Source organism: Orcinus orca, chromosome X (assembly GCF_937001465.1).
Source record: "Orcinus orca chromosome X, mOrcOrc1.1, whole genome shotgun sequence".
In the NCBI taxonomy this organism is placed as follows: Eukaryota; Metazoa; Chordata; class Mammalia; order Artiodactyla; family Delphinidae; genus Orcinus; species Orcinus orca.
Window position 1 is genome coordinate 63567192 of NC_064580.1, and position 72089 is coordinate 63639280.

The 72089-nt window shown below is 42.7% G+C and overlaps 3 protein-coding genes across 3 annotated transcripts; 1 reads left to right on the forward strand and 2 right to left on the reverse strand.

Annotated features, from left to right (window-relative positions):
* Window positions 1–15807: 15807 nt before the first annotated feature.
* Window positions 15808–21653, reverse strand: FAM236C (family with sequence similarity 236 member C). Its single transcript, XM_033418039.1, is given in 3 exon segments — window positions 15808–15889; window positions 21262–21425; window positions 21618–21653. Coding segments are annotated over 3 exon segments (282 nt in total).
* Window positions 21654–21942: 289 nt separating this feature from the next.
* Window positions 21943–48987, forward strand: DMRTC1B (DMRT like family C1B). The gene is given in 6 exon segments (XM_049705161.1): window positions 21943–21999; window positions 44996–45214; window positions 45296–45453; window positions 46116–46252; window positions 47335–47482; window positions 48462–48987. Coding segments are annotated over 5 exon segments (771 nt in total). The 5' UTR covers window positions 21943–21999; window positions 44996–44999; the 3' UTR covers window positions 48575–48987.
* Window positions 48988–68268: 19281 nt separating this feature from the next.
* LOC125962930 (doublesex- and mab-3-related transcription factor C1-like) lies at window positions 68269–72036 on the reverse strand. Its single transcript, XM_049704516.1, has 5 exons — window positions 72032–72036; window positions 71804–71961; window positions 71004–71140; window positions 69774–69921; window positions 68269–68794 (listed from the first exon to the last, which is right to left on the reverse strand). Exons 1-4 carry the CDS (start codon window positions 72034–72036, stop codon window positions 69784–69786), a joined length of 438 nt encoding a protein of 145 aa, XP_049560473.1. The 3' UTR covers window positions 68269–68794; window positions 69774–69783.
* Between the last annotated feature and the right edge of the window lie 53 nt (window positions 72037–72089).

Sequence of the window (72089 nt, forward strand, 5' to 3'; positions counted from 1 at the left end):
TTGTAGGATCTGCCCCAACAAATTGAATAATGCTGTGATAAAATAAACCTTTGTTAGAGAGTGTTCAGCTAGGCAATTCAGAGCTCTTTGAATGATCCAAGATGTCACTGCCAGATGTAGACAACCCTTCTTATACGTGCTCCTTCATTTGCCAACAAATGTTTATTGAGTGCTTACCATGTGGCAGTCTGTCATTGTGAAAGTCAAAAGGCTGCTCCTATTGTATACATTAAAATGTCTTAGATAATTGGGAGGATTGAACATTTTTCCTCTGTTTACTGAATTTCTTCTTTTATCAATTGTCTATTCTTTCCATTTTCCCTTCCTGGGCAGTAGTAAATATCTTTTTTTTTCACTTCATTTATAATGTTGCATACACCAGACCACATCTGTCTAAATGCTTATTTACCATTCAGTCTTGTCTGGTTCGGCTGCTATTCTCTGATTCACTTAAGGTGTCTTTTGGACAGTGACTGCACTGGCACTGTTGATCTTGCCCTATCAGGCTGTCCTTTCTCTCTGTTCCATTCCTTTCTGTTCACACAGTGACTCGCCACAATTTTAGAAACATATTTAGCCAGATCCCAAGGTTCATCTTGTACTTAAACAATGACATGCCACATTTCTTCAACAAGAAAAATTAAAGGGGAAAGATGGAAAACCAATCAATTCAGTTCTTTCTTTTATCCACTGTTAGTATAAGTACAAAACTCAGGTTACACAACATGAAATGAAAAAATACCATGAATAAAAATACTAAAACATCTTATCCTAAGTTTAAAGACAAAGGGCTCAGTTCATTGTGCTCTTCGGTCCCCTTATTTTAACCTGTAGTTGTATACCTTGGAGGCCCATGAATTGCGTGGATGTCTTCCACCTCCAGCTCCTGAAACACAAGACACTGATTAAGAAAGCCTTTTCCTTTAATCCCTGTACTTTGATTTTTGCTCAGTTTTATGTCCTATGTTGTAGTTGAACCCTTGGAAATCAAGAAAATGAAGAGGCACAAAGTATAATGATGAGTCTACTAGACAGAACATTGGTGCCAAAGTCAAGAGATCTGAGTTCCCAGGGTGTTGCCAATCATGAACAGCACCTTGAATAAATCAGTATCACATCATCTGGCCCTTGCAACCCGAGAAAAACTGGGTTGCCATACTCACACTGCCATATGTAAACATGCATTCATCTTGACACAAGGCCTGTGAGTAGAAGCTAAATACAAGAAACAGTAGCAACGTCACACAAGTATTAGCAAAATGATAAATAAGACATTTTCAATCACTGGGGAGAATAAGCATTATTTCAGTAAATAGTTTTGTAACCACTGTTTAACTATATGGGAAAAATCAAGGTGACTCCCAAAGCGATGAGACAAACCTGAATCCAAATATCGTTTAATAATTAAAATCTCAGTTTTCATGGATACACAGCAGAAAGAAGAGAAGAAACTATCAGTATCTTGGCAATGATTTATTTTTGGTGTGCGTTGGTGAAGAACAGATCATTTGTGTCTTCCTATTTAAACTTTCCTGTGTTTTTAAATAAAAGGAAAAATGGAATTTTAACATCTTTGATAGGTGAAATAAAGGTAATTAAAAAATTTTAAGCATATTTTCCAGTTTTGTAAAGAATTACCATTTCTTGCCTTCTTGACAGACAAGGAGAATTTTTGCTAAACCCTGGACATTAGAGAAAAAAATATAGGTAATTAAATAAAAATCACTTGAATTCCACTGTTCAATAGTATCACTACTAACATTCTCTATTGCCTCATTGCATCTCTGCATTGTGTGTGGGGGGGGTCGGGGGGTATGTATAGTAAGATTTATTTTTTTTCAGTTCTAGTTTATTATTTTCATTGCTCTAACATCTTCCATTTTATTTTTGTTAAAGTGCTTGTTCTTTTAAATTGTTATTCCCCATTAAATAATAAAGTATAAGAGGTTATGCGTTTGCCTCCATATAACTTTGCCATGTCTTCTACATTTTAATGGAACGAGTTCTTATTTTTTTAATGTTCTCAATATTCTTTACCGGTAGCTTTGGATTTCTTTTAACCAAACAATTATTTAGGACATGTTTCTTTCCCATTTTACACAATGGTGAGCCTTTTTCTTTAAACTGTTGTCATTAAATTACAGCTTTTTTATTGATATATTGTAGTCAGAGAATATGACTTTTACCATTTCCACCCAGGCTTAGTTGAGGTTTTGTGCCCTAGTAGTTGATTCGTTTTTGTTTCATGCATTCTTTTTTTTTTTGAATTTTATTTTATTTATTGTTTTTATACAGCAGGTCCTTATTAGTCATCAATTATATACACATCAGTGTATACATGTCAATCCCAATCGCCCAATTCAATGTATAGTAAGATTTTATACATTGAGATCTCAATGCATATATAACATAAAAATCATTTTATAAGGTGCTTTGCAAGTATACTTCATTTACTTGCTCTCCTCCAGACAAATCAACTCCCTTTTGTGATACAATGCCATATACTCTGGGTGTTGGAAAAGAAACAAATGCTTTAGAAATCATGAGAGAATATATAAAGATGTGAACATAACTAAATTTTTCAAATTTCATCCAGTAATCTTCTTTTCAAGTGATATCTGTTAGCAACTATGTAACGATGACAACCCTGAATGTGGGGGCTGAAAAAAATCAACAAACAATAAATGCAGGAGAGAGTGTGGAGAAAAGGGAACCAACTTCCACTGTTGGTGGGAATGTAAATTGATACAGCCACTATGGAGAACACTATGGAGGTTCCTTAAAAAACTAAAAATAGAACTAGCATATGACCCAGCAATCCCACTGCTGGGAATATACACTGAGAAAACCATAATTCAAAAAGAGTCGTGTACCACAATGTTCATTGCAGCTCTGTTTACAATAGCCAGGACATGGAAGCAACATAAATGTCCATCAACAGATGAATGGATAAAGAAGATGTGGCACATATATACAATGGAATATTACTCAGCCATAAAAAGGAACGAAACTGAGTCATTTGTAGTGATGTGGATGGACCTAGAGACTGTCATACAGAGTGAAGTCAGAAAGAGAAAAACAAATACCGTGTGCTAACACATATATATGGAATCTAAAAGAAAAAAATGGTCAGAAGAACCTAGGGGCAAGATGGGAATAAAGATGCAGACCTACTAGAGAATGGACTTGAGGATATGGGGAGGGGGAAGTGTAAGCTGGGACAAAGTGAGAGAGTGGCATGGACATATATACACTACCAAACGTAAAATAGATAGCTAGTCAGAAGCAGCCACATAGCACAGGGAGATCAGCTCGGTGCTTTGTGACTACCTAGAGGGGTGGGATAGGGAGGGTGGGAGGGAGGGAGTTGCAAGAGGGAAGAGATACGGGGACATATGTTTATGTATAACTGATTCACTTTGTTATAAAGCAGAAAGTGACACACCATGGTAAAGCAATTACACTCTAATAAAGATGTTAAAAAAAATCAATGTGGTACACCATATTAAAAAATTGAAGAATAAAATCCACATGATCATCTCGTAGATGCAGAAAAAGCTTTTGACAAAATTCAACACACCTTTGTGATAAAAACTCTCTAGAAAGTGGGCATAGAGGGAACTTACTGCAACATAATAAATGCCATATACCAACGGTCCCCAACAACATTTGTGGCACCAGGGACCAGTTTCATGGAAGACAATATTTCCACGGACGGGGGGTGAGGGTGGTTCAGGCAGTAATGTGAGCAATAGAGAGGATGGTTCAGGCGGTAATGCAAGCAATGGTTCAGCTGGTAATGCCAGCAATGGGGAGTGATGGGGAGTGGCAGATGAAGCTTTGCTCGCTCACCCACCACTCACCTCCTGCCGTGCAGCCGGGTTCCTAACAGGCCATGGACCGGTACCGGCCCACTGCCGGGGGTAGGAGACCCCTGCCGTAGACGACAAACCCACAGCAAACATCATTCTCAATGGCGAAAAACTGAAAGCATTTCCTCTAAGATCAGGAACAAGACAAGGATATCCACTTTTGCCACTATTATTCAACATAGATATGGAAGTCCTAGCCACGGCAATCAAAGAAGAAAAAGAAATAAAAGTAATCCAAACTGGAAAAGAAGAAGTAAAACTGTCACTGTTTGCAGATGACATGATACTATACATAGAAAATCCTAATGATGCCATCAGAAAACTACTAGAGCTCATCAGTGAATTTGGTAAAGTTTCAGGATACAAAATTAATGCACAGATATCTCTTGCATTCCTATACACTAACAATGAAAGATCAGAAAGAGAAATTAAGGAAACAATCCCATTTACCATTGCAACATAAAGAATGAAATACCTAGGAATAAACCTACCTAAGGAGGCAAAAGACCTGTACTCAGAAAACTATAAGATACTGGTGAAAGAAATCAAAGTTGACACTAACAGATGGAGAGATATACCATGTTCTTAGATTGGAAGAATCAATATTGCAAAAATGACTGTACTATCCAAAGCGATCTACAGATTCAGTGCAACCCCCATCAAATTACCAAGGGCATTTTTCAGAGAACTAGAACAAAAAAATTTACAATTTGTATGGAAACACAAAAGACCCCAATAGCCAAAGCAATCTTGAGAAAGAAAAATGGAGCTGGAGGAATCAGGCTCCCTGACTTCAGACTATATTACAAAGCTGCAGTAATCGAGACAGTATGGTACTGGCACAAAAACAGAAATATACATCAATGGAACAGGATAGAAGGCCCGGAGATAAACCCAGGCATCTATGGTCACCTAATCTATGACAAAGGAGGCAAGAATATACAATGGAGAAAAGACAGTCTCTTCGATAAGTGGTGCTGGGAAAACTGTCTTCACTGGTTTCAGTCATGATGATTAATAGGCACAGCCAGCTAACTTCCTGAAATTTTGTAGGGGTGTGACAGAAATTGGAAAGGAAAGTTAATCAATGTTCTTGTAATGTGAACTTATTGTTTCCCTCAGAAGTGTACCCGTGACACTTAAAGACTGTTTTGGTCCCCTGGTAGGGTTTGGGTATTATAGGGGCCATGGAAGAAGTGTATGCTGGTTGTATCTCTTTGGGTCGCTTCTGCCAAGGGCTGAAAACACTTTTGGATCATTTTTAGTTTAAACTAGTGTGGGTGACCTGCAGCTAGGGCAGTCTGCAGCTGACCCCAAGACTTTCTACAAGATCAGATATGATTCATAGGCTAATAAGACTGCATCAGCAAAACAGATATCCCTGCCTGGGGTGGTAGGTACCTGTGAGTTCTCTGGCAGCTAAGAGGACTGCATGGCCTGCACTGGTCAACATTAAGGGTTCTGAATTTCACCTAATTCCCTTGGGTCATGCTTCACCTCACCCTCCTCTATGTCTGGTATACCTAAGCCCACAGCTTCCCTAAATAAATCTGTCCAGAACGTAAACCTCCCATGTTCCCCTGGGTTCAGAGTGGAGCAGTTATCTGACTGAGTAGGTCATAGAAAGGATCTGGGGGTCTAAATATCCCTTTAATAAATTGGTGTTTGTACTTACTCCAAACCCCTGTCCTCAGAGATGCCCGGTGCCTCCACTTCCTTAACATTTCTGAGGTATTCTGGCTCCAATCCGCTTGTTCCTCATTGGCTGTAGAACTACATTGCATCATAATGGGTCTGCTGGAGAGGACACAGGAGTACTGTCAGGAGATATGGGTCACTGTGCCAGTATCATTAGGGCCTTGGCTTAGTTTCTCCCTCTGCCCTGGTGTCTTCTGTGAAACAGAATAAATAATACCTAACCCTGCCATCCACCTAGAAATGTTGAGAGGCATAAGGAGATGTCAGCTGTGAAAGCCATCTGTGTTTACAGAAGGGAATGAAAGTCAAATTCAGTCACCATCAGCAATAAGTGAAGCACAAAGACAGAGACTTATCTTAGGCATATCAATTGAACACAGTGCTGACTCTCCATATTTTAAATAATCCACTGTTGGGCTGAGACAGATGTCTGTACCATAAGATTCCTATACAATATCACTGCCCCTTTTGTTTTTGCCTTATGCATCAGTTTACTGGCAGTGTTTTCCTTCCTACTGTGGGACATCCCATGAGACACACCCACCTCTTCCTAATGTCTCTTTATTTTAACCTAGCATATACATGTACCCTAAACAATTGTTAATACAAAGAAAATTTCCATAGGCTATGATGAAATACATAGGACCATATGAAGGTTAATTTAATGTGTCAGCTTGGTTAGGCCACGGTATCCAGATATTTGATTGAAGAGTATTCTAGATGTTTCTGTGAAGGTATTTTTAAGATGAGATTAATATTTAAATCAGTAGACTTTGAGTAAAGTAGATTACACTCCATAATGTAGGTAGGGCTCATCCAATCAGTTGAAGGCTTTAATAGAAAAAAAAAAAAAAGATTGATCTCCCTGGGGAAGATGGAATTCTGCCAGAAAACTGCCTTTGAATTCAAACTGCAACTCTTCCCTGGGTCTCCAACCTGCCAGCCTACCTGCAAATTTTGGACTTGCCAGGCCTCATAATCACATAAGCCAAATCCTTAAAATCAACCAGTCAATCTATATATAGATAGATATTGATGATGATGATATATATATATGTGTGTCTATCAATCAATCAATCTTGATAGATAGATACATATCTCTCTATATCTCTACATACCTATATGTATCTATCTATATCTAATATCTATCTATATCTATATCTATCTATCTATCTACAGAGAGAGACAGAGAGAGAAACTATTGGTTCTATTTCTCTGGAGATCCCTAATACAGACCACAATTCCTGACTATCACAAATGAACTGTTAAATACACTTCTTGTTCTTTTATTCATATTAACTGTCCCTCAGCAGCTTTCCCAATGGGAGTAAATCCCATGACGATATGGATTTTTGATGATCATCTCTCTGTATAGGTGATAGATTCTTGGAGCCAATATCACAAAAATATATCTTCTGTTTGGTTTAGCATGTGTATAGCTATGCCCATTCTCATCCTGTTGTGACTGTAGCAATCAAACGTTCCTATACTCAATAGCCATTGATCATTCCATAACGTATGAGTCTGGATTGGGAATACCTATATTTTCTCACTGAAAAATCATAGACATGAACATGAACTCATATCTTCCCATTCTTTAAAAAAAAATTCAAAACAGTCAAAGAAGGCAGAGTGACAACCCCCCTATAATTAACCTCCTGGTTATTATAATCCCTGTTTCCTTTCAATATATTGCTGTGTAAAGTGTCTGGCACATTGTAAGCCTTTAAGAAATATTGTTGCTTCCAGTCCTGTCTCGCACCTCCCATAGAAGACATAAGTTTTGTCTGAACTAAATACCAGAGTTAGCAAAACAAGCACTTGAAAATATAAGCCCAAGAAGTGAAATAAACATATGTTAACATTATACCTGTCCCTCTGGCAGGCACTAGAGTGAAGCCCAAGACAGACCTGCTTTAGAGAAACCCACAACTTGATGAGTATTCTTAATTCCTGCCTTATGTCTCAGCTCTCCTTTCAAGGCAGAGAAATTATTTCCTACTGTGTTACATGACAGGAAGAATGGCTATGTACAGCATTATTTCATTCTCTCCCAGATAAAAGGCAACCAGTCTCAGACAGGCTGTCTCAACCTTCCTTTAAAATCAGGACTCATCTATAGATGTAAATATGCACCCAAACTATTTCACATGTTAAATCAGCAGCAGGTCCCAGAACTTTGGTTTTCCTTATTATGTATTGCAGAAATTTGAAAAGGAAGAGTAAAACACATTATGCGGTATTGAGTGGAGGAAATAGATTCTATCTACTCTGACATTATTTCAAACTAGTGGTTCTGCATTGGGTACCTACAATGTTCCAGGCACTGTGTGATCTCTTTTTCCTGCATGACCTCAACTACTCCTCACAACAACCCAATCTAGTGGGTTTTAGTATCCTTATTCTCCTAATGAGGAAGTTGAGGTTTGTGTTGATGAAGCAGTTTGCCCAAATTCACCCAGAGCTAGGCAATGCCTGAACCAAGAATTATCTAAGGTATTTTCTGCCTGCAAGTTCTATGTACTTTCCTCTAAGATGTTCTGCCTGAAGGACACATGGGTCCATATGGTAACCAGATGAGATCTCTCAGTCCAAGCAGACATATGGGGCCTCCATCATCACCATCAGCAAGAAGCTGTGTTGAGTGGGATTCACACATGTGTGAATGACACACTATGATCAGAGGAAAGATGGTGTAATTGGGGACATCCAATAGACCCCGAGGCTATATATTCAAGGAAAGGGCCAGTTGTTTCATTCTTTCTTGACTTTTGATATTGTCAACATGCCTAAAAAATGTTGAATGTGATAATACAGAGTATTCTTCTCACTTAAAAAATTTTAACAGTAATAGATTCAGTATTTTGTCATTTGAAAGGCAGTTAACTCATGGATTCTGGTATTTCCATCCAGATAACCTACCTGACCACTTGAAGGTTTCTTTAGGATTAGCTATTGGTAGTTTTCCAGAGAGGCAGTACAGTGTAGTCTTTGGCTGCACAAATGCTAGAGCTGAGGTGCCTGCGCTACTATATCAGGATCTGCCACTTAGTTAGCTGTGTGGGTTGGCAAGTTACTTATTCCTCAACTCTTCCATTTCTTCGTTTCCAAAATAAGGATAACGATACTACCAACGTCATAGGATTTCTGTGGGGATGAAATTAATAAATATATAGAGAGTTTTTATTAATTAGAGCTCTATAAAAATGTTAGGCCCTGTTATTATTGAATGCATTTACATTATGTATTGACACGTGTATGATTTTCCTCCTTTTACTTGTTCATCAAGTGGATTACCTTGCATAATTTCCAAATGGTCTATCATGCATTGATTTGAAAGACATTTATTGTACACTAATATGATCTAGCTGGAGATGCTAGGATAAAATAGTGAGCAAAGTTGGCACTCTTGAACGTTGGCCTTTTGGAGCATTCAGGGGAAGGGGTCAGTTGTGAATCTTTTATTGAGGATAGCCTCAGGTTTCAGGATATCAGTCCAGCTCAATATAGCAGATACCTTTTGAGGTCTTCTGTGTTTTAGTCATTCTTCTAAGCACTTGAGGTAGAGCACTAAACAAGATGGACACAAATCACTGCCCTCATAGAGCTTACATTCTAGTGGAGTGAGAGAGAAGCCATAAACAAACTAAATCTTTAAGGTAAAAAATATATTAGACAGTAAGTGCTATGGAGAAAAGAAAACATTTAGCTTTCTAGACATAGAAAACTTTATAAAGCCCTTCAGGATCCTTGCCAGTCTGGTCAGAGAGTATTATGCTTTAGCTGACAGATTAAGGCAGCAGTGTGATGAGACAATGAAGAGAACCATAAATGTGAAAAGTGTACATAGCTATTACACATGTGCTGCAACCTACACCTTGCATGTTGTAAAGGCAGTAAACTTTGGATGGTTTCTCAACTATTTGTTGACCCATCAGAAAAGATCACTATATCATTTCCAAAAAGTCAGTATAAACCTCATGAAACGGCTTGTCTCTTATTCTGAACTACCTGTAATGCAAAAGCAAATGGAGAGAAACAGGGCTCTCAAAATGGGATGTTCCTGAAAGAGTGATGTCATGTCAACAGGAGGACAGACTAGGAAACTCTAGGCCATCACTCTCATATGGAAATACTAAGTAAACAGCAACATACAGACCAAAGTATCTTTGTGGGAACTTTAGAAACAAGTTAAAGAGTTACAACAACAAAGTAAACCCCCAAATTAAAAAAAAAAGAAAATCCCACTAAAAATGATAGGAAAGTCCATGGCATTTTTTCTTACTCTTGCCCAACCACCTTCCCAGCAGAGCACAAGATGATAAGGAGGTAGCCTCCCAAATTCTCACTGAAAGATCACAAGGCATATGAAGATACACAGATACCTGGCCCATTCAAAGGAATAACATAAATCCCCGGAAACTCAACATAAAAAACCACATGCCTAAGTCTTGCTTGACAAAGAATTTAAAGCAACCACTTTAAATGCTTGATGAGCTGAAGGAGAACACATACAGTAGGTTAAAAGAAATCAGGCCTCTAGAATTTCTAGTGCTGTTTGCCAAGTTATGGCCCTGTTTGTCCACTGGATCATTTGGCGAGTGGCAGCATCACAACCAGGGGGCCCCCTTCCGAAAACTGTCCTGAAGTGAAAGAGGGAGTGAGGAGGCCTCAGAGCTTTGTCCCCTGGGCCTGGGATCTGTCAGCTGTGGTGGCAGCTACACCCGTCTCTGTATCCCCTGTGGTCACACACCTCTGTGGTCTGCCCTACGTACATTGGGCCAGACCAGATTCATGTCAGGAATGCAGGAAAGCTCTTGACACCTCCAGGAAGACTGTTCTCAGCCCAGACTTGGGAAACATCCAGCTCCTGTCGGGCAGGAGGCTCTGGACTCCATGCTAGAGGAAATAAAAGGATACTGCTCAATGTTGTCCCAGATCAGAGAGTATAGGCACAATAAAGACTTAATGAAAACGTTCTCATTGACTCATTGCTTTTTCAATAAACATTTATTGGGTCCCCACTGTATGTGAAATCCCTGTGTCAGATACTGGGTGTTCCAGAACAAACAAGGCACAGCTCCTGCCCCAGAGGTGAGAGTTTGGGTGGGAGAATCATGCAAATTAACTTACCAGAGGTGACAGTTCAGTTGTGCAAAATGCTGTGATGGGGAAAAGTACCTGACATGTTTGTGTGCACAGCAGAGCGGGGACAGGTGACCAAGGGCTGGGGTGATCTGGGAACAAGCAAGGGTTCCTTTTGGGGGTAGGAATATCAGAGACCAGAAGGACAAGTGGAAGGTCAAATAGAGAAATAGTGTTTTCAGAGGAGAGCTGTAGGTGCAAAGGCCCTGAGGCAGGGCAGAATTGAAAGGTTTTTGTTATTTTGGGGGGGGGCGGGGGCGACTGAAGGCAAATTTTAGACATGTTGTAGAGAGAGATGAAGCTGTAGGAGAAAAGCAGAGTCCAGATGTTCAAGGGGAAGGTCTGAGGGATGAGAGACAAAATCGTGGATGGAAAGGGGCTCTTACCAAATCATCTCATTTGGGATCTGGGTGATCCAAAAAGAAGTCTCCACTCCTGGTCTAGAATGTGTCTTGAGCTCCTGTCCTGTACAGATTTCTATCCCGTATAAACTGGGCCTTCTAAATGCACCATCTCTAGGGGATAATGGGGAGGCCAGGGTGATGCCCACCTCAGCTGTTCCCCAGAAGTCAGTGGCCAGGGACTTTCCTCTGTGGCCTGAAGGAGCCAGAGACCAGTGCACAATGAGAATGCTGATATGAGTTTATCCAGGCTACAACAAGGAAAACATAAGGAAGTGTTGGATATTTAGTAGACATGAAATGAGTGAAAAAAGGCAGAATTGCGGAGATAGGATCTTGAAAACAGGCAACTGAGAGAGAGGAATGGAAGGAGGGAGGGAGGGCGGAAGGGAGGGAGGGAGAAATGCGAGTATTTGTTCCTTTGTATGAGGGATAAGGCCTCAGAATTGCATCCAGCTGGGCCTGCCTCCCTCACCCCAGAATATTTAGAAAAGTATCTACTCAGATAAGCCTCCCTTCCTGGGAGGAACAAATGCTTCTGTACTACTTGATAGGGAGATACTTTTCCCTGGATTGGGTTTTTGAGTACTGGAACCCTCCAGGATCTCTGGCGAGCTTCTGCGAGGTGGATGCAGGGTTCCAAATTAACTATGTTAATACTCATGGCTGCCATTCACTGAGGGCCTGGTATGTATCAGACATTCTGTCATGTGAATTACAGATAAATCGACAGTTATCTTTCCAACAGTCCTGCAAGTTGAGCATCAGTTAAATGTTACAGAATAGCAAACTGAGCCAGAGACTTCAAGTGATTTGCCCAAGGTGACACAGATGATTAGTGACAAAGCAGGACAAGCCCCCAGGCCAGACCAAGATGTGGGCACACGCTGCACCACCCTGGCCTCTAAGAAGCCCTCTCAGCCTGAGTCAGGCCTCTGTCTCCTGCCCCCAGTCCCCAGAGATTCCTGCTGTCTTCGTTATTATTGACTACTGAATAACAAATTACCCCAAAACATGGCGGCCTAAAATGGTACGCAGTTATTATCTCCAGTGTTTGTACGTTGGGGACCTGGGCATGATTTAACCAGATCCTCCTTTTTTTTTCCATCTCTCACGAGGCTGCAATCGAGGTGTCAGCTCATGGACTGTGGTCTCATCTGAAGGCGTGACTGGGGGAGGGTCGACTTCCAAGCTCACTCGTGTGGCTATTGGTAGGATCCAGTTCCTCGTGGGTTATTGAACTGGGGGCCTCAGTTCCTCTCTGGCTGTTGGCCAGAGACTATCATCAGCTCCTTGCCGTGTGGCCCTCTCCATCAGAGCAAGAATGCAAAATGAGCCAGAGAGAGAGAATGAGTGCCAGCAAGACGGAAGACACAGTTTTTTTTATAGCCTAACTTTAGAAATGACATGCCATCATTTTTGACAAATTCTGTTGGTTAGAAGCAAGTTACTCGGTCCAGTCCACACTCAAGAGGAAGGGATTATACAGGGGCAGGAGTGCCAGGAAGCAGGGGTCTGCAGAAGCCATTTTAGAAGGCCGCCTACCACGCCTGCTCTCTGTATCCACCTCGGTATAGTGAGCCCCTGCCGGAATCAGCTGCATTGATGGAGCTAATGGTTGATGGGTCACCTTGGACAGTGCTGCATGGTCTGGTGATCCCAGCTGGCTTCCAGTAGACCCATTGGATGGGTCTCACCAGGACTTGGGCCTGCATAGTCCTGCCTTCCTCCCTATCCCCACCAGCCATACCTGGTCATTGAGCCCACGGGGTGTGACAGCAGTTGGCAAGGGACCAGCCCCCTGTGTGAATGGAACACTCCTATCCCTTGAGCAGGGCTGGGACTGAGGGTGGTGCTCTTGGCCTCTCTTGGTAAAACAGATGAAGAGCTCAGCTCCACCACTGACACAGGGCCCACCTCAAGAGAAGAAAATTATAGATGGGAGGGGGCTGAGTCCTGGATTATCTGTAAAAGCTGCTGAGGTGTTCTTTCTTTAGCCCTCTGAGTTGGGATTCAGGGGTGTAGAATCCCCCACGTCCACCAGAAGGCATCAGGGGACCTTTTCTAAGGCGACGTGGGGTCACCCATACAGGAGGGGGAACTGCTCTGAAGCTGCATGAAGACCTAGGATTATTCAGACACCCGGGAGGGAGACCTACTTTAGGGAGGAGATGAGTGAGTATGAGTCAGGGATGCTTCATATGTGTTCAAGATATTTAATTCAAAACTAGAGAGAGTTCTGAAGCACTTATGGCAAAGTGTTATTAAATAGGGGTGGTAGCTGTTGTACCAGTCTCTCTGTTTTTCTGCAGGTTTGAAATATTATAGTAAAAAATACTGTAAAAAGTGGAAAACAGAAGAGGAGAAACTCTCAGAGCCCCTGCACCCCACATTTCCTTGGTGTGGCTCAGAGCCAAAGGCAGCAAGTCGAGGGGCCTGGTGGACTTGGAGTTTCCTAGGAAACAAATGGTTCTGTCAGGCCATCGGGGTGTGGACTGCTCGCGGCTGGACTTCCCTAGCAGAACCTTAGCCAGGAGCAGAGCAGTCCCAGAAAAGCCCAGGCTCTTCTCAGTTCTGGGAAGCACTCGTCAGACTCAGCTCTTCCCGTACTGCTATTTTACTGCAATACATACCAAGAGCAGCTTACAAAAGGACATGGTGTCATAATATGAGATCAACGACCTGAGGTTATGGATGAGACCATGTGCTGGAGGGATTCTTTTTAAGGGTGGGGTGGGGGTCGTTGGGGCCAGTGGCTCTAACGCCTCTAAAAGCCTTGAGTTCTATGACATCTTCTCTCCTTTTGACCCAGCCTCCCTGTCCCTCTACTCATGATCCTTGAACCACCCCCCGGCCCCCGGCCCCAATGGCTATCACTCAGTCACACCCAACAGCCACCCTTTTTGAAATGTTTGAAACCAGTAGAACCATTACTGTCCATCAAACACAGTCCTATCCCAACAGTGGCTGAGAAATAAGCAGTTCTGCTCCAAGGTACAGGAGTACTGACTCATATGGCTAAGTAATGTGGTAACTCCCTCCCCCAACTCATCCCCCCTCACAGTGCCCCCACCAAAAGAGGCAAACCATAAACCACAGGAGGTGGATGTTGGTGTGGAAAGGGACAATAAATATCATGGAGCCAAAAGAATCAAGAGTGCCACATTCATTTTAAGCCCAGTGACAGAGAAACTGGGGAAAGCAGGGACAGGCAGCAGCAGAGGGGGCTTGATCACCGTTCATGGGTCTGTGTCTGTGGGTCCTGAGGTCTCATCTTCTGAGTGTCTGATATCCTCTCCTACAAAGGAAAGCAGAGTGACCGTTGGACCCTTGGGAACCCTGGGGGAAGTCAGGCGTGGCCTGGGGACTCTCTGGGTTGGGCAGGAAGGGGGAGCATGTTGGCTTGGCTGTGAGCAGTGAGGGAAGCAGAGGCTGGCTCTGAGCTCTCACCTGAAGGACTTGGTGAAACAGGCCGGGGCTCTCTGGAACTGGCTCCTCTAGCAGGCTCCCTAGGTGAGTCTGTGCCATTGGATGGATTCTCCATGGTGCTGACAAAATACATGAAGGGCACAGTGCCTTTAGCTGAGCCAGTCCTGTCCTGGAAACTAGAGAAAAACCATCCTGGCTAACACTGACATTCATTCCTTCTTTCAGCAAGTGTGTTGCGGGTCTGCTATGTGCACACCAGGGTCACTTCTAGGCACTGGGGATACAACAGTGAACTCTAGAGACCTAGATCCCAGCCTTCCTGGAGCTGATGATCTGGGATGTTGGAGAGAAGCCATAGTCACCTGGTCGGGATTCAGCAGCAGCAAGATGCCAGTGAAGTTCATGTTTTCTGTGAGGTGCAATGGGCACGTCATGTCTGAAAGGGCTTATTGTCAGAGGCCAGCAGAGCTCTTCATCATTTTGCTGGGCGTAAAGAGGCCTAAGAGTCTGAAACCCCATCCCTGCCTCCCTCTCCCAGATTTCCACTACCCCATCCTGGAGAGGAGTACACTGTGTTCAAGCAGTTGATACATTCTCTGGCTCTCCTTCAAGTACTGAGATGCCTCGTTGACTAATATCATTGTTTCCCTTTCCTCTCCCTCGCTCTCCCTCAAACCGACTCTAATCAGGCTTCCAGCCCCACCATTGCACTTTAGCATAGATGCTTAAATGACTAATTGAGAGTGATGCCTCCCAATTTTTACATTACTCTATTTATGAATATATAAGCCTGGAGGCTTAAGGAAAGACTGACTTGCGCATTGTTTATTTTATTCAAACCCAGGTAATTGTAGATTGTACTTCTCTTCACCAGACCCATCCTCATATCCAGAAACTCAGTTTGTAGACAGGAAGGCGCTGCCAAATCCCTGAAACTGCCCTTGAATTTGCAAGGAGTGGAGCCACAGCTATGCTGGGGATGCATAATCAAACTCCAGATTTCTCTTGCCTACGGTAGTGGAAGCCAAGGTAGTGCAATCGAGGGAAGCACGGATCTAGAAATTTGTGTTTCACAGAGACCCGGAGAACTTTGGCTGTAATTCTTGGAAGTCAGGCTGCTCAGTCAAGGCTCAGGCTCAGCCCTGGGGACGCTCCCAAGGTCCTGACCTTGAGGATGCCCAAAGGTGTGTCCAGGGCTTGAAATAGGTTTTGTAGAACACTGCGATGGGTCTTAAGGCCATGACACCTGAGCCCCCAGGGCTCTAGTCTAGGAAGTAACGGTTGTCCCAGTCTGCTTCTACTTCTGGTCTGTGGCAGGAGGAAGAAGGAGAATGTGGAGATGCACTGTAGGGTCAAGAGATTAGAGTCAAGCAACCCCTGCTTAACGGCTCTCCAAACAATCTGCACCAACGCACACTCACAACATCGGTGTATGCTATTCTTTTGATATCATTAATTTTTAAATGTTTGTCAATTTGCAGTTTGAAAAGTGTAACCCCATTGTTATTTTGTTTCCATCATTGCCTGTGGTGTTGAGCTCCTATTCCTTTTGTATCACCATTTGTATTTCTGTAAACAACCTGTTCAGGTTCTCTGCTAACTTTCCTATTGTTATTTGTTTGTGGGTGTGTGTTTCTCGAGCTGTTTCATCAGAGTTCTCTGTATAATGTAACTATGATTCTTTAATGTGTTATAATTGAAGAATGTGTTTACTCCCAGCCTCTCACTTCTCTTTTCGTTTTATTTCCTGTGTCTTCTCATATGGCTTTTCATTTGGGGTGTACATACTGGCTGCTTTATGTAGCCCCCACCACAACCACGCAAGGTTGGTAAGACTCACCCCAATTTTCAATAACCGAAAACAAGTCTTTGAGAAGGTGCAGCGATGTGCTCCCTGATGCCAACCTGAGATCCTAACCTATGTATGTGCAAGAATCGAAAACTATGTAATGAGTTGGGCCCATGATAGGCTGTCAGCCAACACTAAAGCCCCTTCACACTTGTCTCCTCCCAGGCATAGAAGGAATAAAGTACATAGCAAAGCTAGACCCTTTTACCCGTAGAGGAACATGCCTATTTTAACCCCCCACGACAAGGTATTTCAGAAGAACGGGACATGATAATGGGCCAGCTGGACAGAAGAACACTGTACTGAGGGTCCGGAGATCTGGGGGCCAGGACCAGACCCATCCCTGACCGTGACTTTGGCTGACTGCGATTCTCTCCTGGTCACTTCTCTTAAACCAAAATGACGGTTCTGACCCTCACTTCACAGAGCTGGGGTGGGGAGAGTTCTTTGACCCTAGCTGGGTTAAAAGGGAAGGAGATGTGCTATACCTCCAGCAATCATTTCAGCAGTCCATAGCCCTCCTCGTTGCAAGCTCTCAGCTATCGCTAGTGTATTCATGATTTTCATGCAAATGGCTGCTGGGGCAGGTTGGGGGGTAGGGGGGACAAATGAGATCCAAAGCCTACCCCAAAGTGCCTGACCTCGAAGAAACTGCTCTGTCGGCTCTGGGCCCGGTTCAACACCTGCTGCTCTGTGGAAGGGCATCCCACTCAATCCTCACAGCCCTTCTGTGAGACAGAAGCTATTATTCCTATAAGCCCCTGGACTCATCCCTAGCCCCCAAAGTCCTTCTCAACCCTTCAGGAATGCTGTGGAGATTGATGAGGTAAATCCGACAGCACTGGGAGATATTAAGAAAGCGCTGAGGGTGATACAAGTCCAGCGCAGTTCGGTCAACTGAAGAAAAAACAGAGCTGCTCCTGGTCCACTGAGATGAATGGTAACTGTAACAACTATTCATTATTAAATGCCTTGTAGAGTTACCACAGAGTTTGAGCCCTACCTTCACAACATACACCAAAACATAACACACTTATTATGTGGATAATCATGTATGTAAAAAAAATTAAATAAATGAAACAGCATATGTATCCACTCCCCAAGTGGCATAGGATTTTGTTGATTTCCTTTGTCATTGTGAGCATATTTAAGGTAGCTCCCCACCATCCCATCGGCTCTGTGAATTTTAGCAGTGTCTACGTCCAGACCTGATGTCTTCAGCTTCCCGCTGAATCCTGCTTCTCCACTTGTGATCCCTATCTTGGTGAATGGCAACCCCACGCCACAGGTCACTCAAGCTGGAGACCTGGGTATCATTCTTGGCCCCTCTTTGCCCCTCTGTCCTGGTCCCCCTCCAACCTAAGACTACCCGGATGGGTCAGCCTTTTGTGTTTGTGGTCCTCGAGAGTGTGCTCTCCATTGGGAAGGTTGAATGATTGAGCTCCCTGCCTTGGAAAGCTGAGGGCTACACACATTATTCTGTGCTTGAAAGGCCCACCATTAGACTCCATCTTTTGTATGAGACCAGTGGTTTTCAGACCATGCTCAGGAGTGTCCCGGAGGTCTGTAGAATTGCCTCAGGGAGCAACAGGTGAAGGGCACAGCAGATGTCATTCTTTTTCCATTGGATGACCACCATCATTCTATTAATGTAGATAATTCTCCAGTGGGGTGTGGCGTGGTATGAGATTGGACCTTGAGCAGTGGCAACTATCTCCAGGTGATCCTGTCACCTAGGAACCCTGACCCCCTTAGTGTTTTAGCTTTGTTGGGTGTAGGACTGTATGTACAGAATCCCTGTCCCTAAGAGGGTGAACTGTGACAGAGAGAACCCAGGGCTCCTAGCTGGGACCAATGGCGTGTAGGCTGCACTGCTGTAATGGAAGGGCCCTTGCCTCAGATGAGCCGGGGACTGAATCCTGGCTCTGTCCCTTGCTGGTGATGTGACCTCAGAATGGCATTCACACCACTCCCCTTGTTTTGGAAGACTGGAGAATAAACTGAACACGTGTGAAGCCCCTGTAACACAGCAGGCTGTGTAATGTTTGGCAGAGCTGAAGACAAATGTTGCCACCTTCCAAAGGTTGCCCAGGATTTCACTGGGACATAGCACCAGAGAGAATGAGGGTGGATGGGGTGAGAAAAAAAAAAGAAAAGAAAAAACCAAACAAACCATGTTTAATCTCTTGCTCACTTGTAGGCTCCAATGGTCATCTGTTCACCATAAGAGCTGGGAGATCCTGCTGACCCATACCCTCTCCTGAGGAACTGTCCACTTTCTTCACCTACCTGAACCATCCCTAGGGTTCAGGGATTGTGATATGATGTACTTGCGGGTGGGGGGAAACATATGCAAAGGAGGAGAGCTCAGAACTTGGGCTCAGTAGTGTTTGAGAACCAAAGGTGGAAAACTGATGACCCACGCCTCTCCCTACTGCTGAACTGTCTGTCCACTTCCTCCACACAACTGTCCTGTGTGCTCTGACTGTTCACCTGACTGTTCAAGGGGTAATGAGGCCTCTCTTGAGATGCACAAGTTCATGCGTTCCTAATCATGGCTGACAAGAAGGGGAGGCATATTTCCGGCTGATTCTGAGCCCGCCACAAACAGACAAGGATCAGAAGGCTTACGGATGCACACAGGTAGGAGAACATGACTTACTGAAAATGCAGGCAATCACTTCCAGAAGTGCCAAGCCCAAAGGAGAAGAAGGACTTGCCCAAGGTCAGCCAGAAAGATTATGGTTCTCCCAGGCAGGGAGTGTTCTTGGGGAGGCATATGGGGAATACCTTATGAATCTGGGGCTTGCAGGGGAAACTATCTACTGCTGTGAGGCTGCAGAATCCAAAGGCCTGTACAAAGTGGGATGCAGGTAAGGCCATGTGGTGCATCAAAGCCCCAAGAGGGGCTGAGAGGGGTGACGGCAGCCTGAGGTCAAATCGACAGCAGAGGTGTTCCTTCCAGGAGATGATGTATAGTGCTGTGTGTGGGTGTCAGTCGGAGTCTGGACAGTAGTGGGCAGGTGGCTCTGGGCCTAAAGGGCTTCAAAAATGTTAGGGTCAGATTTGAGAAACCTGGACAGGGTGGGGCTTTTCTGAGGGTGCGGATCAGAAGTGAGGACTCCTTGATACCACATCCTGCTACATAAAATCCCATCTCTGCTGCTTGGATTTCAGGTGTGGCCGCTGAACCCCTCTCCATGTTTATCCACCAGATTTCAGCGTATAATTCCTTGTTTCCGCAAATATTCACATCCTAAACACACACACACACGCACGCATGCATGGGCAGACACTCTCTGTAACCCTCAGTCGTGTCTAGTGACTGATGTGAGAGGTAACAGCAGCTACAAAGGAGTGAAAGGCCAGCAGGCTCCCAAGACCCTGGGAGTTGGAGATACTCTCATACTTTGGACAGGATAGAGCCCCAGGATGTGAGATCCTAGCCTCTTTTGGAGAAGCAGCGATATGGAACTGAGCATCCCCATGAAACAGGGCCCAGCCTAGGAGAACAGAGCCATGTGGGGAAATGGGCAGTTCCTAGGCCACCAGGAATAGCTGCTGAGACACTAGACCTAAAGCAAACCAATCACACTAAGATTCTGTACCTGTGGGTTCCACCTTCGCTGCCCTCCAGGGGCGTAGGAAAAGGTCTATAAAACAGCTATCTATTTGGGACTCCCAAATGTTGTTTCCTACCGGAGCCCTATTCCACGTGGGACTCATTAGTGCTTATAGACACTGCACCTCTGAACAGCTAAAGGACAATTAATTCACACAGCAGGCACTGTCCAAGCACTTTTTCCACTCCTGGCCTTGAATAGGGGACTACGTGGAGAAAAGGATATTTTGGTGTGTGCCAGTTAGGCTCTTTGATATGAAGAGCGTATCCTGTATCTTTATCTGTTGCCTGGTCATTTTTGGTGTTGCAACATCTAACAGGGCCTTCACATGTTGTTGGGCTAAAGGGACAAATATGGTCCAACTCCCGGGATAGACTTCCCCTGCTGATATTATGTTGCAATACATATCAAGGTCACCTTAGAAAGGGGAAAAAAAACAATCATCTTATGAAAATGAATAATCTGTAGTTAGAGACCAGGTTGCCTGTTGGAGGGGCTGCCTTGTGGTGGAGTGGGGGTGCTTGGGATCTGACTCTATGTGTGCGGGGCTAAGAGTTTTTATTCGGATCCAGAGATTCTTTTTCCACGTGTACCTCCCCCATCCCCTTCTATACAACCACTGCCCAGTGGTCCTCAGATATGAAGACTCCGTGTGGTGTTAGGAGAAGAGAGATGTTATTCCTTTCTCATTCCTGCAGTCCTTTCCCCTCAGGGTCAGAGCTGTCTGCTGTGGAAAATTCACTCCTCATTGGCTGAAGTCTCTTGCAACCATGACTGAGGAACCAGCGGCACTGCCCCAAGAAGAAGGGTGTACAGCCTTATAGGGCTAAGTAAGATGCTAGCTCCCTCCCTCTGCCACACCCCCCCACCACTGACAACCCCCAATTCACCTGAGGCTGGTGTCAGTGTTGAAAACTACACTGTTGAAAAGACGAGGTGAAAACAGTCGAGTGTGGCAGCATTTGTTTCGGGCCCAGCGACCGAGAAACTGGGGAAAGCAGGGACAGGTGGCAGCACAGGGGGCTTGATCACCGTTCATGGGTCTGTGTCTGTGCCCTGAGGTCTCAGCTTCTGAGTGTCTGATATCCTACCCTACAAAGGAAAGCAGAGTGACAACTGGACCCTTGGGAATGCTGGGGGAAGTCAGGCATGGCCTGGGGACTCTCTGGATGGAGCAGGAAGGGGAAGCATGTTGGCTTGGCTGTGAGCAGTGAGAGAGGAAGAGGCTGGCTCTGAGCTCTCACCTGAAGGACTTGGTGAAACAGGCCAGGGCTCTCTGGAACTGGCTCCTCCAAGACCCTTGGGGACCAGCAGGCTCCCTGGGCAATCCTGTGCCATTGGATGGGTTCTACATGGTGTCAGACAAAACAACAAATTCCTCAGTGTCTTTAAGCTGACCTTTCCTGTTCTGCAGAGGGAGAGGGAGAGAGGGAGAAGAATAGCCTCATCCTAATGGTCCCTGCCTTCCCTGGTATTCAACAAGTTAGTATGTAGATCTCGGCCTTGTTCCAGGTGCTGGGGATATAGCAGTGACCTCTACAGAGCACATCCCAGCTCCTGGGGCTGACAAACCATGACACCAGAGGGAAAGCAGACTCACCGCGTCAGGAGGTGGAAGGAAGGGAATGAATATCATGCTTCTAGGAGGGTGTGATGTGCTTGTAGTGACCGACGGGACTTCCTTGAAGAGACCAGCTAAGCTCCTGACTCTGCTGTGTGCAAAGAGGCTGAGGGCCTGGCCCTCCACACCCCTCCAGCCCCTCTGACCCCGCCCTGTCTTTCCTCCCTCCTGCAACCCAGTGCACTGTGCTCAAGCAGTGGATACATTTCTGGTATGTGACAACCCCTCTGTTCCTGTATCTCTTACTCCCACCCTTCCCCTCTCTCTGTCTCTTTTTTTCTTCTTTCCTCTGAACCTCCCAGCAGGCTTAAGCCAGGTTTCTGATTGCTGAACATATAAAGCAGAAGTGTTCCGGCAGATGGTGAGTCGTCTTTTGGTGGGGATGCCATAGACAGGGGTGTTCGTGTGGACCCTCCCCACGTTTAGATACATAGGATTGTGTACGTTAAAGCCCTGGGGAGGTGTATGGGTCTAAATGGGTTATCAAAGCAAGGAGGGTGAGCTGGGTGATGGTATCCACAGTCCAAATCGACAGCAGAGGTTTACCTCTCAGTGGGTTATATGAGATGCTGACTGTGAGACCGTCAGCATCTGATGGGTAGTGGACAGGTGGCTTGGGGACTGGAGGGCTTGAAAAATGTGAGGGACGGAGGGGAAGGACCTGGGCTGGGCTAAGTTGAAATCAGAACAACTGAGGTGAGAGCTCCTTGTTACCTAGTCCTGTTATATGAGATTCCATCTTTGACGCTTGGGTTTCAACAGAAGCTGCTTAGTTTTGCCCCCTGTTTATCACCCAGAACTATGAGGCTCTGCTCCACTGACTTCAAGGGAGCTCTCTGCAAACAGTACCTGGAAGGAAGAGTGGAAGTAGGTGGCCTAAGGGTCTTTACTTGGTTTTTGAAATAATAATGTTGCTTAGGGAGGCACCTCTTATATACATGTGAGGATACAGGACTGATTGTCTCTCTAGGAGTCTATCACGGGCCATGGCCTGAGGTTATAAAAGCAGATGAGGTTTTGTTGCTGCTTCAAGTCATTCCGTGGGAAAGAAGCCAAAAAAAAAAAAAAGGATGATTACAATAGAGAGAGACAGAAGGAAGTTTATATGGCTATGGGAGGATGGAAGAGGGACAGCCACCCCGCCTCGAGTGTTGGAATAGAGTCTTGGAGATTCCCCAGAGAAGACATGCCTGAAATTAGTGAGGAAAGAAGTTGGCCAGGAAATAGAGAAAGGGGGGAGCTTTGCAAGCAGATGCTCAAGACAATAAAGTACGTTTTTGCAACTGAAAATAAGTAGACCCAGTTTTCTCTTCTAGGGGTTAAGTAGAAGTCAAGGTCAGTCATGAGGTTCCAGTATAGGAGTAAAATGTGGTGCCACACAGAGATACTGAACCCTGGACTTAGAGAAGCAAAAGTTTTCGGGTTTTGTTTTAACTTTGTTAACGGTCCATTGGTTGTTTTCCTTTATGATTCATAGTTTTTGAATGGATGTTCTACCTAAGATATCTTTGCCTAACCTCACAACACGGAAGTTTTCTCCCATATTTTCTTGCAGGTTTTCTATTATTTATTTTGAGGGGTTTTTTTTTTGCATATAGTGTGAGGTATTCACGTTTGTTTGCGGTTTCCATATGGAGATCCACTTTCTCCAGCTCTATTAGTTAATTATCAGTTAATTTAATTATCTTAGCACCTGCGTCACAAATCAACTGACCATATTTTTGTGTACATCTATTTCTAGGCTTTCTATTTTATCAGTTGATCCATACGTCTATTTTTATGGTAATACCACACTGTCATGACTACTATACCTTTACATTAAGTCAGGGAATTTGGTAGTGTAAGTCCTCCATCTTTGTTCTTATCCAAATGGCTTTGGCTATTGTTATGTCCCTTGCATTTCCATATAAGTTTTAGAAATAGCTTTTCATTTTACTTATGATTATGGCAAATGTATAGAGGAATTATAAGAGACTTGACATCTTAAACCTTTTGGAGTCTTCTGACCCATGAACATAGTATATCTCCATTTATTTGGGTCTTCTTTAATTTCTCTCAGCAATATTTTATAGTTACCTGCATACAAGTCTTGCACATATCACGTTAAACTTCTTAGTAGGTATTTCATTCATTTTAGTGCTATTGTTAGTGACATTAAAATTTTTTTCTTCATCTCCAATTATCTGTTCCTACTCTATTGAAATAGGACTTTTTTAATATTGAATTTCTGTCCTGTGACCTTGTGAAATTGCTTATCTGATCTGGGAGATGATTTTTGATTTTCGTAGACTACTAAATATTTTCTATGTAGATTATAATGCCTTTTGAAAATGAAGATCATTTTTTACTTCTTCCTTTTCTATCTGTATGCCTTGTATTTCTTTTTCTTGCCTTAACTCATCAACCAGGGCCACAAGTATAATATTGAATAGACATGGTGAGAGTGGACATTCTGGTACATTCCTAATCTTATGGGAGAAGCATTCAGTCTTTCACCATTAAGTATGATGCCAACAGCAGGTGTTTGGTAGAAGCACTTTATCTGGTTAAGTATGTTCCCTTCTGTTCTTAAGTTATCAGTTTTTTGTTTGTTTTAATCATGAATGGATGTTTTATATTATCAAATGACTTTTCTGTCTTATATTGTGATAATCATTTTTTCTTTCATTCCCTTAATATGACAAAAAATACATCGATGCACTTTTTAATGTTAAAATGACCTTGCATTCCTAGGATAAATCTGCTTGGTCATGGATTATACTTCTTATATATCACTGGATTCATATTTCTAAGATTTTATTAGGTAGTTTTACATGTATATTCATCAAGGATATTGGTCTGTGGTGCTTTTTTCCCCTTGTAGTGTCTTTTTCTATTTTTTGTGTGAAAGTAATGCTGCCCTCATAAAATGTATAGGCAAGAGTTCCTCCTGTATTTTCTGGAAAAGTTCTGTCGGGCTGTCACTATTTTTTCTTTTAAATGTGTGATCTTGTTCATCAGTGTATCCATGTAGAACTGAAGTTTTCTTTTTGGGAAAATTTTGAAATACAAATTCAATTTTAAAGATTATAAATGCATACACTATCATTAGTAAATCCCTACCTATATTCCTAATGAAAATTTTGCCTTCGATACCTAAGAAATTTCCTGGCAGGGCAAAGTAATTTTCCATGAGACTGAGTCTTTCTTTCTTTCTATATTTTTATTGTGGTAAAATATACATAACATACATAAAATTTACCATTTTAACCATGCTAAGTATAAAATGCAATGACATTAAGTACATTCACATGGATGTGCAATCATCCCCATCATCCACAACCAGAACTTTTCATCACCCCAACCTGAAACCCTGTACCTATTAAACAATAATTCTCCATGCCTCTCTCCCACCAGACCCTGGCAGTCACCATTCTACTTTCTATCTCTATGAATCTGACTACTCTACTTACCTCATATAAGTGAAGTCATAAGATAATTGTCATTTTGTACCTGGTTTATTTCATCCAGCACAACGTCTTCAACGTTCATCCATGTTGTGGCATGTATCAGAATTTCATTTCTTTTTAAGCCTCAGTAATATTGCATTGTGTGTATATACCACATTTTGCTTATCCTTTCATTGCTGATGAACACCTGGGATTTTTCACCTTATCTGATTGAGCCCCTTTTTGCAATTCCTAGAAGTGTAATTGCTGAATCATATGGTAATCCCAAACCTAATTTTCTGGGGAACCACCATATGGTCTTCCACAGCAGCTACAGCCCTACCAGTAATGCCCAAGGGTTCCCATTTTCCACATTTTGTCAACAATCTTGTCTTCTGTTTTTCTTTCTTCCTTCTTCCCATACTCCCGCTCTCCCTTCCCCCCCACACACACCTTATAAAATAATAGCCATCTAGATGGCTGCGAAGTTGTATCTCGTTGTGCTTTTTATTTGAATTTCCCTACGGAATTTTAAATTGTATTGAGCCAATTTTCATGATCTTATTGGCCATTTCTCTATCTTTTGGGAAGAAACACATCTTTTGCCCATTTCTCAATAAGGTTAATATTTTATTATTGTTTTTTAAATTAATTTTTATTGGAGTATAGTTGCTTTACAATGTTGTGTTAGTTTCTCCTGTATGGCAAAATGAATCAGCTATACGTATACATATATCCCCTCTTTTGGGGATTTCCTTCCCATTCAGGTGACCACAGTACATTAAGTACCATCTCCTGTGTTATACAGTAATGTTCCCATCCGTTGTCTATTTTATATATAGCATCAGTAGTGTATACGTGTCAATCCCAATCTCCCAATTCCTCCCACCCCCACTTTCCCCCTTAGTATTCATACATTTAAAGCCCAGAGATAAACCCACCCACCTATGGTCACCTAATCTATGACAAAGGAGGCAAGAATATACAATGGAGAAAAGACAGATTCTTCAATAAGTGGTGCTGGGAAAACTGGACAGCTACTCATAAAACAATGAAATTAGGACACTCCCTAACACCACACATAAAAATAAACTCAAAATGGATTAAAGACCTAAATGTAAGGCCAGACACTATAAGGCTCTTAGAGGAAAACATAGGGAGAACACTCTTTGCCATAAATCACAGCAAGATCTTTTTTGACCCACCTCCTAGAGTAATGGAAATAAAAACAAAACTAAACAAATGGGACCTAATGAAACTTAAAAGCTTTTGCACAGCAAAGGAAACCATAAACAAGATGAAAAGACAACCCTCAGAATGGGAGAAAATATTTGCAAATGAAGCAACTGACAAAGGATTCATCTCCAAAATATACAAGCAACTCATGTAGCTCAATATCAAAAAAACAAACAACCCAAACCAAAAATGGGCAGAAGACCTAAATAGACATTTCTCCAAAGGAGACTACAGATAGCCAAGCGACACATGAAAAGATGCTCAGTATCACTAATTATTAGGGAAATGCAAATCAAAGCTACAGTGAGGTATCACCTCACAGTGGTCAGAATGGCCATCATCAAAAAAATCTACAAACACAATAAATGCTGGAGAGGGTGTGGAGAAAAGGGAACCCATTTGCCCTGTTGGTGGGAATGTAAACTGATACAGCCACTATGGAAAACAGTATGGAGGTTCCTTAAAAATCTAAAAATAGAACCATCCTATAACCCAGCAATCCCACTACTGGGAATATACCCTGAGAAAAACATAATTCAAAAGGACACATGCACCCCAATGTTCACTGCAGCATTATTTACAATAGCCCGGACGTGGAAGCAACCTAAATGTCCACCGACAGATGAATGGATAAAGAAGATGTGGTACATATATACAATGGAATATCACTCAGCCATTAAAAGGAACGAAATTGGGTCATTTGTAGAGACGTGGATGGACCTAGAGAGTGTCATACAGAGTGAAGTAAGTCAGAAAGAGAAAAACAAATATTGCATATTAACCCGTATATGTGGAATCTAGAAAAATGGTATAGATGATCTTATTATTGGTTTTTAAAACTAATTTATAGCATCCAGATATAAGTCCCTTATAAGTTACATGATTTTCCAACACTTTTTCCCATTCTGTAGGTGCTCTTTCAACATTTTTGATGGTATGATTTGCATCAAATAAAGTTTAAGATTTGACCAAGTCCAATAAATCAGTTTTCCTTTTGTTCCTTGGGCTTTTGGTATTATATCTAAGAGGCCATTCCCTAATCCAATGTCAGGAAGATTTACTGCTATGCTTTCTTCTAAGAGTTCTATATTTTTAGTGTTTATATTTAGGTCTATAACCCATTTTGAATTAATTTTTGTATATGGAGTGAAATAAGGATTGGGTCCAATTTCATTATTTTGCTTGTGGATATCCAGTTGTCCCAGCATCATTTGTTGAAAACACCCTTCCTTAACCCATAGAATTATCTTGCCATCCTGTTTGAAAAAGCAATTGACTATAAATGTGAAAGTTAATTGATGGGTTTTCAATTCCATTCCATTACTCTATATAACTACCGTTATGCCAAACCCACACTCTCTTGATTGCTGGAGCTTTGTAGCAAGATTCGAAATTGGAAAGTGTGAGCCGTCCAACTTAATATTCTTTTTCAAGATTGCTTTGGCTATTCTTGGACGCTTCAATTTCCGTGTGAATTTTGAGATCAGCTTATTTATTTCTTCAAAGAAGTCAGCTGAGATTTTTTTGGAGATTGCGTTGAATCTGTAGATCAGTTTGGGGTGTATTGCCATATTAACAATATTAAGTTTCCCAATCAATGGGCAGGGGATGTCTCTCCAGTTTTTTCCTTTTTATAAGGAAAAAAAATAAAATAAAACATAACATAAAATTTAACATTTAACCATTTTTAGGCATAGAGTTCTGTGTCATTAAGTATATTCACACTGTTGTGTAACGATCACCATATTCATCTCCAGAACATCTTCATTTTCCCTAAACGAAGCTCTGTTCCCATTTAACACTAACTCTCCATTCCTCCCCTCTCCCCCCAGCCCCTGGCAACGACCATTCTGCTTTCTATCTGTATGACATTCTGCCAATATCTGCTTTACGTTTTAGTGTTCATTCTAGTTACACTTAATGTGATTACTGTTAAGGTGGGATTTATGTCAACCATTTTTGTTTTTTTCCCTCGTGTCTTTATGTTCCTCTCTCTTACCATTGAGGTGCCATTTTGTGTTGAATAGATGTTTTCTGACATACCATTTTCATCCTCTTATTGTTTTTGAATTATTTTCTTAGTGGTGAGCTCATAGTTGACAATTAAGGTCTTAACTTAAAAGAATCTAACTCAGAATAATACCAACTTAATTTTAATATTATACAAAAACTTTGGTCCTGTATACCTCTGGACCCACCAGCTCCTTTGTACTATTATTGTCCCCCAAATTGCATCTTTACACCTTAACTTTAAGCCCATCCAGATTGGTTTATAATCATTGCTTTGTGCACTTCTCTTCTAAACCAGACAAAGGTAGAAAAGAGTTACAAACAACAATACACTGATGCTGTCTTTTATAAATGCCCGCTTAGTTACATTTAGTGATGCTCTTTGTTTCTTCAGGTGGATTCAAGTCACTCTCTAGTACCTTTTGGGGATTTCCGCTTAGTAGTTCTTGTAGGGCAGGTCTGCTAGCAATATATTCACTCAGCTTTTCTTTGTCTGAGAATGGCTTTATCTTCCCTTCGTTTTTGAAGAGAGAGTTCTGTTGGATAGAATATTCTTGGTTGATGGGATTTTTTCTTTCAGCACTTTGAAGGTGACTTCCCGCTGTCTTCTGTTCCCCAAAGTTTCTGATGAGAAGTCAGCTGTTAATCCCTTGTATGTGATGAGCTGCTTGTCTCCTTGCTTTCAACATTCTTTCATTGTCCTTGACTGTCATCAGCTTGAATAAGCTGGTTCTAGGTACAGATCTCCTTGAGTTTATCCTCCATGGCGTTTCAGAGCCTTTTGTTTCCTAGATTAATAATTTCAATCAAATTTGGGGAGTTGGGGGCCATGTTTTCCCCTTATTCTTTCTTCCCATTTTTCTCCTCTTCTCTCCTCCAGGGACTCTCATTATGCATAAGATGGTGTGCTTAATCATGCCCTACAAGGCCTCTGAGGCTCTGTTCATTTTTCTTCATTCATTTTTCTTTCTTTTCCTCAGAGTGCACAATCTCAATTGCCTCTAAATTTCATGCTTGATGATTTTGTTTCATCATACCAGTTCTAATTTCTGTAGAGACTCTTTAGTGAATTTTTCATTGCAGTTAATATATTTTTGAGCTCCGGAATTTCTAGTTGGTATTTTTAAAACGATTTCTATCTCTTTGATGATATTCTCTATTTGATGAGCCATCGTTCTCATGCTTACCTTTAATTCATAAGACATGGCTTCCATTAGATGTTTGAACAAGTTTACAATAGCTGATCTAAAGTCTCTTTCTAGTAAGTCCAATGTCTGGACATCCATGTGTATCTCCCACACTTTTCTGCTTCTTTGCATGTCTGATACGTTTTGGTGGAAAGCTGGACATTTTCAATGATAGAATGTGGCAACTCTGGAATTCAGATACTGCCTCCTTTCCAGGTTTTGTTGTTGCTGTTTGTTGTGGGTATTCTTGCTGTCATTTGATTTTTTAGTGGCTTTTCTGGACTTCTGTATCCTCTGTTGTGTGTGGTTACCAAATTCACCACTTGGTTAGTTTGGTGGTTACCAAATGATTGCACAGAAATGTCTTCAATTGGCTGGAACTGCTAAATTTCCCAGTCTTTGCCAAGGAGGACTGTGTGTATGGCTTCAAAACTCTGCCTGCTATTTGTCAGTTCTGTTTTAGCTTTCATTTCTCCTTGTTTTTGGGTCTTTCCAGAGCTGGCCATCATCCTGGGAAGGTACCAGGCCTCCAAGTTTCCTAAGGATATGTCATAGCTTTACAAAGTCCCTATGGACATCTCATTACCTAGGTTTCCCTTATAAGATTTTGGTTCTCCTATTGTTTGCCCCAAGTGTGGCCCACTGCCTCAGGCAGCTGCAATGATAATTAATTGCCTCTAAATGTTTTTTTTTTTTTCTCCCTCAAATTGTTTTGACTCTTCAGGGTCTTTTGTGTTTTCTTACAAATGAAAATTTTTTGTGTCCTAGTTCTGTGAGAAATGCCATTGGTTTTTTTTTTTTTTTTTTTTATGCGGTACGCGGAACTCTCACTGTTGTGGCCTCTCCCATTGCGGAGCACAGGCTCTAGACACGCAGGCTAAGCGGCCATGGCTCACGGGCCCAGCCGTTCCATGGCATGTGGGATCTTCCCGGAGCGGGGCACGAACCCGTGTCCCCTGCATCGGCAGGCGGACTCTCAACCACTGCGCCACCAGGGAAGCCCTGCCATTGGTATTTTGATAGGGATTGTGTTGAATCTGTAGACTGCCTCGGGTAGTATGGTCAATTTAACAATATTGATTCTTCCAGTCCAAGAACACGTTGTACCTTTCCATCTGTTTGTGTTGTCTTCAATTTCTTTCATTAGCGTCTTATAGTTCTTGGAGTACAGGTCTTTTACCGCCTTAGTTAGGTTTATTCCGAGGTATTTTATTCTTCTTGTTGCGATGGTGAATGGGATTGTTTCCTTAATTTCTCTTTCTGATACTTTATTGTTAGTATACAGAAATGCAACAGATTTCTGTATATTAATTGCATCCTAAAACTTTACCAAATTCATTGAGAAGCTCTAGATGTTTTGTGGTGGTGTCTTTAGGGTTTTCTATGTATAGCATCAAGTCATCTGCAGACATTGGCAGTTTTATTTCTTCCTTTCCAATTTGAATTTCTTTTATTTCTTTTTTTCTTTTATGATTGCTGTGGCTAGGACTTCTAAAACTATGTTGGATAAAAGTGGTGAGAGTGGGCAGCCTTGTCTTGTTCCTGATCTTAGAGGGAATGCTTTCAGCTTTTCACCATTGAGTATGATGTTAGCTGTGGGTTTGTCATAAATGGCCTTTATTATGTTGAGGTATGTTCTCTCTATGCCCACTTTCTGGAGAATTTTGATCATAAATGGGTGTCGAATTTTATCAGAAGCTTTTTCTGCAACTTTTGAGATGACCGTGTGGTTTATATTCTTTAGTTTGTTAATGTGGTGTATCACATTGATTGATTTGTGGATATTGAAAAATCCTTGCCCACCTGGGATAAATCTCACTTGATCATGGTGTATGATTCCTTTAACATATTGTTGGGTTCTGTTTGTGGCTCTAAATGTTTTTGACAAATGCCCTCAGGGAAAAGGAATTTCAAACTGGGTAAGCTCTGAGTCAGAGACAGCCACCCAAGTGGGGTCTTCCAGGGAACGACCAGACAGGTCAAATAATGACAGTTCTCTGGGAATGAGGCTTTGCAGGAGGCCCGTGCCATTTCTGCTCCCTCTGGTGGCTGCCAGGTGGCCGGTTTTCACCGTGATTGCAGGCTGTTAGTATTCAAAGCTACCACAGAGTTGGATAGAGGGGCATGAGAACAGGATTAGTTGAAATGCCACCTGGCTCACTCTTCCTACTGAGATTCAGCTGTTTTTGTAGAATAAATATACCTGTGGTTGTTGCATACTTTTGGTGAATTTCTAGAGCTCTGAAAACATTGATTCTGAACATTTTTGCCAGTTTTCTCATTGCTTTAAGGGAGGAGAGAATTTTCAGAGGTCCTTCTTCTGCCATTTTGGCTGACTTCCTGTACAATCTTTCACTGTGCTTGTCTATTAGGGTTCTTGTTGCTGGGCAGTAAACTGTGCTTGTACTTACATGTCTCCCAAAGAATAACTTTTTGGGTCACCAACCATGTGAAAGGGACCACAACAGGAGCACTAAGCAAAGGTGTATAAGACACCATCTTTGCTCTCAAAGTTGTCACTCTCAAATAGATTCACTTTAAGTGGAACCTTTGAGGCATAATGATTGCCAAACCAGTGTCTGGTCACCAAATTTTCTCCTAGTTCGGTTTAATGGGGAGTATTTTTGGCCGCCATGGCTTAAATATAGCCAGGTTTTCACCTAGATATTTGGCAGCTAGCCTGACTAATACCTCCAGGTCACAACTAATTTCACCTCTAGTCACTTCAGGAAGCTGAGAGCTTCAAGGGAGTAAGAGTGCAGATGGGGGGGGGGGGCGGGGGTGGAGCTGCAGCTGTCTCCCATATGAAGAGTTAGAAACAGAGATTCGTTTGAACAACCAGTCTTGGTTTTCATAATTCCATAGCACCCAGTTAGTATTTTCCACTGAAATGGCTTGTTTTCATATTGATGCAGCCCACAACCCTTTTGGTTACTGATAGAATTTGGGGTAAAAAGTAGGAGGGACACAAGAGACCACTCTTCACACTATGGTGTGGAAATATAGCTCCATCTTTCTCCTTTCGAATCAATCTCTGCCTATCCAACAAATATCGCTTGGTCATTGATCAAAGATCCTCAATGGCAGCCTAAAACCCGAGTTTACATACAGTATGTGGGCCTGTAAAGCCCCTTGAACTGCAGGAGATGCCTGCTAATTTATTCACAGCCAGTTTGTTCAGGGCTTGACTTCTCAAGATATTCTGGTGCCTTCGATAAATATGTCTGGAAAGTTGCCAGGAGCCCCCAAATGACACCATAATATTTAAGAGAGGCAATTTTTAATTTGAAACTTGGCTCTACCACTTCTTAGCTGTGTGACTTTGGGCAAAGTACTTAGTCTCTCTCAGCCTAAGATTCCCAATTGGCCAAACTGAGGATAATAATAGGGGGGTTGTAGGGATTAAATGGGACAATGTTTGCAAAGCATTTACTGCGTTATCTACACTAAATAGCAAAGAGCTAATGCCTACCCGAAATATTAGCTCTCATTACTATTGATCAACGTCTGAAAGGCCATAAACACACAAAATCTACAAGAGTGACCCACAGTAAGAGGTTCAGAATCCATTTGTCTCATTTGGCCAACAGTGAGCTCCTCCTTCCATGCATTTTCACAGATGAAGAGTGGCGCAGAGAGACAGAGAGAGCCCCTTTGTTCAGAATTTTCCCTGTTAAGTTTTGTGATGCTGGGTGACCACAAAATTTGCGTCTCTCCTAAAATTAGTGAGTTTACCAAATGACCAATCTGCCACATTTACTGGACTTCCTGATTGCCACGTTAGCAGCTTTTACAGGCATAATCATTTTTATTTTGAAGATGAAGTGTATATTTCTGAATATTAACTCAACAAAGCAGATATACCTTAGAAATTTGGAAAAACATCCAAAATTAGGGACTGAACACTATCCCCAGGAAACTATCATACCAACACAAAATTTGGGTTTTACCTATGATGAAGTTCGTTTAATTATTCCTGATTTATCTGGGAATCTTCTGAATGTTATTTTCTATTTTTTCAAGCCACATGTTTGTTTGTTCTGTGTATTTTCAAATGGATACTCAGAGAGAACTGCTTGTTTCTTGTGATTATAATTTTTAATCAAAGATAGATGTATTAAACTCAAAGCTATATTTAATTTTTTTAACATCTTTATTGGAGTATAATTGCTTTACAATGGTGTGGTAGTTTCTGCTTTATAACAAAGTGAATCAGTTATACATATACATATGTTCCCATATCTCCTCCCTCTGGCATCTCCCTCCCTCCCAACCTCCCTATCCCACCCCTCTAGGTGGTCACAAAGCACCGAGCTGATCTCCCTGTGCTATGTGGCTGCTTCCCACTAGCTATCCAGTTTACGTTTGGTAGTGTATATATGTCCATGCCACTCTCTCACTTTGCCCCAGCTTACCCCTCCCCCTCCCCGTATCCTCAAGTCCATTCTCTAGTAGGTCTGCATCTTTATTCCTGTCTTGCCCCTAGGTTCTTCTGACCTTTATTTTTTTTTAAATTCCATATATATGTGTTAGCATACGGTATTTGTTTTCAGAAAAGGTTTTGACCGTAACTGCTCTACACCAGCCAAACGGTACGGGGTTAAAAAAAAAAAAAAAAAAGCACATTTTGGCCTGGTCACCCCTCAAGCCAGCAAAGGTCCAGTGGGGAGCCAAGAATTTCACATTGTACTGGAGGAAACAGGGACCACCCTTCCCCTTCCCCACATGTCAGTGGAAACCAATCACGTGGAGATTCTGAAATTATATATACCTCCACTAGGTAGTAGGACAGCACCCCTCCCCATCCCTCCTGGGATGATTTCAGGACGTTCACTACCACTCAGTGGTAAGGAGGCCACTTGATCCAGCACATCAAGAAGTGAATTGAACTGAATGGAAATGATTACAAAACATATCCAAATGTGTGGGATGAAGCTAAAGCGTTGCTGGAAGGGAAATTTACATCATTAAGGGCGTACATTAAGGAAAAGGAAAAGTATCAAGTCAGTAATCTAAGTTCTCACCTCAGGAAGCTAGAAGAAGAAGAGCAAAGTAAATCCAAAACAAACAGAAGGAAGGGGATACTAAAGATAAGTCCAGTGATCAATGAAATTGAAAACAGAAAAACAATAGAGACAATCAATGAAACAAATATATGGTTCTTTGAAAAGATCAGTAAAAGTTACAAACCTCTAGTGAGACTGACAAAATAAACCTACAATGATGCACTGCATTTACTGAATGACTTCAATAACTATATTCATGATATAGTCTACTTTAGAAACCTAAGTACCTATGTTCTCCGCATGTATCATACATTGGAAAGAAAAAAAAGAGAAAAATTGGACGCTGGATTGCTGTCCTTCATACAGACACTATTTTGGGGGAATTTTTTTTTTGTGGTTTGCTCAAATTCTTTTCTAAGTGATAGAAATGATTCCCTGGGCTCTACGCCACAAGTTCAGATTTGTAGGCTACAATCATATCTCTGCAAATTGGAAAGTCCTTGGAGAAAACCTAAAGTATTAATTGGCCAATGTCTCATGTCTCGTGACTCATGAGAAGGTATTTGAAACATAAGGTATTTGAATTTTTTTTCATGTTTTGAATCAATTACTCTTTCATATTGTTGCAAAGGTCCTGTATTATATGGGCTTAGTTGCAGATCTTGTGCTTTCCGTAAAATGTTGTATATGGTTTCACTATTCTCTAGCATACATTCTGTAACTGTAATAATAATGTATTTATTTATTTATTTAATTTTTACTATATCTCCATTTAAAATGTCTGTGTGTGTGAGAGAGAGAGTGCATGTGTGTGTGAGAGAGAGGGCATGTGTGTGTGTGTGCGCACGCCCAAGATCCAAGCTACTTTATAACTGGCCAAATTTATAACCTCAGGTTCTCTTAATAATTGTTAAAAACTGTTTTTAGTTGTTGCTGAACAGTTAATTCCAATTTCAGGCAACAGATTTTGTCATTCTGTTTGCACTGTTAGAGGAAATTCTTGTCAAATTCATCTTATAATTGCTTACATTTCTCTTAATATTGTTCACTTTGTTTTCTTCATATTTCTTTGAACACAACAAATAAACAGGTTTTCATCTTTTTTGTTGCTGCAAGCACAGCAATACGCAGCGACAACAATAAGGGAGGGGGTTGGGAGGCTGGGATGCTCATCTTTACAGCAAAATGCCCACTAATAAAAACAGAAAGGAATGCTAGAAATAGAGAATCACCATGTTTTCAACCACCAAAGTAATATAATCAAACCGGACCTAGAACCCTGAAAGAAAATTAAGGCCAAGAGCTGAGAATGGTTTTGGAGAACAGGATACCCACATGGTATCAAAATATAATGCCACAGACTGCTTATTCTTGCCAAGAATATTAAACCTAAAGACATAAATCTAAACAAGAGGAAAATATCAGGCAAACACATATTGCGGACACTTTACAAGCAAACAAGCTGAGGCTCTTGGACAATGTCATTGTCATGGAAGATTTAAGTTGAGGGACTGTTCGGGACCACAGGATACTAAAGAGACATGACAGTTGAAAGCAATGTATGATACTTGATTGAACTGTTGATTCTCAAAAGGGTATTATTGGGACAATTGGGGAAATTTGAATATGGACTGTACATGGACTTCGATAATATTATCATGTCATTGGTAAATCCCTTCGACCTGATAATAGTACTGTGGTTAGACGGGAGAATATCCTATTACTTAGGAGATACATTCTGAAGTAATTGGATGGAATGTTTGCAACTGTTAAGTGGTTAAGCAAAAAAGAAGAAAAAAAGAGAGAAAGCAATGGGATAATAAGAATCTGAGTAAAAGAATGTTCACTCTTCAACCTGGTGCATTTTCAAAATGAAAAGTTGAGGAAAATGGATTGCTCATATTTTAGAGCTATGCATTGAAACAGTTCCCAATAAAATAAGATGATTTCTGATGCTTTCTTGAAAATAATCTGGGAGAGGGGTAGGGGATAAGATATATGTGAATTGAGATTGGCTCTGAGTTATTGATGGTTGCGGTTGGGTGATGGATAATTGGAGGGCTCCTTTGCTCTTCTCTCTTGTACAATGGTTCTCAAAGTGTAGTTCCCTTCCAGAAGCATCTGCATCACCAGGGAGCTAGTCAGAAAAGGAAACTCTGTGTCTCACCCCAGAATTTTCAATCTGAGACTACAGATGCAGAGCTCAGCAACCTGTGCTTTAGCAAACCCTCTGGGTGATTCTGATGCAAGCTCATGTTCCAGGACCACCGATCTACTGTCATGAACTTGGAGATTATAAGTTTGTATACAAACTCTAATGGTATATGTTTGACATCACCCACAGTACCATTTTTTAAGTAAATCAAACAAGCATCCTAGCTGTTGAATGGTCAAGTTTTAATTAAAAGTTCCATTCTATGAAACATTTAGAGAGGAGCTAACACCTATGATTCTCAAGCTCTTCCATACTATAGCAGAGGGAGGACCACTCCCAAACTCATTCTACGAGGCCACCATCACCCTGATACCAAAGCCAGACAAAGATGTCACAAAAAAAAGAAAAGTAGGGGACAATATCACTGATGAACATAGATGCAAAAATCCTCAAAAAAAGTACTAGCAAACAGAATCCAAAGGCACATTAAAAGGATCATGCACCATGATCAAGTGGGGTTTACCCAGGAATGCAAGGATTCTTCAATATACGCAAATCAATGTGACACACCATGTTAACAAATTGAAGGAGAAAAACCATATGAAGATCTCAATACATGCAGAAAAAACTTTTGACAAAATTCAACACCCATTTATGATAAAAACTCTCCAGAAAGTAGACATAGAGGGAACCTACCTCAACATAATAATGGCCATATTTGAAAAACCCACCGCCAGCATCGTTCTCAATGGTGGAAAACTGAAACCATTTCCTCTAAGATCAGGAGCAAGACAAGATTGCCCACTCTCACCACTCTTATTAAACGTAGTTTTGGAAGTTTGGGCCATGGCAATCAGAGAAGAAAAAGAAATCAAAGGAATCCAAATTGGAAAAGAAGAAAAACTATCACTGCTTGCAGATGACATGATACTATACATACAGAATCCTAAAGATGCTACCAGAGTACTAGGGGAGCTAATCAATGGATTCGGTGAAGCAGCAGGATACAGTATTAATGCACAGAGATCTCTTGCATTACTATACAATAACAATGAAAAATCTGAAAAAGAAATTAAGGAAACACACTCACTTACCAATGCAACAAAAATAATAAAATACGTAGGAATAAACCTACCTGAGGAGAAAAAAGAACTGTATGCAGAAAACTATAAGACACTGATGAAAGTAATTAAACACGATACAAACAGATGGAGAGATATACCATGTTCTTGGATTGGAAGAATCAACATTGTGAAAATGACTATACTACCCAAAGCAATCTACAGCTTTAATGCAAAACCTATTAAACTACCAATGGCATTTTTCACAGAACTAGAACAAAAAAATTCACAATTTCTATGGAAGCACAAAAGACCCCGAATAGCCAAAGCAATCTTGAGAAACAAAAATGGAGCTGGAGGAATCAGGCTGCTGGATTTCAGAATACACTACAGAGCTACAGTAATCAAGGCAGTATGGTACTGGCACAAAAACAGAAATATAGATCAAAGGAACAGGATAGAAAACCCAGAGAGAAACCCACACACCTACGGCCAACTTATTTTTGATAAAGGAGGCCAGAATATACAATGGAGAAAAGACAGCCTCTTCAATAAGTGGTGCTGGGAAAACCGGACAGCTACATGTAAAAGAATGAAATTAGAACACTTCCTAACACCATACACAAAAATAAACTGAAAATGGATTGAAGGCCAGAAACTATAAAACTCTTAGAGGAAAACATAGGCAGAACACTCTATGACACAAATCACAGCGAGATCCTTTTTGACCCACCTCCTAGAGAAATGGAAATGAAAAACAAATATAAACAAATGAGACCCAATGCAACTTAAATGCTTTTGCACAGCAAAGGAAGCCATAACCCAGATGAGAAGACAATGCTTCGATTAGGAGAAAATATTTGCAAATGAAGCAACTGAGAAAGGATTAATCTCCAAAATTTACAAGCAGCTCATGCAGCTTAATATGAGAAAAAAAAAAAACCCAACCCAATCCATAAATGGGCAGAAGACTTAAATAGACATTTCTCCAAAGAAGATATACAGCTTGCCAACAAACACATGAAAGAATGCTCAACATCACTAATCATTATAGAAATGCAAATCAAAACTACATTGAGGTATCACCTCACACCAGTCAGAAGGGCCATCATTAAAATATCTACAAACAATAAATGCTGGAGCTGGTGTGGAGAAAAGGCAAACTTCTTGCACTGTTGGTGGGAATGTAAATTGATACAGCCACTAAGGAGGTTCCTTAAAGAACTAAAAATAGAACTACCACATGACCCAGCAATCCCACTACTTGGTGTATACCCTGAGAAAACCATAATTCAAAAAGAGTCATGCACAATAATGTTCATTGCAGCTCTATTTACAATAGCCAGGAGATGGAAGCAACGTATGTGTCCATCAACAGATGAATGGATAAAAAAGTTGTGGCACATATATACAATGGAATATTACTCGGCCATAAAAAGAAACAAAATTGAATCATTTGTACTGAGGTAGATGGACCTAGAGTCTGTCATACAGAGTGAAGTAAGTGAGTAAGAGAAAAACAAATACCGTATGCTAACACATATATATGGAATCTAAAAAAAAAAATGGTCATGAAGAACCTAGGGGCTGGACAGGAATAAAGACGCAGACCTACTAGAAAATGAACTTGAGGACACAGGGAGGGGGAAGGGTAAGCTGGGACAAAGTAAGAGAGTGGCATGTACATATCTACACTACCAAATGTAAAACCGATTGCTAGTGGGAAGCAACCACATAGCACAGGGAGATCAGCTCGGTGCTTTGTGACCACGTAGAGGGCCGGGATAGGGATGGTGGGAGGGAGGGAGATGCAAGAGGGCAGAGATATGGGGACATATGTATATGTATAACAGATTCACTTTGTTACGAAGCAGAAAGTAACACACCCTTGTAAAGCAATTATACTCCACTAAAGATGTTAAAAAAGAAAGAAAGAGACATGTAGCACAATATTCATTGCAGCTCTATTTACAATAGCCAGGACACAGAAGCAACCTAAATGTCCATCGACAGATACATGGATAAAGAACATGTGGCACCTATATACAATGGAATATTACTCAGCCATAGAAGGAAAGAAGTTGAGTTATTTGTACTAAGGTGGATGGACCTAGAGTCTGTCATACAGAAGGAAATAAGTCAGAAAGAGAAAAACAAATACCATATGCTAACACATATATATGGAATCTAAAAAAAAGAAAAATGGTTCTGAAGAACTAGCGACAGGACGGGGATAAAGACGCACATGTAGAGAATGGACTTCAGGACCCAGGGAGGGGCAAGGGTAAGCTGTGGCGAGGTGGAAGAGTACCATTGACATATATACACTACCAAATGTAAACTAGATAGCTAGTGGGAATCAGCCGCATAGCACAGGGAGATCAGCTCGGTGCTTTGTGACCACCTAGAGGTCTGGGATAGGGAAGGTGGGAGGGAGGGATATGCAAGAGGGAAGAGATATGGGGGCATATGTATATGTATGACTGATTCACTTTGTTATAAAGCAGAAACTAACACACCCTTGTAAGGCAATTATACTCCACTAAAGATGTTAAAAAAAAAAAAAGTGTCATGTACCACAATGTTCATCGCAGCTCTATATACAATAGCCAGGATATGGAAGCAACCTAAATGTCCATCGACAGATACATGGATAAAGGACATGTGGCACCTATATACAATGGAATATTACTCAGCCATAAAAAGAAACAAAATTGAGTTATTTGTAGTGAGGTGGATGGACCTAGAGTCTGTCATACAGAGTGAAGTAAGTCAGAAAGAGAAAAAGAAATACCATATGCTAACACATATGTATGGAATCTAAAAAAAAAAGAAAAATGGTTGTGAAGAACTAGGGACAGGACGGGGATAAGGGCGCACACGTAGAGAATGGACTTCAGGACCCAGGGAGGGGCAAGGGTAAGCTGGGACGAAGTGAGAGAGTACCATTGACGTATATACACTACCAAATGTAAACTAGATAGCAAGTGGGAATCAGCTGCATAGCACAGGGAGATTAGCTCGCTGCTTTGTGACCACCTAGAGGGCTGGGATAGGGAGGGTGGGAGGGAGATGCCAGAGGGAGGGGATATGGGGATATATGTGTACATATAGCTGATTCACTTTGTTATACAGAAGAAACTAACACACCATTGTAAAGCAATTACACTCCAATAAAGATGTTAAAAAATTGTTCTGATGAACCCAGGGGCAGGACAGGAATAAAGACGCAGGCATAGAGAATGGACTTGAGGATACAGGGCGGAGGAAGGGTAAGCTGGGACGAAGTGAGAGAATAGCATTGACATATATGCACTACCAAGTGTAAAGTAGATAGCTAGTGGGATGCAGTTGCCTGGCACAGGGAGATTAGCTCGGTGCTTTGTGACCAACTAGAGGGGTGGGATAGGAGGTTGGGAGGGTGATGCAAGAGGGAGGGGATATGGGGATATATGCATACATATAGCTGATTCACTTTGTTATACAGAAGAAACTAACACAACATTGTAATGCAATTATAGTCCAATAAAGATGTTAAAAAATAAATAAAGAGTTTCAAGACAGATAATCCTAATCTTACGTGAACACTGCCAGAGGATAGCAAAGAGGGACTTTTGCCCAACTTAGTCTATGAGACTAGAAAACCTTGACCCTGGAACCAGCAAAGATGCTATGAGGAATGAAACATCAAGTCAATCTTCCTCGTGAACCGAAGACACAAAAAATTCTAAGCAAAACTTTAGCAAACTGAGCCCACCAGTGTACACAAAAGATGATACGCCATAACTAAGTTACATCTATCCTAGGAGAGCAAATCTGGTTTAACATTAGAAAAACTATAGATGGAAGGGGGCATGAGAGAGGTTTGTGTGTTGCTAATATATTCTGCTGTTTGCTCCAGGTGCTAACTGGATGTTTATGTTTAGTTTTTGGAAACTCACTAAGATGTGTACTTCACTAAAGATTTCGAAAAAAAAAATCTTATAAATAACCCTCACTGTGTTAACAGATTAAATGATTAGAGTCTTGATCATTTCAGTGGAGGCCAAAAAAGTATAATCCTATATCTAGTCATGATTTTTAAGACAATCTTATTAAGCTAGAAATACAAGGGATATTCCTTAATCTGATAAAGGGAAAGAAAGAAAGAATGAGAAAAGAGAGAGAGAACGGAAGAAACAAAAGAGAGAAGGAAGGAAAGAAAGAAAGGAAGGAGAAACAGAGAAAGAATTGAAGAATTAAAGCAAACAATGAAACACAGCAAGCCCATTTTAATATGGAAATGTTGGCATCATTCTGTTTAATATTAGGAATAACCCAAAGATGCCCAATTTTGCAGTCTCTATTTTTACCTTGTAGTGGATGTCCTAGCCAGCCAGTAAGAAACTTGTAAGTTGATTACCTTACTTCTGTTACTCATAGATTCACAGAAAACTGTGCACCACTTATAGGCACATGATTAGATATCACAGAGTTTAGCATGGTGGCTGACTTTGAGATCAATATATAAATATATATATATATATATATATATATATATTTTTTTTTTTTTTTTTCTGGTACGTGGCCCTCCCACTGCTGTGGCCTCTCCCGCTGTGGAGCACTGGCTCCAGACGCGCAGGCCCAGCAGCCATGGCCCACGGGCCCAGCCGCTCTGGAGCAGGTGGGATCCTCCCAGACCGGGGCACGAACCCGTGTCCCGTGCACTGGCAGGCGGACTCCCAACCACTGCGCCACCAGGGAAGCCCCCGAGATCAACATATTTTTTAAAAAGCCAAGTGGAATTCTAGAAATCAGATACAGATAGAAAATGTTATTGTAACCAGATATCAAGCACCAGAGCAACAACATTCCAGAGTTCTTGGGATAAATGCAATAAAGGATGTACAAGATCTGAACGTACAAAAGGTAAAGCTAAATACTAAGCTGAGAGATTCCAACATTAAAGAAGACCCACAAAAATAGAGAGCCATCCCATGTTGGTGACTAGGAAGGCTGGATATCATAAAGATAGCCAATTCTCTCTTAACTGATCCACAGATTCAATGAAAATGCAATCCAAATCTACCACAAATGAGTTTTCAGGAAACATGTCATGCTGATCCTAACATTTATATTTTAGAATTTAGGAAGGGCAAAAGGCGAAGAATAGTAAAGATAAGCCTGGAGATGATGAATAAGGTGTGAAGACTTGTCCTACCAGAGATCAAAATGTCTTACCAAGAGATAAAAATTAACACAGTGTAGTACTGGCACAGGAATAGACCAATTTATCTGTGGAACAGAAGAGGGAATTCAGAAACAGAGACACACGAATAAAGACCAAAATGACTCCAGACAGTGCCAAATGTTCCCTGGAGATGCAAAATCTGACTGTGAATTACGAACCCCTGCCTGAGAATCCCTGACATAGGAATACGGAGCGACCTTAGAAACACACGCTGAATTTTGTAAAAGTAAGTTACAGAATACCAAGGACGTGTGTTTAAAAGGCATGCGTGTACAGTATTTCACATCCAAAGAGAGAACAGTTCGGGAAACAAGGTTTGGAGAGCACAAAGCTCTACTTCACTTCCGGAGTTAAATGGCCGGCCGCCCAATAAAGCCAGCGAGAGGAGAACTGGGAGGGAAGCGACGAGTGGGGCAGGACTTTGGTCAGTGACCTTCGGATGAGCTTGAAGCTCATTGGTCGCTGGCCATAGCAGTGGGAGGTGAAAGGCAGAGCTGGAAGCTCATTGGCCTTTGAAGGCAGAGCGGGAAAGGGAGCGAGAGCTGAGGCTTCCTTCAGGTCTCCTGTCCCAGCAGATTGATTCTGACCTGGTGGAGGCTGGGGTAACCACAGACTGGCATCAGGAATAGGACCCTCATTCTCCACACCTCTTCTTTCCTCCCTCCCTCCTGCTATGGATCCCCAACCCCTTCTCCTCTCCTCCATCTCAGCCGGGTACCTCATATCCCACTCTGCCCCACCCCCACCCCCACCTCCCACTCCACACCCAACCCCAGCCCCCTTGGCTAAAGCCCTGTGGGACGGACGACCGCTTGCTGAGGCCTCCTGACACCTGGCCTCTGGCCCCTGGGGCAGGGCTTATGCCCCACCCTTTGATTCTGAGGTGGGTGTGGCAGGGAATGGTCTGGCAGCCTGAGAGGAGGTGGTGCACTCTGGGTGCGGGAGGAGGGGAAGGTGTGCTCAAGCGTGATTGGTTTTTTTGTTTGTTTGTTTGTTTGCGGTATGTGGGCCTCTCACTGTTGTGACCTCTCCTGTTGCGGAGCACAGGCTCCCGATGCGCAGGCTCAGCGGCCATGGCTCACGGGCCCAGCCGCTCCGTGGCATGTGGGATCTTCCCGGACTGGGGCACGAACCCGTGTCCCCTGCATCGGCAGGCGGACTCTCAACCCCTGCGCCACCAGGGAAGCCCAAGCATAATTGTTGAAGTTTGGAGAGGAGCATGGAAGATTGTTGGGAGGCTGTGGAGGGAATGCACGGGTTTGCATGAAAGCAGAGAGGGTGTGTTGGTGCAAGAGAACAATTAGTGTAGTGAGGAGTTGGCTTTTGACTAGATCAGGGTCTGGCATTCACTAGGGGGGGATCAACAAACATCTACTTGATAAATAATTGAGGGAATTAATGAAAATAATGATTGAAACAGGGGCTTGAGATCCAGCAGAATATGATTTCATGAGATGCAAAGGGGTGTCAGTTTAAAGAGGGAGCAAGAGAATAATTAAGATTTCAATGGGGTGCAAGAAAAAAAATCGGAATGGAAGGTAAGAGGAAGATTGAATGTAGGGCATACAGGAGACTAATAATAGAATTGAATGCAGAGGGGCATAGAATCATGAGTAGGGAGTGAATGAATGCCGGAGGTTAGGAAGACAATTGTGGAAGTGGATGCCAGGAATAATAGCTGGGCATAGCAGAATACAAGATGATACATGAGAAAGGGAAGTAGTAATTGTTGAAGGGGGCGTGAGAGTACATGTGCATGCCTGTGAAGGGTGTCTATGTGGAGTGAAGGTAGGCAGAGAGACTAGTAATTGGATTGAAAATATACAGGACCCATGCCCAGAGTTTCTTGCAACCTGCCTATGCGTGAGTGGAGCGCCCTGGGAAGGAGGCTACACGAAGTAAGAAGGGAGGGTACAATCTCATTTCAACGGTGAGCTGGGTGGAGAAGAATCCAGCCGCCTCAGATGGGGCTTTCCAAGGGCAGAGGAAGTACGTTGTGGGTAGGGGATCATGTGGCCACCCTGACCTCCACTCCTTGCTCTAGAACCATGGATCCCAATGAAATGCCTGCTGTGCCCTGCGGCCCCCCTGACTCCACCACTGGACTTGAGACCGGAGCCCCATGGGGGATTGAACCTGGCCCCAGAAGAGCTAAACGTCGCAGAGCCCGCTGCCACAAACACGGCATCACTGCCCAAGTCAAGGACCAGGAGCACTACTGCCTCTTCGAGGGTGGCGAGTGTCACAAGTGTGCCCTCTTCTCGTGAGTATGGTGTCTGACAAGGGGAGGGGAGTGGGCTCCTCTAAAGGTGACTGACTTTAGACCTGCAATCCCCCACCTTAGGGAACACTGCAGCATCTTGCCTGCTGAGAGTACCTTGAAGTCGGAGCAGGGGCCACTCCGAAAGAGGCACCTGACTGAAGGACTGATAAGGAGTGGGACCACCTCTCCCAAAGCTCACAGTCATGTCAACAAGTTGGCCATTCAAGCAGGAGTCCCCAGTGAGTATCTCTGGCCAGGGAGGGTGTCTGAGTTTTGGGTGTAGGGAGCATGAGTAGTTCTGTCACCAGTCCTACCACCCAATTTCGATGTGGCTTTGGGCAAGTTACTCCTTGGGCCTTAGCTTCCCCAACTATAAAACCTCATCAGTATCATCTACCAAGTGTTGGTGGGCTGGAGACATCTGAGGGGGGGGGTGCGGTCAAAAAGGTCCACAGTGGGATGAGGCCTCAGATTGGGTGGGAGGTAGAGTCGGGGGGAGACGGTCAGGGAGAAAGGCTCACCTAAGCTGTCCCCAGTCTCTCACAGTTGGGAAGGAGAACATCAGCTTGAGGCCCACCCCTGTGCAACCCCTGGGGAGGAGTCTGGGGCCAGTGTGGGAAGCTTCCACCTCAGCCACTGCCCAGACCCCTTCCTGTGTCCTGAAGACCTGGGTACCATCTCTAACCCTACTGCAACTTGCCATATGACCCTGGGGGAAAAAAATACTTCTCTCTGGGTCTCATAGTCCCCAGTCCCAAAATGAAGAGTAGGACTAGCTGGTCTTCAAGGTCTTCCCAACTCTGACATCCTGGGCTCCTATCGTTGTCCTAAAACATGCCCACATCTCCTTTCCATGGCCGGCTTGGTCCCTGACTCCAACCTGTGCTCTCTGCTCCTGCAGACAAGCTCCCAAGGAGCTCTGCTGATCGGTCTGGCCTCGGAATCTTTGTCTCTGTCCTGGACTCCAGCACCCTTGAAGAAGCAACTAACAATTTCTCTTTCCAGGAAGACACACAGACCCCCTGCCCTGCCCAGCAGGTGAGTAGAGTGAGAAGGACCATGGAGCTAGTTGTATATTTTGTTATTGAGTGCCCAACCTTCTGGTTAAGGCCATGGCAGCAAGAAAGAGGAAGTGAAGGCAGTGCGGTGCAAGTGGAGGAGGAGGAGGAGGAGGAGAAGGTGGCATCTCAGACTATGGGGCAACGACAGAGCTCTCCCAGATTTGCCATTTCCAATTTGTGAGACTTTGGAAAAGTAACTTTACATCTCTGAGCCTCTATTTTCCTATCAGTGTACTGAGAGGGGACAATATTCTACACCTATAACATTGACAAGCGGACTAGCACAAGGCCTGCCACATAGCAGGCCTTTGACAACTGGAGGCTGTTATTCCACATGAAACAAATCGATGGGATAGAAGCTCCTGCTGAGAAGGGGGGCCATGATGGTGAGGCCCACCATCTCACCCAGGCGAGAGTCTAATAACCGTCAGAGAAAAGTTCCTGGAGATGAGCCAAGCTGGCCCTTCAAGTGCCTTGGGAAACTTGATTGGGGAATATGGAGGCAAGAACCAGTCCTTGGACAGGGACAGTAATCACGTCACTCCAGGTGCCTTGAAGATTAAAACACAGACACCTCTGACTTCCCATAATCTTTACTGTTGCCTTGGGAGTTTTGAAAAAGCTGGGAGGAATTAGTGTCTCAGGAAAGATATAGAAAAAGAAAGGTACAGAAAAGAAGACAGTCCAAGCAGGGGAACGGACTTGTCCAAGCCACAACGACTAATGGCCAGCTGGCATTCAGACTCCCACATGCAGATATTGCAAAATCCTTGCTCCTCTCTCTCTACTGGTAGTATGTGCCTGCCAGAGGGGTAAATCCCCTGGCTTCTCCTTTCCTTGTTCCTAGATGCTCAACTCTGATCCTCCAGCCCTGTGCCACCCTTAACCCCCTTCTACTGCAGCCACGGATTCTGGGGAAATTGTGGGGTCCAGAACCCTGGCAGGGGCCAAGCTTAGTGAAGGAGAAGAGCAGAAGGCCTCAGGGTAGCTGGGGACTGAAGGGGCACGGGGGAGGTGTGGGTTCCCAGCTCCCATTCTCTCACATCCTTTGCTTCGCAGGCTCCCAAAGCTTCCGACCAGGCCTCGGTTTCTGCCTCCTCAGAGTGGCGGCGAAAACTGGAAGCGGCCGAGGCTCTGCTGGCTCTGAGAGAATCTTCCCAGGCCCCTTCTGGCTCCATCTCTGTGCTCCAGCCCTGAGTTGCACCAGGTAGCCTGGTCTTTGAAAGGAGAACATGGGGTTGGGGATAGTTGGGAAATGGGAGGCGGTTGTGTTAAGCAGGGCCTGACTGGGAAGTCAGAGTAGGAGGGGGGTTGGGGGTTGAACCTCTTTGGGCCCAGGCAGCCAAGCTCCTCAGTCTGACTCTTGAAGTGGCAGTACATGGTTGTTCAGTGAATCATCGGTTTATCGAGCATTGTGCTCAACACCAAATGTCCAGTGCCCTGATGTCAAGAAATAAGGAAACCAAGTCCCTAAGAGTAGCAGGGACCTACCCTAGGGCATGCAGCATATCAAGTGGAAGAACCAGGTCTCCTGATTCCCGGCCCAGGACTTTGTATCCAGACCCCTGAAGTCTGCTGTGACCTGGGAAGGACATACATAGGTGGCAAGAGCCTAGTGCAGAAGGAGATCTGGTTCCTGCCTTCAGGGAGCTTCCAGTCTCAAGGTGGAGCATGGATGCCTTCACAAGTCGTGTTTTGCGGCTGTATCTCACTGATGAGCCTGGGGAGGAAGGACTGGAGGCGAGATAGACACCTAGGGAGGCTGAGAGGGAAGGCTGGGCACGACCAGACCAAAATGGTGCATTCGGTATGGAGTGTGAGTGAAGCAGCCACCCTGAAGGAACTGCTGGAACAGAGGGGATGAGGGTGGAGAGGCTACCAGTCACGGAGGTCTGGCATGCCAGGCTTAGGAGGTTAGATCAGCCACTGTGGGTGATGAGGAGCCAGGGAATGTCTGAACTAGGGAGGAGCATATTCAGAGACACTGGGCTTGACAAAAAGAAATGTGGTGGCTGTGATGGAGGGTTTGGAGGAGGCAGGACTTGAGGTGGGCAAACCAGCAAGGAAGAGTTCTGTGCAATACAGTCCAGGTGACAAAGCCTTGATTGGGTGGAACAAAAAAGAGGGGAGAGCCAGGAGGGAAAATGGGTGTGACCTGACCCTGACCCCTTTCTTTGTGTCTACAGCTCCTGCTGGAGATAGAGGACTTCAGCCTCCTAACCCCTCTCTTGGACCTGCGCCAGCCAGCTCTGTTTCTCTGCCTAATGGACACCTGGGGTGCATCTCCCCCTTGAGCTAGAAGCCCAGAGGGGGAGAACTCACTAAAATACTGCCTATGTATGCATTTGCAAAATGCTTAATGTCCAAAATTCTTAACGTCCTTTTCTAAGCCCTTAGGCGCTTATATAAGCTTTCAGACCCGTTTTTTTATACGGGGCAATTCCTTGACTGAGGATGGATATTCTTGTACCTCCATCCTTTACTTTCTTGGATCCCAGGGCCTTTTAATGTCTCTTATGAAAACAGGGTTGTACAATCTAAGCTGATCAGTCTCTAAATAGGGTTCTGTGTGAGTCCATATGTTCATCTGCCAGAGGTTTTATTGGATTCGTGATTGTGAACATACTGACACGCTCATATACTTATCCATGCATGTGAAAATCTGAGGATGTTTTCATTTTGTGTCTAGGTTTGTGTGTGTGAGCAAATAATAAACCCTTGTTGTAAGGCACTGAGATATAGGAGTTGTTTGTTACCACAGTATAACTTAGACTCTCCTGACTCTAACAGACTTGTTCAATTCACTTTTCAAAGGGAGAAGCTCTTTACTCAATAACTGGGATTTCTTAACATGGCTAGATAAGAAAATGGTAGAGGAAAAAAAAAAAGGGTAGGAGATTTATTCATTCAGCAAGTAAGTGCCTACGCCTTTCCTGGCATAGACTGCTTCCAGTTGTCCAGAGGGCCACAAATTGAGATGTCTGCAGAATCAAGCAGATTATATAAATGAGTAGAGCAGGCCAGATGGGGTCTGGCCAATTGACAGTGCATGCTCTACCTAAGGGGGCAGCTGTCACTTGGCTCTAGCCAATTGTTGCCATGCAGGAATGTGGGCTCATTGTTGCCCCATCTCCTGATTTTTCAAGAGAAGATGAAATTCTAGATTTCTATGTAAAATATCTCAATTTTCAAATGTTGGCTCTGGTTTCCTCTTTAAGCCCTTTACATGGGCCAAACAACACATCCAAGCAGGCCAACTTTGGCCAATGGAATGCCAGTTTGATTCTAGTCCAATATGTATTTTACAGTGGGGGGAAACTGAAGCCAATCAGGACAAGAAGAATCAAAGAGGGGAGATGAATTAGACCTGGGGACTACTTTTGAAGGACCCAGGAAATACAAGGAAGCATCATTATCATTTCGTTATTCTGTGTTCACCGTATGCTAAGCACATATAACCTCACAACAGCTCTGTAAGCTAAGCATTATTATCACCCTTTTACATATGAGGAAATGCGCTCAAAGAGTTGCACAAGTGTTTGAAGGGAAATGTTTAGCCAAAGATGGGTGGAGACTCCCTTCTCTTTGCCTTGCCCTAAATTAGCTAATAAATTTACTTTTTTACAAAGTGTCGAGTGAGAAGTTCAAAGCTTCAAGCCACAGACGCCCAGTCAGAAGGGTCTTTCAAGAATCATCCCTTTATTTCATACTCAAAGTAACAATCTATAGGAATTGATCAGATCTACCTGCACTTGATTCTCAGTCCTCTGATGACACAACGCACTGAACTAAAATTAGCCCCTGGGGACAGACACCAAAGCAACGGGAACTGCGAACCAGCAGGCTGCAAAAAGGAGACCCCAAACACAGTAAGATAAGCAAAATGGGAAGATAGAAAAACACACAGCAGATGAAGGAGCAAGATAAAAACCCACCATAGGGCTTCCCTGGTGACACAGTGGTTGAGAATCTGTCTGCTAATGCAGGGGACACAGGTTCGAGCCCTGGTCTGGGAGGATCCCACATGCTGCGGAGCATCTGGGGCCGTGAGCCACAAGTACTGAGCCTGCGCATCTGGAGCCTGTGCTCCGCAACAAGAGAGGCTGCGATAGTGAGAGGCCTGCGCACCGCGATGAAGAGTGGCCCCCACTTGCCACATCTAGAGAAACCCTCGCACAGAAGCGAAGACCCAACACAGCAAAAATAAATAAATTAATTAATTAATAAACTCCTACCCCCAACATTACAAAAAAAACCAACCAGACCTAGCAAATGAAGAGGAAATAGGCAGTCTACCTGAAAAAGAATTCAGAATAATGATAGTAAAGATGATCCAAAATCTTGGAAATAGAATAGAAAAAATGCAATAAACATTTAACAAGGACCTAGAACAACGAAAGATGAAACAAACAATGATGAACAACACGATAAATGAAATGAAAAATACTCTAGATGGGATCAATAGGAGAATAACTGAGATAGAAGAACGAATAAGTTACCTGGAAGATAAAACAGTGGAAATAACTACTGCAGAGCAGAATAAAGCAAAAGAATGAAAAGAACTGAGGACAGTCTCAGAGCCCACTGGGACAACACTAAACGCACCAGCATTCGAATTATAGGGGTTCCAGAAGAAGAAGAGAATAAGAAAGGGACTGAGAAAATCTTTGAAGAGATTATAGTTGAAAACTTCACTAATATGGGAAAGGAAATAGTTAATCAAGTCCAGGAAGCACAGACAGTCCCATACAGGGTAAATCCAAGGAGAAGTACGCCAAGACACATATTAATCAAACTGCCAAAAATTAAATACAAAGAAAATATATTAAAAGCAGCAAGGGAAAAACAACAAATAACACACAAGGGAATCTGGATAAGGTTAACAGCTGATCTTTCAGCAGAAACTCTGCAAGCACAAGAGACTGGCAGGACATATTTGAAGTGATGAAGGAGAAAAACCTGCAACCAAGATTACTCTACCCAGCAAGGATCTCATTCAGATTTGATGGAGAAATTAAAACCTTTACAGACAAGCAAAAGCTGAGAGAGTTCAGCACCACCAAATCAGCTCTACAACAACTGCTAAAGGAACTTCTCTAGGCAAGAAACACAAGAGAAGGGAAAGACCTACAATAACAAACCCAAAACAATTAAGAAAATGGGAATAGGTACATACATATTGATAATTATCTTAAATGTAAATGGACTAAATGCTCCCAGAAACAGACACAGATTGGCTGAATGGATACAAAAACAAGACCCATATATTTGCTGTCTATAAGAGACCCACTTGAGACCTAGAGACACATACAGACTGAAAGTAAGGGGATGGAAAAAGATACTTCATAAAAATGGAAACCAAAAGAAAGCTGGAGTAGCAATTCCCATATCAGACAAAATAGACTTTAAAATAAAGACTACTAGAATAGACAAAGAAGGACACTACATAATGATCAAGGGATCGATCCAAGAAGAAGGTATAACAATTGTAAATATTTATACACCCAACATAGGAGCACCTCAATCCATAAGGGAAATACTAACAGCCATAAAAGGGGAAATCGACAGTAACACATTAATAGTAGGGGACTTTAACATCCCCACTTTCACCAACAGACATATCATTCAAAATGAAAATAAATAAGGAAACACAAGCTTTAAAGGATACATTAAACAAGATGGACTTAATTGATATTTATAGGACATTCCATCCAAAACCAACAGAATACACATTTTTCTCTAGTGCTCATGGAACATTCTCCATGATAGATCATATCTTGGATCACAAATCAAGCCTTGGTAAATTTAAGAAAATTGAAATTGTATCAAGTATCTTTTCCGAACACAACGCTATGAGACTAGATATCAATTACAAGAAAAGATCTGTAAAAAATACAAACACATGGAGGCTAAACAATACACTACTTAATAACGAAGTGATCACTGAAGAAATCAAAGAGGAAATCAAAAAATACCTAGAAACAAATGACAATGGAGACCCGACGACCCAAAATCTGTGGGATGCAGCAAAAGCAGTTCTAAGTGGGAAGTTCATAGCAATACAATCCTACCTTAAGAAACAGGAAACAACTCGAATAAACAACCTAACCTTGCACCTAAAGCAATTAGAGTAAGAAGAACAAAAAACCCCCAAAGTTAGCAGAAGGAAAGAAATCATAAAAATCAGATCCGAAATAAATGAAAAAGAAAAGAAGGAAACGATAGCAAAGATCAATAAAACTAAAAGCTGGTTCTTTATAAAGATAAACAAAATTGATAAACCATTAGCCAGTCTCATCAAGAAAAAAAGGGAGAAGACTCAAGTCAATACAATTAGAAATGAAAAAGGAGAAGTAACAACTGACACTGCAGAAATACAAAAGATCATGAGAGATTACTACAAGCAACTCTATGCCAATAAAATGGACAAACTGGAAGAAATGGACAAATACATAGAATGCACAACCTGCCAAGACTGAACTAAGAAGAAATAGAAAATATGAACAGAGCAATCACAAGCACTGAAATTGAAACTGTGATTAAAAATCTTCCAAAAAACAAAAGCCCAGGACCAGATGGCTTCACAGGCGAATTCTATCAAACATTTAGAGACGAGCAAACACCTATCCTTCTCAAACTCTTCCAAAATATAGCAGAGAGAGGAACACTCCCAAACTCATTCTATGAGGTCACCATCACCTTGATACCAAAACCAGACAAGGATGTCACAAAGAAGGAAAACTACAGGCCAATATCACTGATGAACATAGACGCAAAACTCCTCAACAAAATACTAGCAAACAGAATCCAACAACACATCAAAAGGATCATAAACCATGATCAAGTGGGGTTTATTCCAGGAATGCAAGGATTTTTCAATATACACAAATCAATCAATGTGATACACCATATTAACAAATTGAAAGAGAAAAACCATATGGTCATCTCAATAGATGCAGAGAAAGCTTTCGACAAAATTCAACACCCATTTATGATAAAAACCCTGCAGAAAGTAGGCATAGAGTGAACTTTCCTCAACATAATATAGGCCATATATAACGAACCCACAGCCAACATCATCCTCAAAGGTGAGAAACTGAAAGAATTTCCACTAAGATCAGGAACAAGACAAGGTTGCCCACTCTCACCACTTTTATTCAACATAGTTTTGGAAGTTTTAGCCACAGCAATCAGAGAAGAAAAGGAAATAAAAGAATCCAAATCGGCAAAGAAGAAGTAAAGCTGTCACTGTTTGCAGATGACATGTTATTATACATAGAGAATCCTAAAGATGCTACTAGAAAACTACTAGAGCTAATCAATGAATTTGGTAAAGTATCAGGGTACAAAATTAATGCACAGAAATCTCTGGCATTCCTATACACTAATGATGAAAAATCTGAAAGTGAAATCAAGAAAACACTCCCATTTACCATTGCAACAAAAAGAATAAAATATCTAGGAATAAACATACCTAAGGAGACAAAAGACCTGTATGCAGAAAATTATAAGACACTGATGAAAGAAATTAAAGATGATACAAATAGGTGGAGAGATATACCATATTCTTGGATTGGAAGAATCAACATTGTGAAAATGACTATAGTACCCAAAGCAATCTAAAGATTCAATGCAATCCCTATCAAACTACCACTGGCATTTTTCACAGAACTAGAACAAAAAATTTCACAATTTGTATGGAAACACAAAAGAGCCCGAATAGTCAAACCAATCTTGAGAACGAAAAATGGAGCGGGAGGAATCAGGCTCCCTGACTTCAGACTATTCTACAAAGCTACAGTAATCAAGACATTATGGTACTGGCACAAAAACAGAAAGATAGATCAATGGAACAGGATAGAAAGCCCAGAGATAAACCCACGCACATATGGTCACCTAATCTTTGATAAAGGAGGCAGGAATGTACAGTGGAGAAAGGACAGCCTCTTCAATAAGTGTTGCTGGGAAAACTGGACAGGTACATGTAAAAGTATGAGATTAGATCACTCCCTAAGACCATACACAAGTAAAGCTCAAAATGTATTAAAGACCTAAGTGTTAGGCCAGAAACTATCAAACTCTTAGAGGAAATCATAGGCAGAACACTCTATGACATAAATCACAGCAAGATCCTTTCTGACCCACCTCCTAGAGAAATGGAAATAAAAACAAAAATAAACAAATGGGACCTAATGAAACTTAAAAGCTTTTGCACAGCAAAGGAAACCATAAACAACACCAAGAGACAACCCTCAGAATGGGAGAACATATTTGCAAATGAAACAACTGACAAACGATTAATCTCCAAAATTTATAAGCAGCTCATGCAGCTCAATAACAAAAAAAAACAAACAACCCAATCCATAAATGGGCAGAAGCCCTAAATAGACATTTCTCCAAAGAAGATATACAGACTGCCAACAAACACATGAAAGAATGCTCAACATCATTAATCATTAGAGAAATGCAAATCAAAACTGCAGTGAGATATCATCTCACACTGGTCAGAATGGCCATCATCAAAAAATCTAGAAACAATAAATGCTTGAGAGGGTATGGAGATAAAGGAACACTCTTGCACTGCAGGTGGGAATGTGAATTGGTACAGCCACTACGGATAACAGTATGGACGTTCCTTAAAATACTACAAATAGAACTACCATATGACCCAGCAATCCCACTTCTGGGCATATACCCTGAGAAAACCATAACTCAAAAACAGTCATGTACCAAAATGTTCATTGCAGCTCTATTTACAATAGCCAGGATATGAAAACAACCTAAGTGTCCATCATCGGATGAGTGGATAAAGAAGATGTGGCACATATATACAATGGAATATTACTCAGCCATAAAAAGAAAGGAAATTGAGCTATTTTTAATGAAGTGGATGGGACTAGAGTCTGTCATACAGAGTGAAGTAAGTCAGAAAGAGAAAGACAAATACCATATGCTAACCCATATATATGGAATTTTAGGGAAAAATGTCATGAAGAACCTAGGGGTAAGACAGGAATAAAGACACAGAGCTACTAGAGAGTGGACTTGAGGATATGAGGAGGGGGAAGGGTAAGATGTGACAAAGCGAGAGAGAGGCATGGACATATATACACTACCAAACGTAAGGTAGATAAGTAGTGGGAACCAGTTGCCTAGCACATTGATATCAGCTCGGTGCTTTGTGACCAGCTAGAAAGGTGAGATAGGGAAGGTGTGAGGGAGGCCGACGCAAGAGGGAAGAGATATGGGGATATATGTATATGTATAACTGATTCAGTTTGTTGTAAAGCAGAAAATTACACCACTGTAAAGCAATTATACTCCAATAAAAATGTTAAAACAATGTTTAAAATGTTAGAAAAAAAGTTTACATGTGTTTTTCATATGGTTAAAACGTATTCTCGGAAGGGAGGAGGAAGTTGGTGGAAGAGTAAGACACAGAGATCACCTTCCTCCTCACAGATACAACAGAAATACATCTGCACGTGGAACTGCTCCTATAGAACACCCACTGAACGCTGGCAGTAGACCTCAGACCTCCCAAATGGCAAGAAACTCCCCACGTACCTGGGTAGGGCAAAAGAAAGAAGAAAATACAGAGACAAAGGAATAGCGACGGGACCAGCACTAGTGGGAGGGAGCTGTGAAGCAGGAAAGGTTTCCACACACTAGGAAGCCCGTTCCCGGGCGGAGACTGTGGGTGGCGGAAGGGGGAAGCTTTAGAACTGCAGAGGAGAGCACAGCAACAGGGGTGTGGAGGGGAAAGCGGAGAGGTTCCCGCACAGAGGATCGGTGCCAACCAGCACTCACCAGCCCGAGAGGCTTGTCTGCCCACCTGCCGGGGCAGGAGGGGGCTGGGAGCTGAGGCTTGGGCTTCAGTCGTATCGCAGGGAAAGGACTGGCAGCGTGAACACAGCCTAAAGGGGTTAGTGCACCAAGGCTAGCTGGGAGGGAGTCCAGGAAAGTCTGGACCTGCCGAAGAGGCAAGAGACTTTTTCTTCCCTCTTTGTTTCCTGGTGCGCGAGGAGAGGGGATTAAAAGTGCTCCTTAAAGGAGCTCCAGAGACGGGTGCAAGCTGCGGCTATCAGCACGGACCCCAGAGATGGGCATGAGACGCTAAAACTGCTGCTGCAGCCACCAAGAAGCCTGTGTGCAAGCACAGGTCACTATCCACACCTCCCCTACCGGGAGTCTGTGCAGACCGCCACAGCCAGGGTCCCATGATACAGGGACAACTTCCCCCGGAGAACGCACAGTGCGCCTCAGGCTGGCACAATGTCATGCCGGCCTCTGCCGCCACAGGCTTGCCCTGTTCCCCTCCTTCCCCCCAGCCTGAGAGAGCCAGAGCCCCTGAATCAGCTGCTCCTTTAACCCCGTCCTTTCTGAGGGAAGAACAGACGACCTCAGGTGACCTACACACAGAGGCGGGGCCAAATCCAAAGCTGAACACCAGGAGCTGTGCAAACAAGGAAGAGAAAGGGAAATCTCTCCCAGCAGCCTCAGGAGCAGCGGATGAAATCCCCACAATCAACTTGATGTACCCTGCATCTGTGGAATACCTGAATAGACAACGAATCATCCCAAATTGAGGAGGTGGACTTTGAGAACAAGATATACTATTTTCTCCCCTTTTTGTGAGTGTGTGTATGCTTCTGTGTGAGACTTTGTCTGTATAGATTTGCTTTCACTATTTGTCCTAGGGTCTGTCCGTACGTTTTTTTTTTTTTTACATTGAAAAAATAATATTTTCTTCATAATTATTTTTTATTTTAATAACTTTATTTTTTATCTTACATTATTTTATCCTCTTTCTTTCTTTCTTTCTTTTGCTTTCTTTCTACTTTTTCTCCCTTTTATTCTGAGCTGTGTGGATGAAAGGCTCTTGATGCTCCAGCCAGGAGTCAGTGCTGTGCCTCTGAGGTGGGAGAGCCAAATTCAGGACACTGGTCCACAAGAGACCTCCCAGATCCATGCAATATCAAATGGCGAAAATCACCCACAGATCTCCATCTCAACACCAAGACCCAGCTTCACTCAACGACCAGCAAGCTACAGTGCTGGACACCCTATGCCAAACAACTAGTAAGACAGGAACACAGACCCATCCATTAGCATAGAGGCTGCCTAAAATCATAATAAGGCCACAGACACCCCAAAACACACCACCAGACATCGACCTACCCACAGGAAAGACAAGATCCAGACTCATCCACCAGAAAACAGGCACTAGTCCCCTCCACCAGGAAGCCTACACAACCTACTGAACCACCCTTAGCCACTGGGGACAGACAACAAAAACAACAGGAACTACGAACCTACAGCCTGCAAAAAGGAAACCCCAATCACAGCAAGATAAGCTAAATGAGGAGACAGAAAAACACACAGCTGATGAAGGAGCAAGGTAAAAACCCACCAGACCTAACAAATGAAGAGGAAATAGGCAGTATACCTGAAAAAGAATTCAGAATAATGATAGTAAAGATGACTCAAAATCTTGGAAACAGAATAGAGAAAATGCAAGAAACATTTAACGAGGAACTAGAAGAACTAAAGAGGAAACAAGAAAGATGAACAACACAATAAATGAAATTTAAAATACTCTGGATGGGATCAATAGCAGAATAAGTGAGGCAGAAGAAAGGGTGAGTGACCTGGAAGATAAAAGAGTGGAAATAACCACTACAGAGCAGAATAAAGAAAAAAGATTGAGAAAAACTGAGGACAGTCTCAGAGACCTCTGTGACAACATTAAACACACCAACACTCGAATTACAGGGGTCCCAAAAGAAGAAGAAAAAAAGAAAGGGACTGAGAAAATATTTGAAGAGATTATAGTTGAAACCTTTCCTAATATGGGAAAGGAAATAGTTAATCAAGTCCAGGAAGCACAGAGAGTCCCATACAGGATAAATCCGAGGAGAAACATGCCAAGACACATATTAATCGAACTATCAAAAATTAAATACAAAGAAAACATACAAAAAGCAGCAAGGGAAAAACAACAAATAACACACAAGGGAATCTCCATAAGGTTAACAGCTGATCTTTCAGCAGAAACTTTGAAAGCCAGAAGGGGGTGGCAGGACATATTTAAAGTGATGAAGGAGAAAAATCTACAACCAAGATTACTTTACCAAGCAAGGATCTCATTCAGATTTGATGGAGAAATTAAAACCTTTACAGACAAGCAAAAGCTGAGAGAGTTCAGCACCACCAAATCAGCTTTAAAACAAATGCTAAAGGAACTTCTCTAGGCAAGAAACACAAGAGAAGGAAAGGACCTACAATAACAAATCCCAAACAATTAAGAAAACGGGAATAGGGGCATACATATCGATAATTACCTTAAAGGTAAATGGATTGAATGTGCCCACCAAAAGACACAGACTGGCTGAAGGGATACAAAAACAAGACCCATATATATGCTGTCTACAAGAGACCCACTTCAGACCTAGGGACACATACAGACTGAAAGTGAGGGGATGGAAAAATATATTCCATGCAAATGGAAATCAAAAGAAAGCTGGAGTAGCAATTCTCATATCAGACGAAATAGACTTTAAAATAAAGACTATTAGAAGAGACAATGAAGGGCACTACATAATGATCAAGGGATCGACCCAAGAAGAAGATGTAACAATTGTAAATATTTATGCACCCAACATAGGAGCACCTCAGTCCATAAGGCAAACGCTAACAGCCATCAAAGGGGAAATTGACAGTAACACATTCATAGTAGGGGAATTTAACACCCCACTTTCACCAATGGACAGATCATCCAAAATGAAAATAAATAAGGAAACACAAGCTTCAAATGATACATTCAACAAGATGGACTTAATTGATATTTATAGGACATTCCTTCCAAAAACAAGAGAATACACATTCTTCTAAAGTACTCATGGAACATTTTCTGGGATAGATCATATCTTGGGTCACAAATCAAGCCTTGGTAAATTTAAGAAAACAGAAATTGTATCAAGTATCTTTTCCGAACACAATGCTATGAGACTAGATATCAATTACAGGAAAAGATCTGTAAAAAATACAAACACATGGAGGCTAAACAATACACTACTTACTAACCAAGAGATCACTGAAGAAATCAAAGAGGAAATCAAAAAACACCTAGAAACAAATGACAATGGAGACACGACAACCCAAAAGCTATGGGATGCAGCAAAAGCAGTTCTAAGAAGGAAGTTTATAGCAATACAATCCTACCTTAAGAAACAGGGGAAGGAAGCGGGAAGATGGCGAGTGAGTAAAATGCGGAGATAACCTTCCTCCCCACAGATACACCAGAAATACATCTACATGTGGAACAACTCCTACAGAACACCTACTGAACACTGGCAGAAGACCTCAGACCTCCCAAAAGGCAAGAACCTCCCCCACGTACCTGGGTAGGGCAAAAGAAAACAGAATAAACAGAGACACAAGAATAGGGACGGTACCTGCACCAGTGGGAGGGAGCTGTGAAGGAGGAAAAGTTTCCACACACTAGGAAGCCCCTTCGCTGGCGGAGACTGCGGGTGGCAGAGGGGGAAAGCTTCGGAGCCGCAGAGGAGAGCGCAGCAACAGGGGTGCGGAGAGCAAAGCGGAGAGATTCCTGCACAGAGGATCTGTGCCTATCGGCACTCACCAGCCCGAGAGGCTTGTCTGCTCACCCGCCGGGGCGGGTGGGGCTGGGAGCTGAGGCTCAGGCTTTGGTCAGAGTGAAGGGAGAGGACTGGTGTTGTGGGCGTGAACACAGCCTGCAGGGGGTTAGTGCACCATGACTAGCCGGGAGGGAGTCCGAGGAAAAGTCTGGACCTGCAGAAGAGGCAAGAGATTGTTTCTTCCCTCTTTGTTTCCTGGTGTGCGAGGAGAGGGGATTAAGAGCTCTGCTTAAAGCAGTTCCAGAGACGGGCGCAAGTCGCGGCTAAGAGCGCAGACCACAGAGACGGGCATGAGACGCTAAGGACTGCTGCTGCCGCCAACAAGAAGCCTGTGTGTGAGCACAGGTCACTATCCACACCTCCCTTCCGGGGAGCCTGTGAAGCCCGCCGATGCCAGGGTCCAGGAATCCAGGGACCACTTCCCCGGGAGAATGCACGGTGTGCCTCAGGCTGGTGCAACGTCCCGCCAGCCTCTGCCGCCGCAGGATCGCCCGGCATCCGCACCCCTCCCTCCCCCCCGACCTGAGTAAGCCAGAGTCCCCGGAGCAGCTGCTCCTTTAAACCCATCCTGCCTGAGCGAAGAACAGACGCCCTCTGGCGACCTACACGCAGAGGCGGGGCCAAATCCAAAGCTGAGCCCCTGGGAGCTGTGAGAACAAAGAAGAGAAAGGGAAATCTCTCCCAGCAGCCTCAGAAGCAGTGGATTAAAGCTCCACAATCAACTTGATGTACCCTGCATCTGTGGAATACATGAATAGACAACGAACCATCCGAAATTGAGGAGGTGGACTTTGAGAACAAGGTTTATTATTTTTTCCCCTTTTCCACTTTTTGTGAGTGTCTATATGTATGCTTCTGTGTGACATTTTGTCCGTATACCTTTGCTTTCACCATTTGTGCTTGGGTTCTATCCGTCCGTTTTTTAGTTTTTGTTTTTTTCTTAATAATTATTTTTTATTTTAATAACTTTTTAAATTTTATCTTACTTTATTTTATCTTCTTTCTATCCTTCCTTCCTTCTTTCTTTATTTCTTTCTTTTTTCTTTCTTTCTACTCTTTCTCCCTTTTATTCTGAGCCATGTGGATGAAAGGCTCTTAGTGCTGCAGTGAGGAGTCAGTGCTGTGCTTCTGAGGTGGGAGAGCCAGCTTCAGGACACTGGTCCACAAGAGACCTCCCAGCTCCACATGGCGAAAATCTCCCAGAGATCTCCATCTCAACACCAGCACCCAGCTTTACTCAACGACCAGCAAGCTACAGTGCTGGACACCCTATGCCAAACAACTAGCAAGACAGGAACACAACCCCACCCATTAGCAGAGAGGCTGCTTAAAATCATAATAAGTCCACAGACACCCTAAAACACACGACCAGAGGACAACTGGCCCACCAGAAAGACAAGATCCAGCCTCATCCACCAGAACACAGGCACTAGTCCCCTCCACTAGGAAGCCTACACAGCCCACTGAACAAACTTTAGCCCCTGGGGACAGACACCACAAACAATGGGAATTATGAACCTGCAGCCTGCAAAACAGAGGGCCCAAACACAGTAAGATAAGCAAAATGAGAAGACAGAAAAACACACAGCAGATGAAGGAGCAAGATAAAAACCCACCAGCTCTAACAAATGAAGTGGAAATAGGCAGACTACCTGAAAAAGAATTCAGAATAATAATAGTAAAGATGATCAAAAATCGTGGAAATAGAATAGAAAAAATGCAAGAAACAATTAACAGGGACCTAGAAGAACTAAAAATGAAACAGGCAATGATGAACAACACAATAAATGAAATTAAAAATACTCTAGATGAGATCAATATCAGAATAACTGAGGCAGAAGAACGGATAACTGACCTGGAAGATAAAATAGTGGAAATAACTACTGCAGAGAAGAATAAAGAAAAAAAATGAAAAGAACTGAGGACAGTCTCAGAACCCTCTGGGACAACACTAAATGCACCAGCATTCGAATTATAGGGGTCCCAGAAGAAGAAGAGAAAAAGAAAGGGACTGAGAAAATATTTGAAGGGATTAGAGTTGAAAACAGCCCTAATATGGGAAAGGAAATAGTTAATCAAGTCCAGGAAGCACAGACAGTCCCATACAGGATAAATCCAAGGAGAAACACGCCAAGACACATATAAATCAAACTGTCAAAAATTAAATACAAGGAAAACATATTAAAAACAGCAAGGGAAAAACAACAAATAACACACAGGGGGATCCCCATAAGGTTAACAGCTGATCTTTCAGCAGAAACTCTGCAAGCCAGAAGGGACTGGCAGGACATATTTAAAGTGATGAAGGAGGAAAACCTACAACCAAGATTGCTTTACTGAGCAAGGATCTCTTTCAGACTTGATGGAAAAATTAAGATCTTTACAGACTAGCAAACGCTGAAAGAGTACAGCACCACCAAACCAAGTTTACAACAAATGCTAAACGAACTTCTTTAGACAAGAAACACAAGAGAAGGAAAAGACCTACAATAACAAACCCAAAACAGTTAAGAAAATGGGAATAGGAACATACATATCGATAATTACCTTAAATGTAAATGGATTGAATGCTCCCACCAAAAGACACAGACCAGCTGAATGGACAAAAAAACAAGACCCTTATATATGCTGTCTACAAGATACCCACTTCAGACCTAGGGACACATACAGACTGAAAGTAAGGGGATGGAAAAAGATATTCCATGCAAATGGAAACCAAAAGAAAGCTGGAGTGGCAATTCTCATATCAGACAAAATAGACATTATAATAAAGACTATTAGAAGAGACAAAGAAGGACCCTACATAATGATCAAGGGATCGATCCAAGAAGAAGATATAACAATTGTAAATACTTATTCACCCAACATAGGAGCACCACAATCCATAAGGCAAATACTAACAGCCATAAAAGGGAAATCGACAGTAACATATTCATAGGAGGGCACTTTACACACCACTTTGAGCAATGGACAGATCATCCAAAATGAAAATAAATAAGGAAACACAAGCTTTAAATGATACATCGACAAGATGGACTTAATTGATATTTATAGGACATTCCATCCATAAAAAGCACAATACACTTTCTTCTCAAGTGCTCATGGAACATTCTCCAGGATAGATCATATCTTGGGTCACCAATCCAGCCTTGGTAAATTTAAGAAAACAGAAATTGTATCAAGTATCTTTTCTGATCACAATGCTATGAGACTAGATATCAATTACAGGAAAAGATCTGTAAGAAATACAAACACATGGAGGCTAAACAATACACTACTTAATAACAAAGTGATCACTGAAGAAGTCAAAGAGGAAATCAAAAAATACCCAGAAATAAATGACAATGGAGCCACGACGACCCAAAACCTATGGGATGCAGCAAAAACAGTTTTAAGGGGGAAGTTTATAGCAATACGATCCTACCTTAAGAAACAGGAAACATCTCGAATAAATAACCTAACATTGCACCTAAAGCAATTAGAGAAAAAGAACAAAAAACCCCCAAAGTTAGCAGAAGGAAAGAAGTCATACAGATCAGATAGGAAATAAATGAAAAAGAAATGAAGGAAACGATAGCAAAGATCAATAAAACTAAAAGCTGGTTCTTTGAGAAGATAAACAAAATTGATAAAGCATTAGCCAAACTCATCAAGAACAAAACAGAGAAGATTCAAATCAATAGAATTAGAAATGAAAAAGGAGAAGTAACAACTGACACTGCAGAAATACAAAAGATAATGAGAGATTACTACAAGCAACTCCATGCCAATAAAATGGATAACCTGGAAGAAATGGACAAATTCTTAGAAATGTACACCCTGCCAAGACTAAATCAGGAAGAAATAGAAAATACGAACAGACCAATCACAAGCACTGAAATTGAAACTGTGATTAAAATTTTTCCAAAAAACAAAAGCCCAGGACCAGATGGCTTCACAGGCGAATTCTGTCAAACATTTAGAGAAGACCTAACACCTATCCTTCTCAAACTCTTCCAACATATAGCAGAGGGAGGAACACTCCTAAACTCATTCTACGAGGCCACCATCGCCCTGATACCAAAACCAGACAAGGATGTCACAAAGAAAGAAAACTACAGGCCAATATCACTGATGAACATAGATGCAAAACTCCTCAACAAAAACTAGCAAACAGAATCAAACAGCACATTAAAGGATCATACATCATGATCAAGTGGTGTTTATTCCAGGGATGCAAGGATTCTTCAATATATGCAAATCAATCAACGTGATACACCATATTAAAAAATTGAAGGAGAAAAACCATATGGTCATCTCAATAGATGAAGAGAAAGCTTTCAACAAAATTCAACACCCATTTATGATAAAAACCCGCCAGAATGTAGGCATAGAGGGAACTTCCCTCAACATAAGAAAGGACATATATGTCAAACGCACAGCCAACATCGTCCTCAATGGTGTAAAACTGAAAGCATTTCCACTAAGATCAGGAACAAGACAAGGTTGCCCACTCTCACCACTCTTATTCAACATAGTTTTGGAAGTTTTAGCCACAGCAATCCGGGAAGAAAAGGAAATAAAAAGACACCAAATCGGAAAAGAAGAAGTAAAGCTGTCACTCTTTGCAGATGACATGATACTATACATAGAGAATCCTAAAGATGCTACCAGGAAACTAGAGCTAATCAATGAATTTGGTGAAGTTGCAGGGTACAAAATTAATGTACAGAAATCTGTTTCATTCCTATACGCTAATGATGAAAAATCTGAAAGTGAAATCAAGAAAACACTCCTATTTACAACTGCATCAAAAAGAACAAAATATCTAGGAGTAAACCTACCTAAGGAGACAAAAGACCTGTATGCAGAAAATTATAAGACACTGATGAAAGAAATTAAAGATGATACAAATAGGTGGAGAGATATACCATATTCTTGGATTGGAAGAATCAACATTGTGAAAATGACTATAGTACCCAACCCTATAGATTCAATGCAATCCCTATCAAACTACCACTGGCGTTTTTCACAGAACTAGAACAAAAAATTTCACAATTTGTACGGAAACACAAAAGGACAGACTCTTTAATAAGTTGTGCTGGGAAAATTGGACAGGTACATGTAAAAATATGAGATTAGAACACTCCCTAACACCATACACAAAAATAAGCTCAAAATGGATTAAAGACCTAAATGTAAGGCCAGAAACTATCAAACTCTTAGAGGAAAACATACACAGAACACTCTATGACATAAATCACATCAAGATCCTTATTGACCCACCTACTAGAGAAATGGAAATAAAAACAAAAATAAACAAATGGGAACCAATGAAACTGCAAAGCTTTTGCACAGCAAAGGAAACCACAAACCAGACCAAAAGACAGCCCTCAGAATGGGAGAAAATATTTTCAAATGAAGTAACTGACAAAGGATTAATCTCCAAAATTTACAAGCAGCTCATGCAGCTCAATAACAAAAAACAAACAACCCAATCCAAAAATGGGCAGAAGACCTAAATAGGCATTTCTCCAAAGAAGATATACAGATTGCCAACAAACACATGAAAGAATGCTCAACAGCATTAATCATTAGAAAACTGCAAATCAAAACTACCACGAAGTATCATCTCATACCAGTCAGAGTGCACATCATCAAAAATCTAGAAAGAATAAATGCGGGAGAGGGTGTGGAGAAAAGGGAACACTCTTGCACTGCTGGTGGGACTGTGAATTGGTACAGCCACTATGGAGAACAGTATGGAGGTTCCTTAAAATACTACAAATAGAACAACCATATGACCCAGCCATCCCACTACTGGACATATACCCTGAGAAAACCATAATTCAAAAAGAGTCATGTACCAAAATGTTTATTGCAGTTCTATGTACAATAGCCAGGAGATGGAAGCAACCTAAGTGTCCATCATTGGAAGAATGGATAAAGAAGATGTGGCACATGTATAAAATGGAATATTACTCAGCTATAGAAAGAAACGAAATTGGGTTATTTGTAGTGAGGTGGATAGACCTAGAGTCTGTCATACAGAGTGAAGTAAGTCCGAAGAGAAAGACAAATACCGTATGCTAACACATATATATGGAATCTAAGGGGAAAAAATTGTCATGAAGAACCTAGGGGTAAGATGGGAATAAAGATACAGACCTACTAGAGAATGGACTTGGGGATATGGGTAGGGGGAAGGGTAAGCTGTGACAAAGTGAGAGAGTGGCATGGACATATATACACTACCAAACGTAAAATAGATATCTAGTCGGCAGCGGCCGCATAGTACAGGGAGATCAGCTCGGTGCTTTGTGACCACCTGCAGGGGTGGGATAGGGAGGGTGGGAGGGAGGGAGACGCAAGAGGGAAGAAATATGGGAACATATGTTTATGTATAACTGATTCAGTTTGTTATAAAGCAGGAACTAACACACCGTTGTAAAGCAATTATGCTCCATTAAAGATTTTTTAAAAATCAATAACGAATACTCTCCCCTCACTTTAGTCTGTTCTTGGTCAGAAAGCAGTGGTAGCAGCCCTATCAAGCCCTGCAGTGTTAGTGTGACCTATTTTGGAAGAGGTGCCTCTCTGGGCAAGAGCCGAAAGCAGTGGAGTGCTGGAGGGTACTCTTACTGGAACATAAGAGGCGACTATCACATTGTCGGGAATTTTGTGAGCCAACTTTTAAACACAGCTGTCATTAAAACTAAATCGTATACAGTAACAATTACATTACATACATTATATTGAAAACGAACATAATACATGATCAAAAGTCATCGACTCCTAATATTTTCCTACATTTTTCTATTAGCTATGCTCTTGAGATTGTGCTTATTTATTGTAACTGAATGATGGAAATGCATCTCTTCCCAACTCTGCATCAAAGGCCATCAAGTTGGTAGCTTGAAATCGGCAAATGCTACAACACAGTGCGATTCTTCCAACCCTCGTCCTCCCCCACAGAGCCTGTTGTTAAACATTTACCTGCATGGCACTGGTTGAGATTGATCCACTCTGCAGATACCCTGGTGTGGTGGATATCCTCAGATCCAACCAGTGTTGTTATATACCATACCAGAGTCAAGGGCTAACTCACAACTGTTATGTAAAGTGATATTTTAAACCTGCGACCAAAGGATGGTTCACGAAAGATGTTTAACGTCTACCATTTATAACAATGTCCTAAGACGCCCATACTATGCCATTAAGAGACTTTTAAAAGAGGTATAGCTCAACACGTGTCGGGGTGTGGTGGGGGTGGGTGGGCAGGATCATGAACATCAGCAGAGGACTGAGAAACAAGTGCAGGTAGATCTGATCAATTCCTATAGATTGTTACTTTGAGTATGAAATAAAGGGATGATTCTTGAAAGACCCTTCTGACTGGGCGTCTGTGGCTTGAAGCTTTGAACTTCTCACTCGACACTTTGTAAAAAAGTAAATTTATTAGCTAATTTAGGGCAAGGCAAAAAGAAGGGAGTCTCCACCCATCTTTGGCTAAACATTTCCCTTCAAACACTTGTGCAACTCTTTGAGCGCATTTCCTCATATGTAAAAGGGTGATAATAATGCTTAGCTTACAGAGCTGTTGTGAGGTTATATGTGCTTAGCATACGGTGAACACAGAATAACGAAATGATAATGATGCTTCCTTGTATTTCCTGGGTCCTTCAAAAGTAGTCCCCAGGTCTAATTCATCTCCCCTCTTTGATTCTTCTTGTCCTGATTGGCTTCAGTTTCCCCCCACTGTAAAATACATATTGGACTAGAATCAAACTGGCATTCCATTGGCCAAAGTTGGCCTGCTGGGATGTGTTGTTTGGCCCATGTAAAGGGCTTAAAGAGGAAACCAGAGCCAACATTTGAAAATTGAGATATTTTACATAGAAATCTAGAATTTCATCTTCTCTTGAAAAATCAGGAGATGGGGCAACAATGAGCCCACATTCCTGCATGGCAACAATTGGCTAGAGCCAAGTGACAGCTGCCCCCTTAGGTAGAGCATGCACTGTCAATTGGCCAGACCCCATCTGGCCTGCTCTACTCATTTATATAATCTGCTTGATTCTGCAGACATCTCAATTTGTGGCCCTCTGGACAACTGGAAGCAGTCTATGCCAGGAAAGGCGTAGGCACTTACTTGCTGAATGAATAAATCTCCTACCCTTTTTTTTATCCTCTACCATTTTCTTATCTAGCCATGTTAAGAAATCCCAGTTATTGAGTAAAGAGCTTCTCCCTTTGAAAAGTGAATTGAACAAGTCTGTTAGAGTCAGGAGAGTCTAAGTTATACTGTGGTAACAAACAACTCCTATATCTCAGTGCCTTACAACAAGGGTTTATTATTTGCTCACACACACAAACCTAGACACAAAATGAAAACATCCTCAGATTTTCACATGCATGGATAAGTATATGAGCGTGTCAGTATGTTCACAATCACGAATCCAATAAAACCTCTGGCAGATGAACATATGGACTCACACAGAACCCTATTTAGAGACTGATCAGCTTAGATTGTACAACCCTGTTTTCATAAGAGACATTAAAAGGCCCTGGGATCCAAGAAAGTAAAGGATGGAGGTACAAGAATATCCATCCTCAGTCAAGGAATTGCCCCGTATAAAAAAACGGGTCTGAAAGCTTATATAAGCGCCTAAGGGCTTAGAAAAGGACGTTAAGAATTTTGGACATTAAGCATTTTGCAAATGCATACATAGGCAGTATTTTAGTGAGTTCTCCCCCTCTGGGCTTCTAGCTCAAGGGGGAGATGCACCCCAGGTGTCCATTAGGCAGAGAAACAGAGCTGGCTGGCGCAGGTCCAAGAGAGGGGTTAGGAGGCTGAAGTCCTCTATCTCCAGCAGGAGCTGTAGACACAAAGAAAGGGGTCAGGGTCAGGTCACACCCATTTTCCCTCCTGGCTCTCCCCTCTTTTTTGTTCCACCCAATCAAGGCTTTGTCACCTGGACTGTATTGCACAGAACTCTTCCTTGCTGGTTTGCCCACCTCAAGTCCTGCCTCCTCCAAACCCTCCATCACAGCCACCACATTTCTTTTTGTCAAGCCCAGTGTCTCTGAATATGCTCCTCCCTAGTTCAGACATTCCCTGGCTCCTCATCACCCACAGTGGCTGATCTAACCTCCTAAGCCTGGCATGCCAGACCTCCGTGACTGGTAGCCTCTCCACCCTCATCCCCTCTGTTCCAGCAGTTCCTTCAGGGTGGCTGCTTCACTCACACTCCATACCGAATGCACCATTTTGGTCTGGTCGTGCCCAGCCTTCCCTCTCAGCCTCCCCAGGTGTCTATCTCGCCTCCAGTCCTTCCTCCCCAGGCTCATCAGTGAGATACAGCCGCAAAACACGACTTGTGAAGGCATCCATGCTCCACCTTGAGACTGGAAGCTCCCTGAAGGCAGGAACCAGATCTCCTTCTGCACTAGGCTCTTACCACCTATGTATGTCCTTCCCAGGTCACAGCAGACTTCAGGGGTCTGGATAGAAAGTCCTGGGCTGGGAGTCAGGAGACCTGGTTCTTCCACTTGATATGCTGCATGCCCTAGGGTAGGTCCCTGCTACTCTTAGGGACTTGGTTTCCTTATTTCTTGACATCAGGGCACTGGACATTTGGTGTTGAGCACAATGCTCGATAAACCGATGATTCACTGAACAACCATGTACTGCCACTTCAAGAGTCAGACTGAGGAGCTTGGCTGCCTGGGCCCAAAGAGGTTCAACCCCCAACCCCCCTCCTACTCTGACTTCCCAGTCAGGCCCTGCTTAACACAACCGCCTCCCATTTCCCAACTATCCCCAACCCCATGTTCTCCTTTCAAAGACCAGGCTACCTGGTGCAACTCAGGGCTGGAGCACAGAGATGGAGCCAGAAGGGGCCTGGGAAGATTCTCTCAGAGCCAGCAGAGCCTCGGCCGCTTCCAGTTTTCGCCGCCACTCTGAGGAGGCAGAAACCGAGGCCTGGTCGGAAGCTTTGGGAGCCTGCGAAGCAAAGGATGTGAGAGAATGGGAGCTGGGAACCCACACCTCCCCCGTGCCCCTTCAGTCCCCAGCTACCCTGAGGCCTTCTGCTCTTCTCCTTCACTAAGCTTGGCCCCTGCCAGGGTTCTGGACCCCACAATTTCCCCAGAATCCGTGGCTGCAGTAGAAGGGGGTTAAGGGTGGCACAGGGCTGGAGGATCAGAGTTGAGCATCTAGGAACAAGGAAAGGAGAAGCCAGGGGATTTACCCCTCTGGCAGGCACATACTACCAGTAGAGAGAGAGGAGCAAGGATTTTGCAATATCTGCATGTGGGAGTCTGAATGCCAGCTGGCCATTAGTCGTTGTGGCTTGGACAAGTCCGTTCCCCTGCTTGGACTGTCTTCTTTTCTGTACCTTTCTTTTTCTATATCTTTCCTGAGACACTAATTCCTCCCAGCTTTTTCAAAACTCCCAAGGCAACAGTAAAGATTATGGGAAGTCAGAGGTGTCTGTGTTTTAATCTTCAAGGCACCTGGAGTGACGTGATTACTGTCCCTGTCCAAGGACTGGTTCTTGCCTCCATATTCCCCAATCAAGTTTCCCAAGGCACTTGAAGGGCCAGCTTGGCTCATCTCCAGGAACTTTTCTCTGACGGTTATTAGACTCTCGCCTGGGTGAGATGGTGGGCCTCACCATCATGGCCCCCCTTCTCAGCAGGAGCTTCTATCCCATCGATTTGTTTCATGTGGAATAACAGCCTCCAGTTGTCAAAGGCCTGCTATGTGGCAGGCCTTGTGCTAGTCCGCTTGTCAATGTTATAGGTGTAGAATATTGTCCCCTCTCAGTACACTGATAGGAAAATAGAGGCTCAGAGATGTAAAGTTACTTTTCCAAAGTCTCACAAATTGGAAATGGCAAATCTGGGAGAGCTCTGTCGTTGCCCCATAGTCTGAGATGCCACCTTCTCCTCCTCCTCCTCCTCCTCCACTTGCACCGCACTGCCTTCACTTCCTCTTTCTTGCTGCCATGGCCTTAACCAGAAGGTTGGGCACTCAATAACAAAATATACAACTAGCTCCATGGTCCTTCTCACTCTACTCACCTGCTGGGCAGGGCAGGGGGTCTGTGTGTCTTCCTGGAAAGAGAAATTGTTAGTTGCTTCTTCAAGGGTGCTGGAGTCCAGGACAGAGACAAAGATTCCGAGGCCAGACCGATCAGCAGAGCTCCTTGGGAGCTTGTCTGCAGGAGCAGAGAGCACAGGTTGGAGTCAGGGACCAAGCCGGCCATGGAAAGGAGATGTGGGCATGTTTTAGGACAACGATAGGAGCCCAGGATGTCAGAGTTGGGAAGACCTTGAAGACCAGCTAGTCCTACTCTTCATTTTGGGACTGGGGACTATGAGACCCAGAGAGAAGTATTTTTTTTACCCCAGGGTCATATGGCAAGTTGCAGTAGGGTTAGAGATGGTACCCAGGTCTTCAGGACACAGGAAGGGGTCTGGGCAGTGGCTGAGGTGGAAGCTTCCCACACTGGCCCCAGACTCCTCCCCAGGGGTTGCACAGGGGTGGGCCTCAAGCTGATGTTCTCCTTCCCAACTGTGAGAGACTGGGGACAGCTTAGGTGAGCCTTTCTCCCTGACCGTCTCCCCCCGACTCTACCTCCCACCCAATCTGAGGCCTCATCCCACTGTGGACCTTTTTGACCGCACCCCCCCCCTCAGATGTCTCCAGCCCACCAACACTTGGTAGATAATATTGATGAGGTTTTACAGTTGGGGAAGCTAAGGCCCAAGGAGTAACTTGCCCAAAGCCACATCGAAATTGGGTGGTAGGACTGGTGACAGAACTACTCATGCTCCCTACACCCAAAACTCAGACACCCTCCCTGGCCAGAGATACTCACTGGGGACTCCTGCTTGAATGGCCAACTTGTTGACATGACTGTGAGCTTTGGGAGAGGTGGTCCCACTCCTTATCAGTCCTTCAGTCAGGTGCCTCTTTCGGAGTGGCCCCTGCTCCGACTTCAAGGTACTCTCAGCAGGCAAGATGCTGCAGTGTTCCCTAAAGTGGGGGATTGCAGGTCTAAAGTCAGTCACCTTTAGAGGAGCCCACTCCCCTCCCCTTGTCAGACACCATACTCACGAGAAGAGGGCACACTTGTGACACTCGCAGACCTTGAAGAGGCAGTA

Excerpts from the sequence above, each read along its gene's own strand:
- LOC125962930 (XM_049704516.1), bottom strand. Across the intron at positions 71,141-71,803 it reads CATTCAAGCAGGAGTCCCCA|ACAAGCTCCCAAGGAGCTCT; the intron begins GTGAGTATCTCT and ends CTGCTCCTGCAG. Across the intron at positions 69,922-71,003 it reads CCCCCTGCCCTGCCCAGCAG|GCTCCCAAAGCTTCCGACCA; the intron begins GTGAGTAGAGTG and ends TTTGCTTCGCAG.